The sequence below is a fragment of the Paramormyrops kingsleyae genome, chromosome 18, assembly GCF_048594095.1.
Source record: "Paramormyrops kingsleyae isolate MSU_618 chromosome 18, PKINGS_0.4, whole genome shotgun sequence".
NCBI classification, from domain to species: Eukaryota; Metazoa; Chordata; class Actinopteri; order Osteoglossiformes; family Mormyridae; genus Paramormyrops; species Paramormyrops kingsleyae.
Genome location: NC_132814.1, coordinates 5723357 through 5785462, shown reverse-complemented (window position 1 = coordinate 5785462; position 62106 = coordinate 5723357). Strand labels below are relative to the sequence as shown.

The 62106-nt window shown below is 47.7% G+C and overlaps 5 protein-coding genes across 13 annotated transcripts; 4 read left to right on the top strand and 1 right to left on the bottom strand.

Moving 5' to 3' along the window:
- Window positions 1-3697: 3697 nt before the first annotated feature.
- LOC111852936 (endonuclease domain-containing 1 protein-like) lies at window positions 3698-6038 on the top strand. Its single transcript, XM_023829332.2, has 3 exons — window positions 3698-3712; window positions 5085-5339; window positions 5808-6038. The coding sequence occupies exons 1-3, from the start codon at window positions 3698-3700 to the stop codon at window positions 6036-6038; spliced, it is 501 nt and encodes a 166-aa protein (XP_023685100.2).
- A 2977-nt stretch (window positions 6039-9015) lies between these two features.
- LOC111852932 (erythropoietin-like) lies at window positions 9016-17220 on the top strand. 4 transcript variants are annotated; one of them, XM_023829328.2, is made up of 6 exons: window positions 9729-10904; window positions 11357-11466; window positions 13608-13738; window positions 13827-13913; window positions 14618-14782; window positions 16070-17220. In XM_023829328.2, the coding sequence occupies exons 3-6, from the start codon at window positions 13628-13630 to the stop codon at window positions 16211-16213; spliced, it is 507 nt and encodes a 168-aa protein (XP_023685096.1). In that variant the 5' UTR covers window positions 9729-10904; window positions 11357-11466; window positions 13608-13627; the 3' UTR covers window positions 16214-17220. The 4 variants fall into 4 exon arrangements, with proteins under 4 accessions (XP_023685094.1, XP_023685093.1, XP_023685096.1 ...); XM_023829326.2 differs by lacking the exons at window positions 9729-10904; window positions 11357-11466 and adding an exon at window positions 9016-9152; XM_023829325.1 differs by lacking the exons at window positions 9729-10904; window positions 11357-11466 and adding an exon at window positions 9473-9669.
- Window positions 17221-18711: 1491 nt separating this feature from the next.
- On the bottom strand, window positions 18712-21921 carry pop7 (POP7 homolog, ribonuclease P/MRP subunit). 2 transcript variants are annotated; one of them, XM_023829260.2, is made up of 2 exons: window positions 21416-21921; window positions 18712-20025 (listed from the first exon to the last, which is right to left on the bottom strand). In XM_023829260.2, the coding sequence occupies exons 1-2, from the start codon at window positions 21490-21492 to the stop codon at window positions 19590-19592; spliced, it is 513 nt and encodes a 170-aa protein (XP_023685028.1). In that variant the 5' UTR covers window positions 21493-21921; the 3' UTR covers window positions 18712-19589. The 2 variants fall into 2 exon arrangements, with proteins under 2 accessions (XP_023685028.1, XP_023685029.1); XM_023829261.1 differs by lacking the exon at window positions 21416-21921 and adding an exon at window positions 20279-21407.
- A 62-nt stretch (window positions 21922-21983) lies between these two features.
- Window positions 21984-35588, top strand: LOC111852894 (GRB10-interacting GYF protein 1-like). Of its 3 annotated transcripts, XM_023829255.2 has the most exons (26): window positions 21984-22244; window positions 24491-24845; window positions 25062-25124; window positions 25345-25474; window positions 25585-25680; window positions 25766-25880; window positions 26353-26461; window positions 26602-26792; window positions 26880-27103; window positions 27187-27301; window positions 27383-27526; window positions 27617-27753; window positions 27852-28011; window positions 28103-28269; window positions 28352-28485; window positions 28616-28716; window positions 28848-28918; window positions 29008-29118; window positions 29209-29367; window positions 29462-29637; window positions 29958-30115; window positions 30298-30461; window positions 30853-30897; window positions 31210-31354; window positions 31645-33906; window positions 34071-35588. In XM_023829255.2, exons 3-25 carry the CDS (start codon window positions 25090-25092, stop codon window positions 31707-31709), a joined length of 2952 nt encoding a protein of 983 aa, XP_023685023.1. In that variant the 5' UTR covers window positions 21984-22244; window positions 24491-24845; window positions 25062-25089; the 3' UTR covers window positions 31710-33906; window positions 34071-35588. The 3 variants fall into 3 exon arrangements, with proteins under 3 accessions (XP_023685023.1, XP_023685025.1, XP_023685022.1); XM_023829257.2 differs by having other exon boundaries at window positions 26602-27103; window positions 29212-29367; XM_023829254.2 differs by having other exon boundaries at window positions 26602-27103.
- A 746-nt stretch (window positions 35589-36334) lies between these two features.
- LOC111852895 (ephrin-B3-like) lies at window positions 36335-57723 on the top strand. 3 transcript variants are annotated; one of them, XM_023829258.2, is made up of 5 exons: window positions 36340-37918; window positions 46402-46697; window positions 53481-53573; window positions 54938-55003; window positions 55672-57723. In XM_023829258.2, the coding sequence occupies exons 1-5, from the start codon at window positions 37797-37799 to the stop codon at window positions 56082-56084; spliced, it is 990 nt and encodes a 329-aa protein (XP_023685026.1). In that variant the 5' UTR covers window positions 36340-37796; the 3' UTR covers window positions 56085-57723. The 3 variants fall into 3 exon arrangements, with proteins under 3 accessions (XP_023685027.1, XP_023685026.1, XP_072558363.1); XM_072702262.1 differs by lacking the exon at window positions 36340-37918 and adding an exon at window positions 43103-43467; XM_023829259.2 differs by lacking the exon at window positions 54938-55003 and having other exon boundaries at window positions 36335-37918.
- Window positions 57724-62106: the final 4383 nt, after the last annotated feature.

The window sequence follows — 62106 nt, the reverse complement described above, 5'->3', positions numbered from 1 at the left end:
TATTGTCAACACATCCATGTATAAGTACAATGTCTTGAAATGCCCTTTGCCTTTGGTCCCCTGTAGTGCTACACATAAATACAAATGCAATAAATACAATTTCTTTGTTTCCCTTTTCCTTGATTGTTTCATTGTCTTAATGATGTTGTAATGTATCACAACACACACATGTAAAGCACCTTAGGACGACTCTGTTGTGTAAGTGCTAAAAAATATAAAATAAAAAATATATGTATTTTTATATAAAAACATACAAATATATTGAATAAACATAACACAATAAAAATGTAATCATAACCCTATTTCCAGAAAAGTTGGGATACTGTCTAAGATATAAATAAAAACAGAATGCAATGACTTGCAAATCATATAAACCCAGATTTAATTGAAAACAGAACAGAGACAACATATCAAATGTTGACGGTGAGAAATTTTATTGTTTTATGACAAATTATATGCTCAATTTGAATTTGATGGCAAGAACATGTTTCAAAAACTTTGGGACAGGGGCATGTTTACCACTGCGCTGCATCACCTCTTCTTTTAACAACACTGCAAATGTTTGGGAACTGAGGAGACTGAAAGTGAAATGTTGTTCCATTCTTGCCTGACATAGAATTTCTACTTCTCAACAGTTCAGGGTCTCCTTTGTTATTCATGATAATCTAAATATTTTGTATATAAAGAGATGTGTAGCAGCCAGTAATGTAATAACTGCCAACAACATTGTATTTTTTCCATTCTTAATGTAATACAAGTCGGTAATGTAATAACCGGCCAATAAAGAGATACATTTCCTGAACCAATAACATAATTGCCGATATTGTAATAAAGTGTTAGATTATTGGCCACTTATTACACTGTCACTTTCATCGACAGGCTGCTTTCACTAATCCTGTCCTTGCTCATCATCTGCATGCTCGGTATTCCTTTTGTATTTAGTGCTCCATGCAAATCCAGCCACTTTGCATTTATAAATCCTATTGGTTTCGTGTGACGTGCTGACATTTTTGTTCTGCGCTTGGTTAGTTTTTTTCCTAGTTTTGTAGGTGAGTTTTTGGCCATGTGAGGAAATACCGGTGACCCTGCTCTGGCTAAGCAGCTAGAAGAAGGATGGATGACTGCACAGTATAGACTAAGCTCATGGGGTTTGGTCCCTCATATTGCAGTGAATTTATTGGGATGGACTGCAAGTTGACCTACAACGTCATGCCACTTTCCTGAACTGAATAGTAGACAACTGCCTAATACTGATCTGGATACATCGCCAACACTCCAATTCACAATATTTGGATATTTCAGCAGATTTTGGCATGCAGGTACAGTCATGCTGACCACTCGGACTCCTCAATTCCACTGATAATCTGTGGGGAAAAAATGGAGGATAAACAAACACAGGACATAATTATATTTATACTATAAACACTATCGTAGGAGGTTAATCAGATGGCTATTATTTTGGGTTAGAAAGCATCCATTTTCTGTAAACACTTATCCTTTTCAGGGTCAGAGGGGTCCAGAGCCTATGGGCGCAAGGCAGGGAGGAACCCAGGGATGGGGGGCCAACCCATCACAGGACACACTCACACACCACTCACTCACACATGCTCACACTCACACACCACTCACTCACACACGCACACCTATGGGCAATTAACCTCAGCATGTTTTTGGACTGTTGGGGGGGGGGGAACTGGAGTACCTGGAGGAAACCCCATGACAACACGGGGAGAACATGCAAACTCCACACACATGGAACCCTGGCAGAGACTTAAACCCCGGTCCCAGAGGTGTAAAGCGACAGTGTTACCCATGTTGCTGTCTGGGTTAGGATTGCACCTTCCTATTCCATTTTTTTTTAACTTTCCATTATTTATTTTTTATTTTCTCTTTTCAAACTTACATGGTTCCATTTTGTTTCTTTTACATCCATCCTTCAGGATGCCGTGTATCTGTTGTTTTTTTGTGTAGCCATTCATGTTAGCCTTATAACTTCACTTACTTAAGTGACAGACGGAGTCTAATGGAGCCCATCTCCTAGGCAGTTGCTGGCTCGTTAAACTCTCTCGCTCCTTCCTCACGCACAGACGTTCTCATGTTCCAGAGTACAAATCACAAGTTGTTCCAACTCCCAGCTCTGCTGTTCTTCCTCACTTCATGTTACCCTCCCACAAATCCCAGCATGAGGCTCTCCATCAAAGCCTGTAAGCACATTCTGTACAGGCACAGACGGCCTGCATCTGATCCGTAGACAAGATGCATTGTGGCATCCTCTATATCTCATGCGTAGTCTTTTACGAAGGCCAGGAGTGACTAAACAGTCTAACATTTTCAAAAAAGGGGATAGAAGTAATTTGTCAAACTATAGGCCAATCATTGTATAACTGGTAAAGTTATGGAGGCTATAATCAAAGAGAAAATGGTAGATTACCTGGACTCAAATAACATTTTGAGGGATAGCCAGCATGGATTTAGGAGAGGTAGATCCTGTTTAACAAATCTGTTGGAGTTTTTTGAGGAAGCTACTCAGGAAGTTGATGATAAGAAGGCCTATGATGTCATCTACTTAGATTTCCAAAAGGCTTTTGTCCCCCACAAGAGGCTCTCACTTAAACTCAAAGTGACAGGTATTTTAGGAACTGTAGCGACCTGGATTGATAACTGGTTAACGGATAGGAAGCAGCGAGTAGTTATAAGAGGCTCAATGTCACAGTGGGCCTGCGTTCATAGTGGGGTACCGCAGGGTTCAATTTTAGGACCACTTTTGTTCCTAATTTACATAAATGATATAGACACCAATATATACAGTAAACTGGTGAAATTTGCAGATGACACCAAGGTGGGTGGTGTAGCAGATACTGAACTAGCGGCTCAGCAGCTACAGCGGGATCTTAATTTAATTAGTGACTGGGCTGACACCTACCAGATGAAATTTAACATAGACAAATGTAAGGTACTCCATGTAGGGAGCAGGAATATAAAGTACAGGTATTTTATGGGACCTACTGAAATAAAGGTAGCTGATTATGAGAAAGACCTTGGTGTGTATGTTGATGCTTCCATGTCTCATTCTCGCCAGTGCGGGGAAGCAATAAAAAAGGCCAATAGGATGTTGGGGTATATCTCCAGGTGTGTGGAGTTTAAGTCAAGGGAGGTAATGCTAAGATTATACAATTCCTTGGTGAGACCTCACCTAGAATATTGTGTACAGGTTTGGTCACCATATCTTAAAAAGGACATAGCGGCCTTAGAAAAGGTGCAGCGTAGGGCCACAAGAATGATTCCTGGTCTTAGAGGAATGTCATACGAGGAAAGGTTATTTGAGCTAAATCTGTACAGCCTCAAGACTGAGGGGGGACATGATCCAGGTCTATAAGATTCTAACAGGTTTGGATGCTGTTCAACCGAATAGTTACTTCAGCATTAGTTCAAATACAAGAACTCGTGGCCATAGGTGGAAATCAGCGGGAGAACATTTCAAACTGGATTTAAGGAAGCACTTCTTTACACAGCGTGTAGTCAGAGTATGGAATAGTCTTCCTGATAACGTAGTGCAAGCTGAATCCTTGGGTTCCTTTAAATCAGAGCTAGATAAGATTTTAACTCTGAGCTATTAGTTAAGTTCTCCCCAAGCGAGCTCGATGGGCCGAATGGCCTCCTCTCGTTTGTATAGTTCTTATGTTCTTAACTGCCCAACATGTATGAGCTATGGGTAAGACGAAGCACCTACACACTGAGGCCCTCAGGATGCGTTGAACAATGCCAAGATACATCTTTTATTTCAAGCAGTTACTGTATTTCTGTTACTATATCTGTTAATTCTGTAAACCTTTGTGAACGACTGAATGAACAAGTAATGAATAACACAAGTGAAACACTGGTGTCATGTTTGTTCATTGTTAATGAACCGTGACACATCTTTTATGTCAAGTAGCTACTACATTAGTTGATGATTTGTACAGTAGTAACTGGGTTATTTCTAAGTATTTGTGCCCAGTAGAGTGTTATTCAGAGTCCTAACCCGGTGTGTCACATAACAGCCCTGGTTAAAAACCCCGACTAATGCATTCCTAACCTATCAATAACCCAGGTTACTGAATGATAAACCAATCGATAACTGGGTTTACTGCATCCCACACGGGATCAATAATCATTGATCCACGTTACTGTATGCTTACTCAAATGATGATCCAGGCAACTGGGTCCTTTTCAAAGAAATTATCATATGCAAGAAGTACTACAGGGCAGGATGGAGATGAACATCATACCCAGGACAAAGCAATCATGGGGCAAGGGCCTTACTGCTGGCATTCACAGGATCAAAGAAGCTGGCACAGATCCCTAGCCTCAGAGCCACAACTCTGCATGCTAAACTTAGTCTAATTTAAACCAGAGGATTAAATATCTGCAAGATTACATACCCAGAACCAGTTCAGTGGAAAAAGGCAAATTCCATTGCATGATCTCACTGCTTAACCAAAGGGGTCTGAGATCAGGCTGTCCTCTGAGCCCATACAGGCGCATTCAACCAAAGCCCAGCCCATTCACATGTGCCTTGCCTTGCAAATAATCTGGTCATCATGATTAGTTTAACTTGCATATGCTATCAAGTCCATTAAAATTAGGGATGGGCCGATCATGCAGTTCTCTTTGAATATCTTCCAAGAGATTATACACAAGAGCCGAATGCTTAAAAGGGTGTGCGCATGATGTCACTGCAGGCGGAAGTCACTGCGCTCACACCCACTGAGTAGCAAAAAATTTGAGTGGCAGCGTTAGCGTTCAGCTTGAATGCTGCTAAAAACATCTAAATATGTAAAATGGTGCGATTGACTGTACAAATAGATTTATATGAGCTATCTTTTCAGAGACTGCCAAAACCTAAATAAGAAAGTATCGGACGTGAATGGGTCACGTATGGCCGATACTCGATCCATCAAATAGATCTGGATCTGCACCGATACCTCTACATCTCTAGGTTAAATTATTTCTGCATGTCCAGGTTGTCACTGAGAACCTCATTGTACTGTAGCTGCCCCAGTCGCTCAGCAATCTACAGGTGTGCCACGTCACGGCCATCACAGAGGGCACTGTCACCGCACACCTCTGTGGTAGAAGACTTTAACCGCAAGAAGCACAGTAAGGACTTGCTATTCATGGAAACCCCACCCCACAGCTTCCCCAACGCCAGATTCAAGATCTGTCAGAGGCTTGTTGACATGCCGAGGAACGCCACTCAATACGACCCCAAGAATCGCATCTCCATCTACTCTGCCTACACATTTAAGAAGACTGAGGAAAACTGGAAGGTCGATTACCCCTGGATGTATGAACCGCAGGTAATGCACTCATAACCAGGCCTACCGTCTTGTCTATGGCATGATGCCACAGTTCACACGTAACCTTCTGTTCATCCTGTTCGCACTGTATTGTTGCTCCCTTTCTATTAGTGCCTCCCATAGGTAGCAATGATGCATGGGAATCTCTGCTCTTACTGATAATGCGCTCGAGTTTATACTGACCTTTATACTTAATACACAGATTATTGCACTCAAGCTGCCATATGACATAATGGTAGCTGATTGTTAAATCTGAAGTAATTTGGGGCTGTTTAAACTTCAGAACCTTAGTTTCTGCATTTCAAGCTATTCAAAAGCTATAATGTCCACATTTTGTGTTATGTTAATAAATTGAAAAGACACACAGAGATAAATCAGCAAAAAGCATCTCTCTCCTCCAGAGAGAATGGCACTGAAGCAATAGGGGACTGTCATTTCTCTGTTTTTGCCCATTGAGTGTGACAAGAGTTGACTCTTTCTCTCTCTCTCTCTCTCTCTCCTCTCAACATGCAGCCATTCCCACAGTGCCACTTACACATGAAATTCGAAGATAGTCAGGCTGTCCTGGAGCACTATGCCAACACAGTCCTGTATGAGCGAGGCCACCTGAACCCAGACCAGCACCAGTCAGACCCTCACAAACAGGTCGCCACCTACACCCTGACCAACGTCAAGCCATGGCATGAGCATAAGGACTGAATCCGGCTCTGTCTCAACAACTACTGACTCGGCACAGCCTTCGTCGTCATGGGCGTCACCACGATGAGTCACATGACCCAGTGCCACAACCAAAAGTGTCTGGCCTACTGCCGCACTGGCTTTGACCGCGACCTGCCGCACTGGATTTGACTGCGACCTGCCGCACTGGCTTTGACCGCGACCTGCCGCAATGGCTTTGACCGCGACCTGCCGCATTTCCGTGCTGGCAAAGAATTTTTAAGGAAGGCAACATTGTCCCCGAGCTCTCCGCACAAGACCCGGAAACCTACCTCACCAATACAATAAACGTCCCTGTCTACATGCAGATCTTCTACAAGACCTGCATCACCCCGTCGCTTCTCTCAATGGATCTCGAATTTCCGCCGGTTTCTCTGATACGCTTTTATTGTGTTCTTACATTTTGTTTCGCTCAATGTACCACAGCTCGTAAAATTCTTACTTCTAAACGTACATGTGAAGCCACCACAGCAGAAAGAAGGGGAAATTAAAGACACATAACCAGAGGTGGAAAGTTCAGGTTCAGAAAGTACAAATCCAGGCCAAGATTTTGTTTCAACCAACCAGTTGAGTATAGGGTGGGGAAGCTGTTCCACAGAGGACCTCTCAATCAACCAATAACAGTGGGTCCCCAGGACTGGAGTTCAGAACCACTGCTTTATTATTGGCTGATTGAGAGGTCATCCCAAAAACCCGCACCGACCCACCATGGAATAGGTTCCCCACCCCTGGTATAAAGAGTCACAGTCCCACTATTCAACTGGCTGGTTGAAGCAAAATCTTGGCCTGTATTTGTACTTTCTGACCTGAACTTTCCACCTCTGAAAGTAACTTCAGTTTATTTTTTCTCAAAATAACTAATTTTCTGGTCAAATTTTTCTTTTGTGGAATCTTAGCCTCATGCTCTTTAACACCCCAGACATTTGCTAAATCTGCTTCTGACATCGCTAAAGTTTAATCAGTTTCAATTAAATCCATCTATCTGTACACAGACGTTTAGCACTGGACAACCTATATTTGGACTTCAGTTACGGATTTGAAATAGCTCATCCTTAAATTAATGAATAAACTATACATTACCTGTACTGTTTCTGCTTTTCCATTGCCTTCTTTTATTCTGCCTGTTATGCGTAGATTACTTTATAAATCCTATTTAGTAGTTTGCTAGTAACTGTGAGTAGACCTCACTCCAAAAACAGACGTAGCACAGATCTCAAATGAGTTAGCACTTCTTTTGAAAAACAGTTTTTCATATTGCAAAGGATTATACCCTTTTGACTTCCTCAAAATTAGGGAAGCCTCTCTATCGACGACCGTAAACTTGAGCTCAGTTTGCCTGGACTGGTGCACATATAATGAACAACATGAGCAGTTTACATACAAGGTTTCAGAATACTTATTGAACCCATTTCCTACTGTGGGTTTGACGGATAGAGGTGAACATGTCTAATCAATGAGACAAAAAGCTATGCTGCATTTTTGTGTCCTTAAATGGCTCTGTGACAGAGCCACCAGAAACTTACTAGTATTGGCCGCTAGATGGCGGCATTAATGTGTTTTCCTAATTTAATCTCGATAACGGTCAAATACTGGTAATAGTCAAAAATATTTTTTCCTATTTCTGTTTGTCCTTGCCTTTCTCTGATGTATTTTGACACCGTATTGTTAACTGCATATTATATTTAATACAGTTTCTCTAATAGATTCGTCTTTCCTCTCTCTTGGTCCCTGCCTCCCACCCTCGCTATCCTGTGTGATTCCACTGAACTCCTAACCCCCGTGATCTCTGCACCACCGACACCCACCTAGAAGCAAAGCATGCCATCCTGCACGTACCTTGTCACCCGGACCTGTACGGAGCACGCACGCGCGGGCGCACACACACACACAAAGCGCTCAGGACTGAGTAAACAGCATCTCTGTGATTGAGGGCAGGGAGGTGAATGGGGAATCTGGGATTTATAGACACACCTCTTACAAATTTCAGAGCAAACACTGGGTTTTCTAAAAACAAAGGACTTTTACATTGTGAAGAAAATATGAGTGTGTTTTTAGTCATCCTGATGCCCCAGACTGCGTGACTCGTGTGAAAACTACCTCTCATTACTTCACCTCATAATCTGAACACAAAATGCCTCTTTCATGTATTACCTTATATAAGCAAGTAATTAGGAACTTTCTGAAAAACAATCACAACATATTCTTCCACACAGAAAGGATCTGTTTACTTATTAACCGTGAAAAGGCATATATTTTAAAGAATCTTAAAAATATGGAATCTTTTAAGGACAAGGGTCCTGCAAATGTGATACTTTCTACTTTCGTTTTGTACCACATTCTGCACAGGCAATGACTTCCAACACTGGAAACGATTTACATTTAACATGTAAATAGATTATGTGGTATGATCAGTTCATTTACGATTTATCCTTCTGTGCTTCCTACGATGCCATACAAGAAAATGCAAAACCGTTAATACGGAACACTTTAAAAAGCTTCATGTGAAAATCAAGTTTTTTTCACGCTTACTGGTTATAAATCACTGTATTTCCAAATGCATGAAACTGTAGCTACAAAATTATAAAAAACACATTCCCCACCTCTTAAAACCCCATTATAATGAAACAGCTTAACGTGGCTTAATTCACCGAAATAGCGTTCAAGAAAAACTAAAATTCTGTTCAATGAATCCTCTCTCAAATTTCTTTCAAACGGGAAAAAAACTTTTCATGTGTCGTTTTTGGAACATTAAGCCACTTTAGCTTTATTCCCGTTACGTGTTTTACAAAGTCCCGAACTGGAATGAGTTTTAGACGCACGTCCACCTACTAGAAATACAGCAGTCAAGAACCGCCAATATATATGACGATACGTTTATCAATGTGCCTTCTGTATGAGTCACAAGTTTATAAAAGTCACAAGTTCAAAGGCGGACGTCACACACGTGCGGTTACGGGTACCGGGAATATCCGCTTAGTATCACATATTTCCAAAGCCCCTTTCTAGGGTACAAAAACCAGCTGTAATGACAGATTCATTCTTTCAACTCCCTGCCTTCTAATCTACGCTGGCTTTGGTGTCAATGAATGAAAGCCAGTAAGTAGCCTATTAACAGATGTACAGATATACTAATGAATCATTATCAGGAATACAAATCTTGCGATAATTTCATATATTTTATATCTGGAATTTGACTCAATAGACATGTGATTTGTGTGCTTTGCGGTATTTTTGAAAGAGCGCAAATACGATTTATAAAATACCACCCGCGCTTACCTGAAAGTGCACTCAGGCGTGCACCATTTTTGGCTCCGTGCACAAAAACCTAAAGATCTGGACTGCCGTGCATGTGGGTCCAGCCCTTTTCGCCGACTTAACTGGCGGGTAAGGACTAGAGGAATTAGACTTACCCGATCCGTCGCAGGACCATGCTGGTTCACAGTCATGACCAAGGATCAAGAGGATCAAACAGAACGCACGCCGGAGCACCTACCGGACAAGAGCCAAAAACGCAATGCATAAAAAAACTCTAGCTGCAAGTAATAAGGCTTTAGACGGGCCGATGGGCTAGGGACGCAGAGCCTGCAAGGGGCTATGCGGATTACGACATGGGGTGAGTGGACCGAGAGACTAGTGCTGTCATATATCGGTTTTACTGTCTGTCCCAAGGGCGATTAGGGCGCGCGCCTGGCTCCAGTCTTTATGCAGCAATCAAGTTGGTCCATTGGCTTACGTCTTTATCGCCTAACCGAAAAGAGATAGTTAAGTCGGTTCCTTATCTCTCTTCTCTTATCTACGGACGCTGGGAGAGATTCGATGCTGTAAACCACTTCGATAGCGGTCTCGGTAGTGCGCGCCTGTGCAGCGAAGGATACCTGAAGGATAGAGGCGCCGGCAAACTCGAATTGAAACGTATCCCGTCCCAAACTCGCGTTATTTTTACAGATTATCTGTCCGTTTCTTCTCCGATGGTTTCGGTTTCTTGTGGAACAACTTGCGCTTTTTTTACGATGGTGGTACACGTGTTACTTAAGGGATGCAAATACTGAAACGGTAAATGGACGAATGTCGCTGAATACCGTAGATAAAAGGTCTATAAAATCTAAAAATGCGCATCTAAAACCATGCACTGTTTGCATAAGTCAGTGGTCATTAAAAACGTTTAATTCGTCTGGGTTATCTGGTGTGCTGTTACACTGAGCGCAGCACGTGTCCGAAAAGCGACCTTGACCCCTGATACATGGTTTCCAGCTTCGGTCAGTTGGCTGGAATGAGATTTTCAATTCGAGTCTGTACGCACATGCACACGCATTTACGTGTATGCATCAATTGTATTACTTCGTAAAATGTTTGTAGACTATAGATTTGCCGTAAGATTTCTTTCGTGGCAGTCTGAAAGCATGAGAGATGCGTGAGAACTGGCAACCCTGCTGATCGCTAAAAGAGCGAAGCACGTGGAGCGTGCCAAAGGGAGGAAAAGTCTTTCAGGGTCTTGTGGTTAACACCTTATTTACAGCGCGTGTTGCGTCCATAACGTAATATTTATTAACGCATGGTTTTGTCCCTCAATAAATCTTTTTTATATATACTTTTTTGACCTGGGACTTAAGCTTGAATCGCTTCTTCCTAAAATTTAGATTGTTTGAAGCCAGTCCAGGTTTGTTTTACATTGTTGCAACTGGTTTATTGCGTTAAATTTTCATTGTTTATTTGTGTAGGAATCTCAGAAGATTTTCATTGTAACTCATTCTAAAAAGTGTTTTCGGTTTGGAACATTTGGCAAAAGTCAGCCACGTAAGATTTAGCCTCATATTTTCTCACTGTTGCTGTTCTTGCGTCCTAACCCAGGTAACTGAAGTCCAGTTTTCTCAGGATAATTTTTCTTGCCTCAAGAAGCTGTAGAGCAGGGCTGCCCATTCCTGCACCTGCCGATCTACCACTCTGCAGAGGTTAGCGTCAGCCTAGCTGGCTCTGCTAACGAGATGCTACTGAAGGGCCCGTTCATCTGTATCGAGTGTGTTAAATTTGGGCTGCACCCTACGCTCTGCAGGGGGGTCGACCTCCAGGCGCACGAATGAGCAGCTCTGCCGTAGATGGTCATTCTTTTTGTACTGCAGTCAATGTTGCTGGAGTCGACGGGTAGTGAGAAAGGTTTGCCGTTGTGAAACCCCTTGTAAACATTTGGAAAGCAAACGAAAGGTCTTCCAACAGGATGGAATGTCATCAAACACTTGTGCCATGTATTAATTTGTGATTGACCTGGTGGCAACATGAAGACGTGCATTGTACACTATACATAGTGACAGGCGAAACGCTGGGGAGGCTCTGGAAGCATCTCCAGATCGCGCTGCTTGTGGCTGACTCACCCTGGATGTTCTCCAGTGCTAAATACAACCACGGAGGTGAGAAGGTAAATAAAATGCTGGCAGAAAGCCGCGCTCCAAGCTGCCCTTTTACCTTTAAGCTCCAGCCAAAGTCCTGGCTCAGGTTCTGCGCAGCACATATTGGCCTGTCTGAAACCGCTGGATGGCCACATGCTGAGTGCCGTGTTCTCTCTCTCTCTCTCTCTCTCGCACTCGCTGCTGCACCGGTGCAAAAGTACACAGTCAGCCATGTAACCACGTGCCTCAGCCCGAGGCTATTTCTGTTACGCATATCGTGATGCATCCCAATAATACCCATGTCTGCAAACATGTGGGTGCTGGAATATGTGGGTGCAAATGAGTGTTTTTTTTTGTGTGTGGTGTACAGGTAGACTGGGTAAAACCACTGAAGTCGCACGCTCCACTGTTTGTAGCATGTGAACAGGCATGGTGTACGTCGGGGCAGGTAGTCTCATCCAGTGTGTATGCAGCATGGTGTACGTCGGGGTAGGTAGTCTCATCCAGTGTGTATGCAGCATGGTGTACGTCGGGGTAGGTAGTCTCATCCAGTGTGTATGCGGCATGGTGTACGTCGGGGTAGGTAGTCTCATCCAGTGTGTATGCGGCATGGTGTACGTCGGGGTAGGTAGTCTCATCCAGTGTGTATGCGGCATGGTGTACGTCGGGGTAGGTAGTCTCATCCAGTGTGTATGCGGCATGGTGTACGTCGGGGTAGGTAGTCTCATCCAGTGTGTATGCGGCATGGTGTACGTCGGGGTAGGTAGTCTCATCCAGTGTGTATGCGGCATGGTGTACGTCGGGGTAGGTAGTCTCATCCAGTGTGTATGCGGCATGGTGTACGTCGGGGTAGGTAGTCTCATCCAGTGTGTATGCGGCATGGTGTACGTCGGGGTAGGTAGTCTCATCCAGTGTGTATGCGGCATGGTGTACGTCGGGGTAGGTAGTCTCATCCAGTGTGTATGCAGCATGGTGTATGTCGGGGTAGGTAGTCTCATCCAGTGTGTATGCAGCATGGTGTACGTCGGGGCAGGTAGTCTCATCCACAAACGGCCAGTGTGTATGCAGGATTTCGGGATAACTTTTAGGTCAGCTAATCAAACCCAGGTGTGAGGACTCTTCAGTCAATCAGTCCTCTAATTAGTAATTTAATTAGGGAGTTGAGGCGAAAACCCGCATACCCAATGGATATGTCTTGTGTATACATATGGAAATACGTGACATATCTATGGTGTGTCAAATATTCATGCAGTTAATAACGTGGTCTAGTTCATAATCACTTACAGATGCTAAAAAAAATGGCATGACATGGTCATACATGTAACATGTAAACATGTGAATATGTATGAGGGACAGAGATATACAGAGATGCAGCAAGTTGGCACAGAGATGGGATATTAGACTGTAACATGGTGTACATGGTAGTGTGTGTGTCTGTGAAATATGACAGATATATGAAGATTTATGTGCTGTAAAGAATATTAGAAATAAAGGAGATAAGTAGAGATCAGGTCTCTGATATCGAGCGGATATGTTTATGTGTCTTATGGAAAATAACATGCATGTCCATAATCGTGTAAAGCAGAGGGATATCAATACAGAAATTAATATCACAATTCAGTTACGATTTTTTATAGGTATTTCGAACCTTTGCCTCGAGTTATTAATTTATTACAATACCATTTAACACCAGCACTGACATTTTACAACATCTGCTGATTAAAATATGCTGTTTATATATCCTGTACCAAGTGCAGTGAAGTGTCGGTCTTCAAAATGTTAACGTACAAGTCAGTTGTTTAATTCTTTTTGTTCATATTTTTAAAAACAGAATTGGGCATTTTATGTACACACAAAGAAATAGCTAATGCAATCGGGAGTGAAAGTGTGGAACTGCCTCATTCAAGATACCGGCTCATCCTTGGTAGTTAATGGCTGTTAATGCCTGTTAATTAAATTTGCCTGTTTCAAATTTTAGTAGTTGCATTATTTTAATATGAGAGCATTACCCAGCAGGATACGATGGCAATATCGTGAAACATCGTGATTCATTGAATGACACTGCTATCACGATGGGTATTGTTGGCACAGCTCATCCCTACTGCCAACACTAAAGCATGTTTATGAATATGAGTGTAAATGAACAGTGCCTTTTATTCTCCTTTGATAGGACTTGTCACCGTGCTGCTAATGGTGCTGGACTGGACCCGGCCAGGATCGCCCTCTGCATTGAGGCCCATCTGTGACCCACTTGTCCTGGACCGCTTCATCCAGGAGTCCCGTGACATTGAGCTTGCTATGGTAAGGCCATTGACTCCCCGAGTTCCCCGCTGGTCATCAGCGCTGCAGAGTTAAAGGCGTGATGTCATCGTCTTCTCTCCCTCTGAAGGGGACGTGCCGGGACAGGTGCCGCTTGTCCGAGTCGCTTACTGTTCCGCGGACCAGCGTCGACTTCGCCGCCTGGGAAAGGAAAGACGTGAGTCTCCCCCCCCCCCCCCCCCTTCCAAAAAGGCTTAACTGAAAGTGTAAAACTGTTACACTGCAGAGAACCAAGGACCACAGGATAACAACAAATGGGGCCCTAAATAATATTAATTGACACTTTACAAAACCACCCCCACCTCTCTATAGGTGAGAGCAAGCTGGCTGTGAAGGGCAGCCACCTGTTGTGGTGCCCAGGAAGCTGGGGGTTAAGGGACCACAGATGTGCCAAGGCTGGACTTGAACCTGTGACCTTTTGGTCACAAGCACCTAACCTGCTGAGCCCCTCTGACAGGCTATCGATACTTTATTAATCCTTCATGGGGATTAATACCTTATCTTGCTCTCCACACATCAGAGACATACACATCAGAGTAAGCTTGGGAATGGAACACAGCACAGGTTCAGCCAGGGTCTCAAACCCACAACCTTTCAATCATGAGCACAGAGGCTTAGCCTACTGAGCCGCCACACTGACCTTGACTGTCCTATGAGTTAAGTTGGGTAAATTAGCACAGCCTTTCACTGCTTTAGGTTCTTGGCGCTATGTGTTTAGCCCCATGGCATAATGTTATATTCACCCATTTTCTGTACCCACTTGTTCTATTCAGTGTCACAACAGTGCAGAGCATTTCCTGGAGACTAGGGGTGCAAGGCAGGGACTATCGAGCTAATCTGGGCTGTGTTCATCACAAACAGGTCCGGGAGCAAACCCAGGAGGTCCAGGAAGGACTGCGGCTATTGGGGCAAGCGATCGAGAGGGTGAAGGCATCCGTCTCTGACACCGCTCTCATTGGCCTCCTGGACAGCAGCTACGACAACATTCATAGCATCAAACAGGTGATCCGCAGTCTCGACATGCAGGTGAGTCGTAGGGGGTTCAGGCTAAATCCAGTACAGTAGGGGGTCCCAACCCCCAGTCAACTGACTGGTATGGGTCTTTGGCTGGTATTCCAGCAGCTGCGGAACTCTTGGGGCAATGCAAAGGGGTTGGTTAATTATCAAAAATAAACTACAGTAACCCCTTCCCATTTACGATTTTGACATTCACATGTTTGGTTATTGACCGTAAACAATTAAACGGGAATATTTCTTTATTAGTGATACGTAATATTTGCTGCATACTATATCTTTAATATTAAAAGTCACTGCAGCTAGCCGCAGGCACCTGTCAGCTGTCTCTGTAACCGTCCAATCTCACGTTTTCCACAGTAGTACCATTTCAAACTTTTCTGTGCTGTCAATTTTCATTCGAATTTAGATATTATTGCATATTATATAAAAACGTCTAGATAGGAAATGACAAAGTAATTTGACATGCAAAGTGTATATTACAGTAGTGTTTGTTTAGACATTGCTAATAAATAGACTTTTTATTTGTTATTGGTGAGACTAGCAGGCTGTTATGTTATGTTATAATATTACTTTAGGGGGTTTCCAAGTGTTATTCACAAATTTACACATTTGTGGGGTTCATCTGCCTCTAATCCCCCGCAAATGATAAGGGGGCAGTGGCAGCGCCACCCAAGCCCAACCCAGTGCATGATTTTTTTTTGTACGACATAAACTGATCGTACCAGATGTATATCGAAAGGACCCATAGAATACAGGGAATAATGGGAGTGGAAGCAGGATGGGTGAGAGGTCATAGGTCATGCGGTAGCCAGTGATCGTGATGGAGAATCGCACCGGGCCGCACTGTATAGTACATCTGTCTGGTTAATGTTTTTGGGAATGTGCAAATGAGTCTGAGTGTCATGGTAAATGTACCTAAATAACAGGCTCTTTGGACTAATGTAGAACATCAAGCAGGGAGTGAAGATCAGTCCACACTTCCCAGCAGCTGAGCTGGAATGGGCCCAGCCGACATTGGGGTGGGCGGGGGAGCGCGTGAGGCCGCACGCTGTGCTGTCACGGGTCACTTGGCTGTCGAGCGGAGATGCTAGGCGGCACGTTTGCGGAACTGGCCCGCAGAAAGCGGGCGGTGGTTCCAGGAAAAGCAGCGGCGAAGCAAACGGCCGGCGCCAGATTAGCCATTAACCTGCCCTCTGCTGGCCTCTTTCTCAGTACTGTGTGCTTTTGCCTGGCCCCATGTGATCAGCATCTGAGTGCAGGCTGTGTTCTGCTGCTGACCATGTGTCTCTTTGGTAGGACTGGTCCCCCTCTTCCAGAACGTGGGACACTTGGACCGTGTCCTCCATGCCAGAACTCTTCCGTGTCCACACCAACTTCCTGCGAGGCAAAGTGCACCTCCTTCTGAGCCGTGCGCCAGCTTGCCGTCAAGAAAATCACTGACATGCAGCTTCCCAAGACTTGGAGTGCGACTGGGTATGACTGGGGCAGCCAGTGACTGGCCAAATTCAGGAAGGCTCTCTTCCCCATCTTTGGTTGCATGGGACAAATGATTACATTTTGAGATGGCACATGGGAGAGTACAGACAGTATCTGACATGTCCTGTCTTGAAGCTGTTCTGAAGCTCAGTTGCCTTGACATCCAGTTGCTCCGAACCTCAGTTGCCATGAAACTAAACTGTTCCGAAGCTCAGCTGTTCTGAACCTCGGTTGCCCTGAAACTAATTTGTTCTGAAGCTCAGTTGCCTTGACGCTCAGCTGTCCTGAACCTCAGTTGCTAAGAAACTAAACTGCTCTGAAGCTCAACTGTCCCGAACCTCAGTTGCTAAGAAACTAAATTGTTCTGAAGCTCAACTGTCCCGAACCTCAGTTGCTAAGAAACTAAACTGTTCTGAAGCTCAACTGTCCCGAACCTCAGTTGCCATTAAGCTCAGCTGTTCTGAACATCAGCTGCCCTCAAACTCTATTCTAAAGCTCATTTGTCCTGAAGCTCAGCTATCTTGTGATGTGTTTATCTAGCATCACTATTATTACCATGGTTTCTTACGTCTGTACTCTGTACTTGTGTGTTTTGTTTTTAGAGTTATTTTTATATAAATTTTATAATAATAATCTTTATTTTTCTATATTTCTGTAAAGCCTGGGGTTACATGATTTGACTGTATGTGAGAGAGAAGCAGGCATTATTGCAGATCTTTGATATTTGTATGTACTGTTACAATGGTGTTTTGCTATAGTGTTAGTATGTGTACTGTGCGCGCCTTCTCTCACCTGAATTCCCTGATTGTCATACCCTGCCTCTCCCTGGAAGGACGAGAAGGCCGGGCCTAAAGTGTCCTCGTAACCCTAACCGAGCTCACACTTAGAGAAGGACAGGCCAGGTGATCAGGCCTAACTTTGTTGCCAATTTCCTTTATAAATGACTATTTGTTTTTACTAGGATACATTTATTTAAGAGTTGTACAGTTTTGTTTTCCGTTTGACTTATTTTTTCCTTATCAGAATTTAGCACTTTGGACAAACCAGCTACTCTTCTGTTTAAAAAGTGTAGTAAAACTGTTTCAAACTTTTTATAAGAAAAACCACAATCCATTCTACCACAGGCAACTCAAGGTTTTTCTCCCAGGGGGTCCGAGGTGACGGAGCCCAACCTGGCATTCATTACAGGCCATGCCAAACTGAGCTACACATAAAAAGAGCAAATACATTTAAAATCAATTATTACTACAAGTTGATATGACTAACACAAGCCACATTATTCAAACGTGTTCAAATAGTTTTTTCATTTGACCAGTAGAGGGTGCAGTTGCACTCCATATAAAATCACCTATGCATTCTACTAAGGTTCCATCCCAGTAAGAATCACAGCGGGAGCAGAATACCAGTGTGCTACAGCTCATTTGACTCATTTGCATTTAGGTAGACAGAAAGATGAGAGATGAGAACAAGAAGTACCCCCTGCCCCCCCCCCCCCCCCCAACATACACTCAGCTTACTGGTGTGGTAAAGATTATGAGAATATGTGTCTCATACACCAGTGTTTCCCAACCCTGCCAGACAGTCCACATTTTTACCAGAGCTATGAGGAAGCAAATACATGGACTGTCTGGAGGCCCCCAAGGACCAGCGATACTGCGATACACTACAGACACTCCTCACTTAACGACTTACCTGTTTAACAACTGACTTATAACCAGCTCTCTGACCAGTCGGTATTGTACTCTATACGAGAACTTTGTTTGTGGAAACAGCAGCAAGGCATCTCAGCATCAAGTAATTATGCAAATAAAACAGAGTGATCAAGTTGGACTTTCCTTTAGACCTTCTCATTATTCATAATAAATAAAAACAATTACCTGTATTTACAGTAAGCAAACCTAAGTAATGTGTATTAGAGCTGATTTAATCAGTTTATTACAGTACACAAAAGTATAAACAAATTTACTAAAAACGTTATAAATGGTGCAAAAATGACATAAAAATAATATCTAAAGAAGGTTTACAGAAACCCACTACCATGACAGTATGCCTGAAGTATCTGTAAGAGGCAGCTCTTCACTTATCGACCAATTCACTTAACAAACGACGAGATTCTACGTAAACTACGTAACCCTAGGAACAGAACTCGGTCATTAGCTGAGGAGTGTCTGCACCAGATTGTCTGTTCCCCAGTTCCGGTCCTGATGGGCCAGAATCCAACACAGTTTGCAGATTCCTCCACTCACCCGCACCTACTAAACCTGGTGATTAGCTGAATAAGACGTTTGAACAGGGAAATATGCTAACTGTGATGGATTCTGGCCTTCCAGGACTGGAATTGGGGAACTCTGCTTTAAGACAGAGTCACTCACCACCTTCTGCCACCGTATGGACATGTGAGTAAAGCACATGTGCCAAAGTGCACATGTCCCACACCATTTTAATGTTCCAGGACATTAAAACACCTTTATTGTCAGGTTTATTTCTTCCAGTGACAGACTGGTAAAGTCCAAAATAAAATAATAATAATAAAATAAAAAAACTCTAGTATTTTGCAGAGCACTGAGTTAATTGAATATAACAGTACTTTTTGCCCTCTACAGGTAAATCTGTGACACTGCAACCTAATGCCTCAAACATTTCAGTCAAGGAACACAGAACATAAACTTGTCATATTTCCTTGTAAAATTAACAGGAACATAAGTTTTTAATCTTAACTTTAATCCACATAGATTTAACATGAAAATACCTCACAATCATGCATACATTCTAATTTTATACATAAACAATAGCCACAAATGTTCAAGAAGCTTCTATTAACACATCCTGCTACCACAACTGACCAGTATGTTTGAGAACTGTCAGCAAAAGAAAAATGCAAATTTAAGGTAGTTGCCCCAAGGTACCAAATTACACCTGTAAACCTTTATAGCTTATTTCATCCCCCTTCACACAAAGTACATTTTACACAGGCCAGGAGGCAAACGGCACAAAATTCACCAAAAAGATGAAAAGCTATAGGACTGAAATCATTAAAACAAAAGACAGAAACTAGAAATGGCACAGACTGATCTTGTGACAATCGTATGACTCCGGTATCTACCAAGAATTCGTAGGATCTCCTCAACTCATTGGTGCACATTAGTGATAGCAAAAATGACACTTCATGAACCATTTGCGGTACTTTTTGACCCCACTAGATGGTGTCAAAAGCATGCCTCAAAGCAAGCCAAGAGCACCATCTAGTGGGGTCGAGAAATACCATAAATACAAATACCATCATTAGTGGGCATTAAACACAGGCAAGGGAAGCCTGGTCTCCATAGCGACAGCTCAGCTCTCACTTTGGGTCCGGATAAAACACTTTAATGTGGATGGCAGAATTGTTGCGGGTGCGGGTCAGGACTTCTCCCTCATCTGGGTCATCTGGCTCAAGGTCATCCACCAGTTCCACAGTGGAGGTGTTTGCAGCCAGCTGCAGTGCCCCCTGGCTGCAGGCTTGGAGCTGCAAGGCAATGTTGATGGCACGGCTGATAGCCAAGCCCAGGCCGTGGATATATATCTCCCTGTGGCCTGATCCGGCTGCATCAAGCAGCTTCTGGCAGCGGGCTAGCTGTGCACGGAAATCAGTCTTCATGTTGACATAGACATCATTGCGGCGGCGTGGGAGCTTCCGGGGCAGCCGCTTGCGCAAGGTGAACTCCACAGGGTCCATATCAGCTGCAGCTGTGCCTGCCTGAGGCTGGGACACTTTGTCACTGGTCTCTGACATCTGCCTGGAAGAGGAAAGCAGGGTCACCAGTCACCAGATTTAGCACAACAGTTTCTCATATAGTTACTAAAGAATAATCTTACTCTTTACTCAAGAACAGAGCTGGATATTTTAAACAAAAGTGGTTAAGCTTCTTGTTCTTCATTAAAATTAGCGGAATACCTTCCTTAACAACTAATGTCATGTACCCCCTCCCCCCACCCTGCTCTATAGTAGACACAGTGGGAATAGTAGTGACAATACTTAGAAACACTCACTAGATGTCAGTGTGGCCCAGAGCTGTAACACCAACAGGAAGTTGTATGACTGTCAGGAACACCGGCTAGTGCTCAATAAAAATGATCGGACATCCTTTAAGAAGCATCTCTGGATGTGGGAACTAAAGTAAGATACATGTTCCATACCTACTAGAGATTACTTTTAATCAGAAATTTAGATTAATGGGATTTTTCAAAATGATCTTTCTGCAATATAGCCGATTAGGACTACCATGAATTGTAAAATAGCCATCCATCTTCAAAACAGCTTCTCCTTCAAAATCCCTTTAGGGTATGCCCAGGCGACCCCAAATCAGCTGGAAGATTTAACCCCACTAGAATGTCATGGGGTCTATCCCAGGGCCTCTGCCCAGTGGTTCATCCACAGAACAACAGATCAAGCAGGCTGACACCCTTATTTGATGTCAGGTGAGGTGGTCCAGGCTCATCTTAATCCAAAGAAACAGTGAATCTTTTAAAGTCCATGCAGATCACCAAATTCCTCATCCTGTCACTAAAAGTGTGTCCAGCAAGCTGTAGAGAAAACTCATTTTGACCACTTTCTGTCTTTTCATCGTCTTTCAAGCATTACCTACATCTCATGATAGACGAGAATAAGGACGTTGACAGATCGATAGACCATGAGTTTCGTCTGCTAACTTCTATTCATGAACTTGCCTAGTTCTCGAAAACACACAGAACTGTAATACCCACAATGTTACATTTTGGTCTATTTTCAGAAAACAGCGGGTATGATTTTTCCATACTTCTTCTACATATACATTTAAAAATATATGCAAAACCCATTTAGTTTATGCTCATCATCTTGGTTTTGGAGGCTTAATTGGAACATTTGTGGTTCCAGACAATAGCCAATATGCCACCATGCCGTACATCGGCGATGGACGGCTACTTCAAATGTCTAACTCAAGGGGTCCGGAGTTTGTTCCTATTCCACATCACTTAACTAAAAATCCACGCTCAAGAGGAGCCACCATTGCGTTAGCTATCTCCAGCGTGATACGCAACCAATGAAACAAACAATTCAAGTTAACGTACGTACAAACCAGCTACATCACCACATCTCCGCAGATTTAATGTTATATGAAGTTTCACACACAAACACAGACCACCCACCCGGTTGCGTTCAACTCCAGCACCAGTGTACCTCCTGCGGTTCGCATAAAACGGAAGATTTCGGTGTGACAGCGCATGTGGAACCGGAAGCAAACGCATGGGTCAAGAAAGCGGGGCTGTCGAGTCTCAAAGGACTTGGCTGGGCGAGGACGCTAATGGTTCTGGATTAAGCGTAGTTATAAAATGTAATAAATGCTGTCGTTATTATACTGATCAAGCCTCACTAAAGCATGTTGGTGCACAAAGTTAATCGAATGCTGTCCAGGCATTTATGTCCCAAGTACTGAAGCGAAGTATTGAAACTAAAACTATTTGTATTAAAATATAGTACGTAAATTAAATTCGTTCCGGAATGCATTCAAGCAATCAGCAGCCCCAACATCAAGACATTAACAATAATTTGAAAGAGAAGCATCTTAAATGAAACGGTGTAAGGGCCAGAAGAATGTCACGTGAATAGGGTCGTCACCCAAAACAATGAGCCGCCTTCCCGTTGGACTCCTCCGTCATGTGAATGGGGTCACCCCCAAAACAGTGAACGGCGCTCCCGTTGGTTTCCCCCGTCACGTGATGCGAGTTAGGTAGCCATTTTTGAAACACAAACAAGTGAAGCGAGACTTCATATAAACACGCACCACCGAGTAAATGAATAAATAAATACAACGCGCCGCATGGTTAGTTAACGTTACAAAACATTCAGGATGATAGTGTGACACGACTAAAAAGAGCGTACCCAAGAAAGAAGATTCAGTGTAAAAGGACGACTGTTTTTTTTATAGCTCGCTAACGCTAGCTGGCTCGTTAGCTAACTACCGTTAGCAGTATTAAGGTAAGCGCCGCATTTGCTGGTTATGTTCTGCAGAATTTATTAATAATGTAACACATCAATTGAAATGCACGGTATCGAGGTGGACGCCGTGTGTCTGATGGATTACAGTGATTACATTCCGTTACATTGTAGTCGTCATATGTACCCTGTTAAGGCCCAAACGCAGCGGTCTAGAGTTGTGGGTTTGTCCGCTGAGCTTCAAGGGGGGCGGGGCTGCAGCGACCACACCGACACCCCGCCCCTTTCGCCGTACTATCCGTATCTGTACAGCTTGCAGCTTTGATCTGTCGGTGTTAGACTCTGCGATGGGCTTTTATAAGCATTATCACTGAGTAGTTCGCTTTGGGCTGAGCTATCTGTCTCGACTGTGCAGCAAGTTAGGCTTAATGATCAATATGTCCGACCTGGCCTGACGCGTATCATGTCCGCCTGATTTCTAGCCGTCTTGCCGTTGCCGTCTTAGTGTTTTATTTTGTAACCAATGTCGCTTAGAACTAACTTTGCGCTTCTTAGGTCTAGTAGCTGTAATCAGCAGACTTGGACGCACTCGATGACCAAGCGGCTTAAATGACTAAACTGCTCTACGCCGTGAAGACCACCTGCAGAGGTGTAGATGGTGCCGCCTGAAGTTGGTTCCCCCTGCTACTTACCCTTATATAACTGCACAATATAGTGAAGAAGACAGGCGTATGTGCTTAATTTGTACTGAGATTCAGGCAGTTTTATGACCTTTGAGCACTCCTCTGCATGAGAATTATACTGAGTCGATTTGTTTGTCTGACATAGCCACGTAACACGTTACGATGATGACCGCCAAGCCGTGCCACGCGCCGACTTTGCGGTTACCTCGGCATTTTTGTACATGCTGTCAGAAATGTGTTGACCTGTCGTTCACCACTTCATGTACACAGTTTACAAACGTTTTCTCAAGGAGTTTAATACCTCGTACATGTGGTGTTGTCAGTTTGGATCTGGTGTTTGCTGTGAAATGTTTCTTGTCGTCGTTCTTGCCTTGGAGACCCAGGTTCTGCACATTAGATGTGTGTTCAGCCTCAGATAGCAGATGTGGGAATCTCAATGCAGGCAGCCTGTTTGCTGACCCCTCTCTCTCTTGGCTGGGCACAGCTTTCACAAGAGCCATCCTCACTCCACATACTGTTGTTTTCATAAGGTTGCAGTGTTTTGCCAGTAAGAATATCAGCATGTATTACTAAGTCATTTTGTTTCCACTGAGTTTACTTTGTAATGTTTAAGTGGATGAAAACTTAAAGGCCCAGTAACACAGCATGGATTGGCTGGAGCTGTGTTTGTGCTTTCAAGCCTCCCAGCCCGTAAGAGCCAGGATTTCAAAGGCTTCAACAGAATTTTAGTAGTGACTGAATATTTCCACCTGCTCTGGTTCTGGATATGTCTCTCAGGGCTAATTTGAGTACATTTAAATCCTATGTTTTGGATTTGTAAAACCCTTTCACATGTATGAGTGATTCATGTATGAGTTTGATTGTAAAATGTGTAATAACCTTAGATACAGACACAAACCTTTCAGTCCTGTTGTAATTTTAGGAATATTTAGAAAAACACTAGTCATCTCCTTTACTTTCAGTGCTGCATTTTTTATTCTGAAAGGTTGCAAGGCTGACTGTACATTTTTTTAAAAATAAAAACAAATACAAGATGCAAAGCACATTGCTTGTCACTCGAAAGTCTCACGCCCTTATATTTGACTAATGCAGAAGTACACAAAGTACTGAATAATGGAACCCAGTGCACAGGTCTTTTGTGCAATTTATAGAACAATGCAACACATATGACTAATGTTACTCTAAGCCTTTTGAGCAAAACCTCAGATTGAAGCACATTTACTTCAGTTTTTCGAAGTCTTGGGATGTCAGTGATTGTCTTTCTTGTTTTCCCGCCTCTCCCATGTGCTATGTGTCTTTCCCAGGACTAATAGCTTGCTATGGAAATCTGTCCACGCTTATGGTTGGATAAGTGTACGCTCCACATGGCCTGCCTTTATGCGTCTTTGTGTGTAACATGACATTTGTCCTCCAGGTCCATTCAGTTGAGATGTGTCCGTGTTCTTGCATGCCAGTGCAACAACGAGTGTCTGCACGCATGGTTCCCTGTCTTTGCACCTTATGCCAGAAAATCAGAGGGTATAATAGAACAAAATTTCAGTGCAGAGAGGGACAGGTTCATACACTTTTTAGAAATTAACGGTGCCTCTTTGTCACCCCCTGCAGGAGTTGGAGGGAAATCTCCACAGAAGAGTACAGTTCAGCACAACGGAGTGGTTGGGCCCCTGCTCATCAGCGTTCCCACTCTTTTGATCTTTCATTAAGCGGATTATATTACTGTGACTCTTTTCAGTATCACTAGTATTATAGTATTTTGGGGGGTGTTTTTTCTCTCCTATTTTTTGGGCTGGTGGTTTCGGTGATAAATACCTCTCCCCAGTGCGTCCATTCCTAGCTCCCTGACAGAGGCAGCTCTACTTTTTTTTGTCAGAGAACTAGCAGTGCCTATAGGCTCCGCCGCTGCACACCCTGGCCTGACCTGAGTCAGCCCAATTCAACCCGGTCCTTTCCTCTGGACAAGGTGAGTGTGGTGTCATCAATGGATCTATGTTACTGGGACGGTGGGGGGCAGGTTACCTGGCCTTTGACGCTTAGCAGGCTGGTTGTTCTGTTGATGCAGCTAATCCTATGTTGGGGACACTTTTGTTGTACCTTAAGGTGACTGTTTGATTTATGTGACTTCATATGCCACTGTGGGGTCCAGTGAATCACAGTCATGCTTCACTTTTGCCCGTAGACACTTAGTGCCCTGTGCACAAGGGAATATGACTGCTGAGACACTGAACTTTGGCCCAGAATGGTGAGTCACCTTGTGTAAAACATCTACTTCATCCTCCCTCGCTGATAATGGTTTTGAATTCCTGCAAAACTGGGGTCTGTAATTATTTCTGCTGTTTACTTAGTGACTGGATATTTTGTAAGTTGTCTGTTCAGTGGATATGTAGATGTGACTGGTAGTAGTGAAAGTTAATTACTCTGAGGGTGAGACTGAGTTCCGCTTCGCCCTGCCTGCACGTTAGGCTCCGTGCGCTGTCCAGTGGGGGGAGTGTTACGTCCCCGCCCCCTTCGCCCGCCATGCCAAAGTACAAGTTGGCCGAGTACCGATACGGCCGGGAGGAGATGTTAGCACTTTATGTCAAGGACAACAAGGTGAGTAGGCCGGTCCCTGAGTGACAAGCAGTTGCCATGATACTGTTGGGCAGCACAGTGCGTTAGCAGGCTCTGTTTGTGTTTACATGTGTTCGGCCCATGTGACGCAGGTTCCTGAAGACATGCAGGACAAAGAGTTTGCTGCTATTCTAAAGGATGAGCCTCTTCAGCCGTTGGCCTTGGTGCCCCTGACTGAGGAGGAGCAGGTCAGTTCACGTGGTCCTACAAGCACGTATGTAAAGGTCACACTGCAGGATTGTTCCTCACCCTGCATCCCGTCGCTCCTCACAGAGGAACTTCTCCATGTCGGTGAACAGCGTGGCCGTGCTGAGGCTGATGGGAAAGGGGAGCGGGGCCGCACCAGCAGGTGTGGCCAGGGGGCGAGGGAGCACGCGAGGCAGCCGAGGTGAGCGGCAGCTGCTGGGGCTGAGGGTGGGGGGTGCTCGTGTAGCTCAACAATACAAAGGTTGTGGGTTCAAATCCCAGAGAGTGTACATAAATTGTAATCCCTCACTGTAAGTTGCTCAGGGATCCACAGACCTGTCACTTGAGGCTCAAACTGGTAACCTTCCAATCACAGGCACAGAGGCTTAGCCTGCTGAGCCATGTTCTACCTAATATGGGTTAGCAGGATAAGTACTCGTTACATTGAAATGGATAAAAAGGTATAAAAAATATTTAAAGTGCAGGTTGCAGTTATAGCTTAAGTGTTTAATTGGTGGTGTTAGTGATTCTATTGGCCTGCTTCTGCTCAGCCTCTCTGTCCCGGCCATAAGGTTCCAGAGGCACCTACCTGAATGCAGGGAGGAGCTAATGAAGGAGGGAACATCCTCACGTAACATGAGTAGCTGAGAACTGTGTGCATGTTTCTCTCTTAGGCCGAGGGAGAGGGGAAACTGGGTTTTACCAAAGAGGTTCCGAGGATGGCGAACTGGGGTTCGGTCGTAGCGTGAGAGAAATCAACCGCAGCCAAAGCTGGGATGACAGGTGAGCTCTTCTCTCTCCGCTCCGCCTCGTTCTTCCTTCCTTTCCCTCCTGTTTCCGCCCGCCGGTCTGTGTTCGGACAGTCTTTAGGCACAGTATAGCGCTGATGTGCGGGAGGCCGCCCGTCTCGTGTCTCTGAACAGGGGCGAGCGGCGCTTCGAGAAACCCTTGAGGAGGGATGGGGTCCGTGCCGTCTTCGAGGAAGCAGGTTCGGCGCCTAGGAAAGATTACACACGCTCCGACAGCGAGAACTGGCGCACACTGCGGGAGGACCAAGAAGATGAAGAGGGCGAGTGCGGGGGCAGCTGGAGGCAGGCTGGGGCTCGCAGAGATGGTGCGCAGCTTTGGGAGATGGGGGTTTCTGCTCGGCGGCCTGTAGCCAGTCGCATGCTAATATGCATCATTGTGTTTGGTTTCGCAGATGGGGGTCCTCGCTCGGCGGGCTGGCGTGAGCTCGGCGGCTCTGGGGACGGCCGGCGGAAGAAGTTTGACTTTGATTTCCGGGAGCCTTTGGAGGGGGGGCGCCGGCGAGGTAGTGGCGACGGGCCGGACGAGGAGAGAGACGGGCTTCCTGAATGGTGCACGGATGAGGAAGAAGGAGAAATGGGCACCTTTGATTCGTCAGGGGCCTTCCTGCCAATCAAGGTGGGCGGCTCTGCCCTCGGGCTCCTTCACTGGGATCTGCCTTTAGGTTCCACTTCACCTCTATCCCTCTCTCCCGTCTAAAGAGCCCTAAGGAGCCCATCCCAGAGGAGCAGGACCTGGAAAAAGAGGATGGGGGAGGAGAGAGTGAAAGAGAAAAAGATGTGCAGAGGGAGCGGAAGGACAGCAGCGAAGAGACGAGTGAGAGAGCCATTGCTGGTAAACCTTTGGGGTGTGGAAGTGAGGTATGCCAGAGTCGTGACGGTCTGTCTCCAATGCCAACAGAAACGAAGAAGGCAGGTGCAGGGAATGAGGAGGAGGGACAGCCCATGACACCTGCTTCCGCCTTCCAGCCCTCTGCAGACCCCGTGGAACCACAGACACCCCACAGCCCCCCCACCTCAGCCAGCTTGAAGCTGAACGAAGGTGTGTGAAGCTTGTTCGAGGGAGGTGTGGCTTCATTGGGCATTTTTTCGTTTTCCCCGATGTTTTGACGTGTTGCCCGCTATTCCACAGCGAGCGTGCCTGGTACCCATGCTGCCCAGCTGAGCCCTATTGCCGCCTCTGGCTCCTCCTCCTCTTCTGCTGCTACACACCTCCTGCCACTAGGGGGTGATACTGAAGACGAGGAGGGCTTGAAGCACCTGCAGCAGGTACACCTGGCCAGCCTTTAGTCTGACATTCTCTTGGGTGGGCCTACCCTCTGCCAACAGCTCTGATTGAATCCCCCATTGTGTCTGTGTGTTTACAGGAAGCGGAGAAGATGGTGGCATCTTTGCAGGACAGCTCCCTGGATGAGGAGAGCTTCACGCAGACCTTGCAGGACAGAGGCAACACCGCAGCCGCCCTGCCGCTATCTCACGAGGCAGCCATGAAATGGTTCTACAAGGACCCACAGGGAGAGATCCAGGGTAGACAAACCCGCACATGTATAAGCAGGAACGCATTCTGTGGATCGGCTTCTGTGCTCTGAAGGTTTGACGTCCTGCTACGTTCCCACAGGACCATTCACCACACAGGAGATGTCGGAGTGGTTTCAGGCAGGCTACTTCAGCATGGGCCTGCTGGTGAAGCGTGGCTGCGACGAGGGCTTCCAGCTGCTCGGCGACGTCATCAAGATGTGGGGGCGTGTTCCTTTCGCCCCCGGGCCTTCCCCGCCCCCCCTGCTGGTGAGGCAGCCCCCTCCCCGCCTCACTGTCCCAGATGGGTGTCCTGGTCTCTGCTACTCAGTAACCAAAGTCTGTCCAACAGGGCAACTTGGACCAGGAGCGGCTGAAGAAGCAGCAGGAGCTGGCTGCGGCAGCCCTGTACCAGCAGCTCCAGCAGCAACAGCAACAGCAACAACACCAACAGCAGCAGCAACAGCTCTTCCACCTCATTAACAGGTAGCGCGCCTCCTCCGGGTGGCCCTTCGCTGTCTACAAGGCAATAGAAGCCTAACAACAAGCAAGCCGCGTTAGCCTAGCCGCGTTAGCCTAGCCTGTACTCCCTGACCCCGCCCCCTTCCTCCCACAGGTGCAGTGAGCCGGCTGTGATGCCTCTAGTCAGCAGGTCCATGTCTATGCCGGAGGCAGGATCTCTGTGGGAAATGCATACCTCAGCTTCACAGCAGTCCGGTAGAGTGTCATGATACCAGAGGGGTCACTTACCCCGTCCTTTAGCTTTTCTCTGCTTTCCTTAGTAACGTTTGTCTTGAATGGACTGTCCCACATTAGTCATGCCCTAATATCCTCACCAACTTCCGTAGGCGGTGAAGCCAGTTTATGGGACTTAACCATGAATTCAACTCAGGGTCCAACTCTCGACCAGCTGCAGAAGGTGAGTTATGGCGCCCCCCAGCTGGGAGATTTTATGCTGCGGGTGTTTGTTATGGGGTGTTGATAATGTGACCCACCTTCTGCTGTCAGCTCCAGGAGCGACGCGATGCAGAGCTCAGGGCAAAGCGGGATGAGGAGGAACGGAAGCACAGAGAGGAGAAGAAGAGGCGCGAGGAAGAGGAGATGTTCCGGAGGAAGCAGGTGAGGCGGACGCAACTGGGAGAGGCGGAAGCCCCTTCCCCACCAGAGGGCGCTATGCAGATAAACCTGAGTGTGGCTGTCGCTCTTCAGCAGTGCCGTCAGCAGCAGGAGCTGATCCTGAAACTGCTCCAGCAAAGCCAGCAGCAGGGCGCCCCGGGGTGGGCCGGCCCAGGGGGCATGGCGGCGGTCCTGTCCAAACAGCTGCAGCAGGAGGCCGAACGGCAGCTACACAAGCAGCAGAGGGAGCGGGTGAGCAGGGGGACTCGTCAGAGGGGGAACACCGACACCCCTCACTGTATCTCCCCTCCCATGCCTGACGCCTACCCTCCCTCTCTCCCGCCAGCACGGGCCACTGGGGGGGCAGTGGGGTGACACTGCCGGGGGCCTGTGGGCCGGGACGGGCCTGGAGGGCAAATCAGGGGGCAGCGGCGGGATGGGTCTCTGGGAAGAGGCCATCAAAAATCAGACAGGCCTGCGCAGCCTGGGCCTGAAGAACAGCCGCAGCAGCCCACCAATCAGGTACGCCGCGTCTGCCTGTCCTGTGTGTGTGTGTGTTTGTGCGGGCTTGTATTCCCCACGCCGCGGGGAGGAAATGTCCCCATAAGGTGATAAAACCTGTTACTCTTTAGCTAGTTTTTCCTAGTCCCCACAATATAAACCTCAGTTTTATAAAAATCTGTAAATGCAGTCAAAAATCTAAAATAGCCTTGAGTCTTCTATTATGTTTGGGTAGTTATGCTTAAGGTTACAGCTGGGTTAAGGTTGCCATAGTTGGGAGCCCATAGAAATGAATGGAGAGTCCATATAGGAATATGTGAAGTGTATGCATGTGTGTGCAGCGAGCCTTATCTGATGGCCCGGCGAAAGCGCACAGAGGAGGAAGAGAAGCTGCTGAAGCTGCTTCAGGGCATGAAGCCGCAGGACGGCTTCACCACGTGGTGCGAGCAGATGCTGCACGCGCTCAGTGCCAGCACCAGCACCTCGTCCTCGCTCGACGGTAATGCCCACTGTCGGTGCCCCAAACTCCCATCTCTCTCTGTGAAACACAAACGCTCGCATGCACACTGGCTCATGAAGGTCCTGGTCCTTGCTCAGGACTAGAGGACTTGTCCTCTGGCTATCTCTGCATGCTTTTTGGAGGTTCTCCTGACCCTCTGTTCTGTATGTTCTTCTGTGAAGTGGCCACCATTGTGGCGTACCTGAAGGAGGTGGAGTCTCCTTATGAAGTTCACGACTGCATCCGCTCCTTCCTGGGAGACACCGTGGAAGCCAAAGAGTTTGCCAAACAGTTCCTGGAGCGCCGTGCCAAACAGAAAGCCAACCACCAGAGGCAGCAACAGCAGGTGAGGGTGACTGGGGTGTGGCTGGCAGGGGGCGGAGTCTGGGGGGCTGATTAGGTCACATGTCGCACGTGCTTCTTTTTTGGGAGGTTACCGATCTTGGCATGTTTATCAATACCAAGAGCACGAAGAACGTACTTGTGTTCTTGGCCTGACCGTTCTTACTAACTTAGAGCACAATGAATCATGGGATTGATCTCATTGGCGAGGATGCAACCGAAGCATGCTTGATATTTGAGGCTGGGCAAGAACATCCAGGGATTTTAACTGTATTTCGTACCTCTGTTTTTGAGCATTGGAGCTGTGCTTCATCACTGGTCTTGAGAACAAAAGGACGTTCAAGAATGCATATTGATTAACCCCCCTGGTATTAAGTCTTTCTCTATCCCTTCAGCTTTCCAAGGAGTTGGCAGGACTGGCTATCAACTTCCCACTGCAGGCAAGTCACCCTCTCCAGCCATCTCACTTACCTGGGTATTTAATAGCCAGGTAGCTCAGATTTTAAGCAGGGACACTATTTAGGAAGCTTTTCCATCCGTCGTCTTTGCCTTCACCGATTTTATAGTTACTCATCGGCCTCGATCGGTGTTTCCCAGCCCAGTCCTCAGGGACCCAGAAATGGGAGGTAGCAGAAATGTGTCTGGGGGTCCCTGAGTTTTAAGAAACACTGGCCTAGACCTTTAAGAGCATCATGGGACATTAAGGGCAAATGTCACAGTTTGGGTAATAAACACATCCCACCTCCCCCCAGGACTCCATGCGGGGTGTCAGCTCTAGCGCCCTGCAGTCCATGTTCCAGTCAGCCCACGTGGGGAAGGGGGGGCTGTACGACAGCCAGGGAGCCAAGATGAGGAAGAAACAGCCCGTGATGTTGCACTCGGACCCCAGTATTTTAGGTAGGTTTGCAGTTACCGCTGCCCCTTGTGATTTGCACGTGTTCCCTGCCAGGACCTAGTGAAGAGTCCTACCATGGTCTCGGCACTGTCAAAACGGCATGTTCCTCTACAAAACCCGTTTGGCTTTTTGTCGTGCGTCGCATCTTCTGGTTAAACAGGGCACCATGGCCTCTGGGCCAGACAGAAACACTGAGGTTAACGATGGAACGTTTGTACGTAATGCTGTGTTTGATAGAAGGGGTCAGTCTTTGGCTGATCCTCATGCTGCCTAACCTCCTCCCCACCCCCAGGATATTCGTTCCATGGCGGAGACCATCTAAGTTTGGGCGAGATGGAGCCAGTAGAAGAGTACTGACCCAGAGCAATATCTTCCCGAGGCCTTCAGACAAGCACACCGGCCAGGCGTGTGCACAGCTAGGGCAGAGAGGACAGCAGGCCTCTGCTGCTCCTGGACCAGCAGGCCTCTGCTGCTCCTGGACCCAGGCTGGCACTTAATACAGTAAAGCACCTTAAAATGACGCACTTTATCCTGGGGGGGTTGAGTATGGGACTCTGCGTGTGCAGGTCGCCTGCCTGCCTGCATGCGAGCGAGTGAGTGTGTGTGTGTGTGTGGTGTGTGTGTGTGTATGTCGGTGTGTGTATATGCTCACACTATATGAATATACACACATGGGCGCGCAGCAACTGGAATGCAGACGAGTGACTGCAGTAGGGGGCATTTTCTACTTGTCAGAAAGCAGATTCTTTCTTGAAAGATACACTGTTTTGTTTTTTTTAAGTTTATATAAAAGTTGAAGCTATAAAATGCTGAATTTAAAAACTTGAAGATTTGCACTTGTGTTAAAAAAATCTGACTAAATTTATTAGATGTAGAGATGGATATTTTTGTTATTTGTGTGCACGCATGTTTACGAGAGAGTGTGCTAACTACTCTGCACAAGTTTTTTTTTTTTTGCTCACTGAGATCATGTACAGTACAAGGCCATTTTCATTGTGTTCAGATGAAAATCTGAGTTCTTGAAGTGTATGTATGTATGTGATAAATGCTGGGTGGTGGGGGGAGGGGTAGTAGCTGAAGCACCACCAGTTCCCGCATTCACCTGTTCCTTGGTGCTGTAGTGCTGGTGTATGCCAGTAGGTGGCGACTGCGCTCTCCCTTTAACTTTCCTGTGACTGCCACTCCAGGTTGTGCAAGTGTATGTCCCCGTTTCTCTCAAATCGTTGTGTAACAAATTTGTATTACTGTCAGTCTGTGCTTCATGTTAACCATGCAAAGGTGAGTGTGTGTGTGTGACAGTGTGTGTGTGTGGGCGTGCCCAAAAATGCGCGGTGGTTTGCCACCAGGCAGGGCAGTGCTTTGGCAAGGTATTGAAAGTATTGGCCTGAGACTTGGGGCACTTTCAGGGCTGCTACCTTGTTTTTGTTTTCATTTCATGGCCTCTGATAAATGCATATGTTTTTGTGATGCTGAATGTATTCCAAAAAAGACAAGAGTGTGTGGAGGCAAGAGGGAGCAACGACATGCAGAAGCGAACTGTACAGACCGCAGGCTGTAGAACGAGGCTCCGTGATCCCGGAACCCGTGGGCTGGGGGAGCGGGACCGCGAGCCCCCGCCACAGGGCCCCTGCCACCCGCTTAGGGGAGTCCTGCTTGTTTACACACATTGATTTCAGTTGGTGCATTTTTGTTTCTTCTGAGACGTCATGAATTGGAGATGAGACAGGCGGAGTTGGATGTACAGACAATACTCCACCCAGCGATCACGAGGGGATCTGGCCCTCGTGTGGAACATAAAGGATCTGTTTCTCATTAAGCTCATATGGAAAATTTAGGGTGGGGTGGCAGTTCATTGTGTCATTTATTTATTTGCTGTTTTTTTTTTTCTTTCTTTCTGTGGTTTGAAAAGTTAGTGCAGGAGGATTTTTCTCCCTAAATGAGAGTAAAGGAGCGTTTGGTACTTCACCCACATTACTTTTTTTTTCCATTTTTGTTTTTTACCATATCCGTTTTTTTTTTATTATTATTTAACTTCTTACCCACCTTTTTTGTTTGAAAGAAACTAAAGAACATTAGAAGCACGGAAGTTTTCTCCACCTCTGCCAGCTGACGGACAGCTTGGAGCGCGAATGGCTGGTCCCTCAGCTTCGGAGCGGCTTTCTGCCCTTTTTTAATGAGTCTGCCCAGCTCAGATAGATGCCCCCGGTCAGGCTGCCAGCTTCTCTGTGCCCTCGGCCAGCTTGCGGAAAGGGAAGAAATCCTCTGAGGCGCAGTGCTGGGGGATGGTACCCAGCAGTAGTACCCCGGCCCGTCAAAGGACAGCGACCAGACCTGACGCAGCTTACTTACAGACCAGTACACACGTACGCTGAATGCGGGCGGTTGAGGGGGGGCATGTAACATATATGTGTTTTATGGGGGCAGCAAAGGACTGGAACAGCCCCCACCCCATCTGTCGCATCATTTCAGAACCTCAGCTTCCTCCTGAGAACCAGTGAACAGCAGGCTGCAGAAGACTGTCTGAAGTGAGGACCTTACTGGGACATCATGTCAGGTGAGAATCGCCGCCTTGGCTGATCTGCTTCCTCAGTGCCTCCCTCTGCTATGCAGCTGGAGACGTTTAGGCCTAATTCATCATCTGCAGAATTGCTGAATGTTTTCGATTGTATGGAAATAATTGTTTTCATTTGTACTGAGCTTCTGTCGTCTTGACTACAGGTCTGCAGCAGTGCGGCCTTCTGGAGAGAGAGGTGCTTCTACCCAAAAAGGCGTTCTTGGAATGGGGCAGAGACTATGTAGAAGAGCTCAGGCAGAATATCCCTGGGGGGGGGGGCACCTCACGTCAAACCCTGCAGTCTGTTACTCCAGTTGTACTGTGGAGGGGGGGCAGGGCAGACAGACTGTGCCCCCTACCGTAGAGGACTCGCACAAGGCTTGGTCTCAAAAAAAAAAAACGAGTCTCTGGTTCCTGACACCAGCTTGTATTTGTAAATAATGTAATTTTTTTTTTAGTTGGAGGGGGGAGGGGTGATAGTGATTTAATTTGGTTGACATGCCTTAACTGTATAGAAACAGCCTTGGTCCTGATTCTCACTGATTCTTGGTCCTGTTTTTGAGGTGAAACGCGGCACGTTGCTCTGTCCCTCTTACAAATGCATCTGCGTACTGTGTTGCACACTGGCTTACAGTCCCGATGCGGGTGCATTCACGAAGGGCCACCTAATTCTGTGAACTCCTATGTGTGCTCTCATTTTCAAACGCAGTTACGTGTGGCTGTGCTACCCACAATCCTCTGGGCTGTCCGGTCCCAACTGGAGCTGAGCTGACTGAGACCTTGGGGGGTGACGGCCACGTCAGGCTCGGTCTTCATGCTGATGCCATTGCAGGGAGCTCAGATAGGAGGGAGTGTAAGAGAGCATCGTCTCCATAGGATGGGGAGCCTGAATCTTTTAGCAGAAGCCTCAGGCGCTGCCCAGTGCGATTTGCATCCCATCAGTCTTCTGTGTTCAGTATAGAAAAACTGTCTTCTGTGACGCCGAACTGAATGATCTGTCGCTGTCTGTCTGTCTTGTTCTGAATGTGAATAATTTCCTTTCTGTTTAGCATTTGTTCCTGTGGATGCTTGTTTATTTTAAGCATTTTTTTTTTTATTATTATAAAGTTGGGGGGGAGGTTTTAGTGATGCTTGGGCAGCAGTGTGTTGGGGGGGGGGGATCTGTTAGTATTCTGCATTCTTTCAGGGATGTGTGTTGCTTCCTTGCTTGTTTAAAGATGCCCACTGTGCCCTCAGCACTGTATCCTGTGTGTTTTTTTTTCTTTTGCCATGTCAGAAAATATTGTCTTGTTCCTTCTGAGCTCCTGCTGTGAGACCATTTTAAGGTCTGGACAATTCCATTTCAATTCCATTGGAATTATTGTGAGACTGGACATTTCCTAGAATTGCAGTTTGCTGTGGTGCTAAAATGGTGTTATTGTGGAATTGGAGTGGAATTGTGCGCTTCTGAGGTGTCTTGCGGCAAAAGACGTGAATTTTACAGAAAGGAAATTAAGTCAGAAAGCATTCTGATATTAACAACCACCCCCCTCCCGAAATCAGTCGGCTCATCTCCACTGACTTATAAACCCTATGAAGGTTTTAAAGATGGAACACAAATAACACGGAAAACAAAATGAACAACCTACAGTTAAATAGTTTGAGAACAAAAATGTAAAACAATAAACTGATTTAAGCATAAACCTGGCTTGTGTTTGTAGCTGCTGTGCTGAAGCCCAAGTCTCGTTTTTATGGTCGTCTTCCCAGTGCAGCACGTGACCGTGTCCTCAGCTGATCTCTTCCTTTACAATTCTAATGTGGCTTGCCGGATCCCGCTTGCTAGTTTGAGGCTAGGTTTTATTTCAACAGTCGGACACAAGTTTTATAGGTTGGCAGAGTTCAGGATTTGATCTGCGCTTCTGGATGGGACTACAAATGATTTTAGGAATTCAACAAGGTGTGGTTTCCAGCAGAGATGTTAATATTCTGTTTGGGTTGGTCTGCGAACAGAAGGTAACGTCAGAACTATTGTAGATTATTTGGCCCTGTATTCACATCTGTTGCAATGCAATGGCTCCTGCTTACATTACCACTCCAGTGAAGAATACTACCGATAATATTGTGTGCTCTATGTGAAATTAAATAAAATGCACACAGATTTTGAAACGTAAATTAGCATTTCAAATATATCAAATTGTTGATATAAATTGAATAAATACCCGCCCCTAAGTGATGGTGCATTGATCGACCCCACGTCGCTGACACCTAATTTCAAGCAGTGGTACAACGATACTCTGAATAATGTAGTTAGTACGTTCGTGCCAAAGCGCCGCCTCCGGCCGCACGGCGGTCGCACTGGCGGCTCTTCGTCTAGCATTCCGGCTGCCTGTGGCATTTCTATGTGAAGGAACAACAGTCCCGACACCTACATATAAACGGACTTGTGTGGTCCGCCGCTGCGTCAGACTCCCCGGTCCCTGTCTAAACACCAGTTATACACGGTGATACCAATGTGGCGCAGCCCCAGATGTAAACCTGGAAAGGATACGACCTCTCTCCTTTCCATCAGCACGGCGTGAGGACACCGCGTGCACGTCTGTCCTTTTTGTAATGGGTGAAGTTGGCGCTGTCCTTGCGGCGCGGCTCCGCTGGGGGCGCCGTAGCCTTTCTTTTGTAATGAAGTCGGGTTTTCCAAACGTGATTCCGTCGTTCGTGATGTGTGTGTGTCTGTCAACCAGAGAGGAAGAACGGCGGTGGACTGAGTGCCGAAGTGCAGCGCCCGGCGTCCCGGGGGTCAAAGCTCACATCCAGAGGAGAAGGGGTGAAGGGAGGTTGGAGGGGCGAAACGGGGATAACAAGGAATTTAAACATACACGTGACACTGGTATTTAAAAGCACGCGGAGGGAAAGTGTTTCCGCCGAAGACAGGAGCCGGTTTCGGACCCCCCTCCCCTTGTAAAGGCTCTCTCTCACTCACACCTCTCACTCCCTCCTCCCAGCTCCTTTACGAATCTCCCTCCCCCTTTCCTCATTCAAGCCGCTGGACCGTCATGTACCCGGAGCGCTCCTCAAGTGCGGGGATCTGAAGGCGAAGACGCCGAGGGAGAGCGTGTGTTGGGGGGGCCGAAGATCACCCCATGAGCGCATCTTTTTAAAGCCCCGTTATGGGAAATTATTTTGCGATTACGGTATTTTGCTTTTTAAAAATAATGGTCTTTTAACTTGGCGGTGTTTTAACCCTGCTTTTCGCCGATGATCACTACATCTGTATTCAGATTTGTAAATATTTACGATCGCCCTTTCATAGGGGCGTAAAAAGTAAAACGATCGACTTTCCAGCAGAAGGGACCGGTCGGAAATTTGCGAAGAGGCGAAATGTAAAGACTAAACAAAAATAAGAGTTGGAAGTACCCAGAAAGGGTGTGAAAACAGCCCGCATCACAACCAGTGCTTTTTGTTTGCACACTTCGTGTATATCTGCACATCCATAAGAAAGACGAAATAGAGGAGCCGGGCTGAACCCGAGGAGGGACAAAGGTACAACACTTAAGAAGAGTGTTTTGTAAACGAGAAAGACCTGTTCGCCCCCATTTCCCCCACAAACGAGACTGAATTAAATCCCGAACTCACAAATGAGTTTGTGCACGGCGGCGCAGCAAAGAGCCCGTTTCGCGAAATCCAGGCGCTGAAGACACTGCGCGTTCATCCAGGATTCACGCTTCTCCTACCGCCAGGGAGGTCAAACTTAAAATCATGCCTTTTTCCAGGGTTTGGACAGCTCCATAAAATATTTTCTTTCGCAGTCGCCGCGTTTCCTTCATATCATTGCAAACTGCGGTCCGCTGGTGGGGCACTTTGTCTGAATCTGCCCCAGTCCGAACTGCCCCGATTAGGGGAGCCGCGATCCGGGGATGGCGACGCCGGCTCGACATGGTGCAAGTAACCTGAGTCTCCTAGCCGTGTTCCTTATGGATATACTGGGCATTTCGGCCACCAACATGGAGCCCATATACTGGAATTCACTGAACAAAAGGTGAGCGCTGCACTTGCACACACGGTACCCGTAAGGTACTTACGGAGGTGTTTCTCTTTACTGAACATGTACACCTTCAAAATCTCTTCCTACCCGTGTACAAACGTCGGACAAAGTGTTGATCCTGTTCAGGTTCCATAAAATGTTTCCGAAAAACAACCCATTAAATGTGTTTCTCATCTGTTCTGTCGTGTCCGAATTTGGACTCCGATGTGGGTACTTTGTCCGGTGATGTGCTGTTGGACGCATTATTCACAAAGTACAGCAGTTTAGTCCCGGAGGCGTGAATTTGACACCAAATATTTAAATAGTCGAAATGCATTGTCTGCTTGTAAATCTACTTTTGGGTGCGTTTGGTGAGCTGCCTTTAAGCCAGGTTTTACAAGGTCTTCTGGACAGATGCGCCCTGCTTGCCGAGAGAGGTTGTAGGTGAAGGACCAGGTTAAGGGACATTTGAGGGAATCTTAGTTCCCACAGGGACAGGAATAGCCTTTGATCTTATCTCTTCATAACATCTATCGTCTCTACTTTGAAAAAAGTGTGTGATGCACAATCACACTCCACATCGTCGCGCCTCTTCGGACTTGTTGGCATCGTGGGTATGCCTTTGATTTCTTCGGCCGCTGAACCATGCAGACGGCGCCCTCGGGAGTTGTCCACTGTAGCACCAGGCTGCCAGTAATGCAGTGTGTCTCGTGGTGAGCTGTAAGCGATTGGAAAAACCAGGGTGACTGTGCGTGGTTCTGTCACACAGGGACCCACTCACCACGAACCGTCCGATAGCAATGGCCATACTTCCAAACCCCAACAGCACCGAATGAATCCGCAGGAAGCGGGAAACGAGGATGCAAGGTTCTAGGTGAGGGATGTAGGTCAGCCCTAGAGAGTGGAGACCATTGCGTGGGTGTGCTTCATGTTCCTGAGGTCTGCGTGCGTTTCACGGCATCTCCATGGCTTTGGGCTCCTGACCCGGTCATGTCTGAGAGATTCCTGCCTCTCTTATGGCATGTTACTTGGCAAGATATCACTGCGACGTTCCCTTGAAGTCATGCGCCGCTTTGCACGTCGTCAACAACCCAACGCGCGTGACATGTTCTCCACATCCCTCTTAACGGGCAACGGGACGACCCGAGTTCCTCCACCCTGCACTTTGGGGCACATTGTAGTACAACCCCCCCCCAATATGCATTAAAAATTAATCCCCGGCATTTCAATAATTAATGTACCGGCAGCTAATTGGTTGCAGATAAAAGGCCGATTAAGTAGGGTAAGTGTTTCAAATTAAAACATTTTAGAAGTCAAAGGAAGAAAGAAAGAAAATCCCATAAGGGCTCAGGGACCGGGGCTGCGAGAGAGATGTGGACGCGGTGTAAAGACCTCACACTCCCATTTAGAGGCGCGTGTTGGGCACAGTGGGGGGTGGAATGCGGAGTAGGTCATTTGCACATGAGTTGGAAGCCTGTTTTGGGATTTAGGAGGGACATCTCAGGGGGTGCTAATCGAGCGTTCTCCAACACCTGACTTGTCATAAGTTTGCTTATTTGCTCAGCTGGGTTTGCTGCAGGGGGGCAGGCCTCCTCTTGTAGGTGAACCTCCACAGTTTCGGTTGGAGGTTCTGGGTCTACTGGTTTTTTTAGCCCCTAGCAGGTGGCCCTTTTGTTAGCAGGTGGTCGGTGGTTGTTCTGCAAGACATGCCCCCTTCTTATCCTGCCCCCCCCCCCCCTTTTTTTTTTTTTTTTTTACATCCCTCTTTGTCTTAGCATTCTCAGGCCTCTCCACCTCCTTTGTCTGGGGGAGGGGGGGTAAGAACCATTTTCCCACCACAGATGGAGTCACTTAGTCTGCACGCCGCGTCGTAAACCGGCCGGATCTCGCCCCGCTCGTTTTCGCCGACGGGTCTGTTTTCGCTTTGCGAGTTTCCACAATAAAGACGGAAACGCGTCGAGACGTCCAGCGCCGGGCTGGAACGCCGAGGCGCTTCTGACGGATGCCGACGGGAACGTGCAGCACCTGTGAGATATCATCAGGCTACGCGCCTTCAAGGTCGTATGTTCCTCTGTCTCGGCTGTTCTGACAGTTCCAGGTGTAGGAGGTCAGGAATCTAAATGTCGGCCTTTTTCTTCCTTAGCCCCCGTGTGGTAGAGCAGGCTTTCTCCGTGACACCAAATACCTCCCGCGCTCCATCTCTTAATGCCAAATGTCCGTTTGCATGCAACATAAACAACTTTGGCATGCTTTTCTTTTTCCTTGTTCTCCAAAATGATAGATTCTTTTTTTGTCATATTCCTTCACTTCTTTTGATTTTTAAATCAGATTGTTAATGACTAGCTCTGTCAGCTCTGCGTCTGTAATGCTTTTGATTATAGATTTCCTGCCTTTTTAAAACTTCTTGAGGAATTTGTAAGAAATAACTGGATTTTCTTTTAACAGTTAATCTGGTTTTTGTAGTTGGATTCTGGGAAATGCGTTCTGTTTTGTTTAGACCACACTGGGCATGCTATCTTGTTCTGAAACCTGCTCGTGTTGGATGTTCCCTCGCTAGTTCCTGAACTGGATGATCAGTTAGACCAGTGTTTCTCAACTCGGTCCTCAGGGACCCGCAGACTGTCCACATTTTTGCTCCCTGCCAGACTGTCCACATTTTTGCTCCCGGAGGACCAGATTGAGAAAGACTGGGTTAACCCCTTAATTGCTCTGAGGCAGCTTACTTGATTATGCCTGGTCTCCACAAGTGTTTGCAGAGGGTCACTGTTTTTTTGTGTAAGACCAGTGGTGTCTCCTGGTAAGTGGTTAAAGATATTTTACGCAAGTTTCTCTCTACCAAACTGTACCCACCACACACACACACACATATACAGACACATGGGCGTGCTGAGAAAATATGAGTTTTGATTTGCGGATGATGTGTCTTCTCAGTTCAGGGATCAGACTAATCATTCTCCTAAACCCTGTTAGATTTCTCCAACAAAGCCTGAATCCCCCATCCTCTCCTGAGAGACCGATCATGCCTGCCAGCCCCTCCCTGCATTTCTAGCTTATTGCAAGATGCGCTGAGCTCTTTGAGGAAGAGTGATGGATGAGGGGGAGAGAGGGATGACTGTGGAAATAGGAAGGATGGATTTAAGCCCTTTTCGCTGGTGAGGAAAGTTGCAAAAGTTTCTGTGACGGCGGGTGGTGTGTACATGCTGTGCCGTGCAGGACGGTATTATCCGTACTTGGCGATATCACACAAGTAACTCGGTTTTGGTATTTGACCGTAACCGACCGAGCGATGATTATCGCCTTTGTCGAGGAAGTAAGCTTAGGCTACACACAGAGCAAGATAAAGATTTATGGTTCAGCTTTCAGTTGAGTCTTCTAGCCCGTGTTTCCGACACAGTTTAATGCATGTAGCTCCATGTACGGTACGTGAAGGCATCAGTGTATGCAGCTTCAGGGGTACGATATGTTCCCTAAAATTGGAACATAATTAGGGTTGAGGGCCCAATGTCATTATGACATGTTGCCACGGGGCCAAAAATCTCTAGCAACATCTCTGTGTAGGATATGGATTCCCAAACTTTTCAACCACACAACCTGCAAAATAACAGTGCCTGACTCGTGGTGCCCTTTTCTCTGACCTGGGCGGTGAGGGGGGGGGGTCACTAGCCCTGCTTTGTCAGCCCCTGGCCTTAAACATCAGCCATTATGGTGGTACACGTCAATTCCTCTCTCCCGCATCTATAGGTCCTTCACTGGTATGCAGAGAGCGTAATATTTTCTAAGATGTTACACGGCGAAAAAAAAGTTTTTGAACCACGGTTTTAGACAACATGATTTTAAATCGTGATTAAATCCAGCTCGCTGAACGATCGACTTCCACGGAGACTAAAAATCGATGATCAGCCCCGCTGATCAGCGCCCCCTCCCCGAGTAGGCAAGGTTCAACGTGGGCTGTTTAGCAGATTACCCATTTATCGTGTTTTTTTTTTTCCCCTTGTTTTCACATTTTTCTTTTGACAAAAAAAATACGCTGTATGTGTAGGGGGGTGTTGGACGGCTCGATATTATCGATGATATTAAAACTGAAATATCACATAATGTTCTCGTAGACGTCGCCCAGCCGTAGTGCTGTGGTTTGCCTGAGCCCCGCTTTGCGGTGTTTCTGTTCGCCGCGACACAGCCGCCGCGTCCCGCTCCGCCGGCTGCCCTGTGCCGGGAAGCCGCACGTATGAGTCACATGTGTCCACGTCCATCCACTCGCTGGCGTGTGTCCCGGGGATCCACCAGGGTTCTGACCCGCTCTGTAGAGCACCCTGCCCGTCGTTCCCCTGGCTGACATCGGCGGCACAAGCTTTTTCTGTCTCCGCAGATTGTGTCTGCATTATCTCCTCTGTCTGCCGGGGGGGGGGGGGGGGGGGGGGGGGGGGGTGGCGGTGGCTTGGCCCAGACCAGCGGCCTCTGGACCACGCATGATCCTGTCAAGCATGGCGACGGGGGGACATTGTAGCTGTGTGGGCTTTCAGGGGCGCTGAGAGGTCTCCATGTGTCTGTCTCCGTTTGAGGGGGTCTGTTCCCATCTCTCTCTCACTGTCCCCCACATGATAGGTCCGTCCCGGCCTGCCCGTACTCAAGGTCTCCATCCCTAGACTGCCGCCATCCTCCCGGTATCATTTAGTCCTGAGACCATTTCATGTTTGATTCTAATCATCTCGCATTGTTGTAGCTGCCAGTCACTCTGAAAGAAAATCCATCAGCGGAGCCTCTGCTCATGAATATTCATAGGAGAGCATTTGCCCGTGAATATTCATGAGCCGGGCCGGCGACCGGAGCCGTTCTGGCACAGCGTTTCAGCGAAGGCAGCCGTACAGGCAGAGTCTGTGCTCCGTGCTCCGTGCCAACACTCTGTCGCCAGCAATACCCTAAATATCACTCTGTTTGCGTGCGAGCGCAGGGGTCAGCGCCGAGCAGGGAGTCTTCAGCGTCCTCCGCAGTCACATGGAGGCTGGAGAGCGCCAGGGCGTTTTCCCGAAAGGGCCGGTAGCGATTAGATTCAAATTCAAATCGACAGCGAGTAGCTTAGCAACGGCAGACAGGCCAGCGGCAGGGATGGAGCCCCCACACTGGACAGGAAGTCCTGGCACGAGGGCAAGTTAGGTGTGCAGCTGGGGTGGCACTCAGCCTGTTTAATTTTTCATTGGTTCCCCTATCTGTGTCTCGGAATCGGGCCCAACATGAGCGTGACGTGATTTTCACATCGTCGGCTCTCCGCTGTAAGGAGCGGTAGGAAGGTTAGCGTGACTGTACTGGGGTGAGCTAAAGGAGACGCTAATCGCTGGTCTGTTTAGGGAGGTGCAGAGTGATGCGTGACGGGTGCGTGTAGGCGCGCTCCGTGGTGAACGTGGCACTGCAGAAGAACACGAGTCTGCATTAGCGTGACTCAAAAGGTGTCCGCCCCGGCTGTACATGTCCATGTGTGCATGTTCTCCCCGTGTCCTTCTGGGGTTTCTTCCAGGTGCTTCAGTCCAAAAACACCCTAAGGTGAACTGGAGTTACCAAACTATCTGTAGGTAAGAATGACAAACCATCCTGGGTTTTCCCAGCCTTGATTCTAGCTTCTGTAATAAGCCACGGATCCCCCTCGACCCGGCATAGCGGGTATAGACAGTAGATGGATGGATGATGTAAAACTCATGAAAAGGGACTGAGGAGTTATTCAGTATCTGACAGCAGATTAATCTTTCCCTTCATTTCATTGCAGGTACTAATCTGACTATAATCTTGCATGTGACACAAAAATCTGTCTGGTTGTGCTGGGGTCTGTCCTGTAGGGGGCAGTAATTGGGAGCCGTTGCTCCTAGCACTCCTGTGTGTTGTTGCCATTACAAAGCCTACATTTGTACCTCTGTCTGCCACGTAAGGAGCAGAATGTGTGGGTGGGCCTGGAATCGGCGGGTGACGGGGAGCCCAGCCCCACCCTGGCGCTGACTCCGCCCAGCGCTCCGCAGCGTCCGCCTTGGCTGTGGAAGCCCGACGGCTGCTGGCACATGTGGTGTGGTGAAGAATACAAATGCATTCATTTTAGGGAGAGAGAGCAGTGGGGGAAACGGGAGCCGGGAATAGCGCTCTTCCGAAGTGCTGTTTCCACAAACAAAGGGGAAATTGTATTTTTAGACCTTTTTCATTTTTAATTACTGCGATGATGCCTGTTTGTCTGACTCCTCTGCTCCCCCACGGCTGTTTTCCTGGGGGCCCAGAAGTTTCATTCCTGCACTCGTTTTGCGGCACTTACGCGCAGTTCTGATCCCTCCTTTGTCTGGTGGCGGTTCCCCGTCTGTGTGCTGGTAGATGTGAAGGATCTGAAGAGTTGAAAGTCTGCGTCTCCGCCAGCCCGGACGGTGCCCGAGCCACGGCGGGCGTTTGCATGAGACGGGAACAGACACTGTGCCCTGACGAGCCGGGGTTGTGCGCCAGTTTCATCAGTCATGAGCTAATAAAAGAATCTTAGAAACCTTTGAAAAAAATTTATGGTGTGTGATTTAACAGAAAAGTGTCTGGGTGCTTGGGGGGGGGGTCGGGGGGGCTAATATTTATACTTCTCAAGGTTGATCGGGGACGGTCCATGGGCTCACAGGCGTGGTAAGAATGTGTCTACAAAAATTTATACGACCCCCCCGTGCAAAGGGCCGAGGCATTCAATGCCATACCACTGGGCTTGAGTAGAATATCCAGCTGTATGAAAGGGAGACCGAGGAGCTTCTGCTCTTCTGCTTGGTCCTCTGGTCTTCTCCTGCCACCCAAATAAAGCACTTGGGATGACTGGGTCTCTCAGTTGCCCATAACCAGTGTTTGTATGTGTCAATGGAACCACTAGCCTGCATATTGCATATACAGCGATCGACTGACCGACCCCCCCCTATATTTAATTTGGCTTCATTTACCCTCCCCAACAAATAGACCTTTGTATTTCAATTATTAACTTGTGTGCACTACAATATCAAACTTTTTCCTGTTGCTGATGGATGGATGGATGGATGGATGGAGTGGTGATAATAATATTCACAATGATGTGAGATGATCACCAAGACGTTGTGGAGCATGAATGACCAAACTCTCCTACACACTCTCCTTCCCGCTCACACAGATTAGCAGACGGGATTAGGCTGTGACAGGGGGGCGGCTGGACCCCCCATGCTGGCACACGCTGGGATACCGGGTGGCCCTGTTGGCATCGGCCCCGCTCCCCCCCGGCCATGAGCGTGCACACGTGAGCGATAGTGCCCATGAGGCTGTCTCTTGCCTGGGCTCACCGGGGTATTGGCTGCTGAATCAAACAGCCGTGTTTACATGCTAAATTTGCAGCGTTTGCTCAGTTCTTGGCGGGCAGGGCTTTTGGATTCACAGGGGAGATGCACCCCAAGTTGCTGGTTAAACAAAGCATGTGTGAGCTTTAGACTTGGGGGCAACATTTGCGATAAACACACGTGTACGCGCGTGTGCACATGTATGTGCGCACATTTGGGGAGTCTCTCCTGCAGTAGCTGACTGTCTCATGTCTTCTATTTATGTCCTGGCTCTCCCATTTCCTGCAGTAGGAGATCCCGCCCATTCATGCCCCCCCCCCCACCCCGGTTGATAGGAATGTTGGCAGTTTCTCTCAGTCACAGCAGAGTGCCAGTCAACAAAAGGCGCTATTTGATACTCCAGACTCCAGTGTGTGTGTATGTGTGTGTGTGTGTGTGTGTGTGACTGACACGCGCACGCAGATCCCACTGCCATCAGGTGGTTGATTGTTCCAGAAAGGTCCTCGCCGCGTGTTGAGTGCCCATAGTGAAAGCGTGAGGCGTGCATTGTTGGCGCCGTGCTCCCTTGAGAGCCTCGATGAGGTGACTGGGCACAGCCTCATCGGTCTGCGAGGCGTTTGTCTATCTGCAGCCCTCGGTATTGCCTTGCGGTAAATATCACACTCCCGGCTCCTATGAAATCAAGGTGAAGAGAACTCCTTCAAAATGTCAAGCTCTCAGTTTCACCCAGCGTGAGGAGAACAGAACTCTGGGTAAATATTAAGCGTCACGCATCTCTGAAGGTCAGGGGAACAGAATTCCTTATGCTGAAGTAGATTCCCAAGGTCCTGACCTCTCCGCCCTTTGCACAGTCATTGCCACTGTCACCAACACCCATCATTTATCTCTGGTATTCTTCATGTACATTTCTTTTACCTTTTTATTCATTTATCTGACGCTTGTACCCAAAGCGACTTACAGCAGAGGGAAGTGTTACAATGTATGAGTGCATTCTGGGATTTGAGTAGCACCAGCTACTCCTGCATCGCACTCATGTGTTCTGGCTGCTTCTATCACTGTTTGCTTTTGCGTTGTGTGTCAGTGTCGTTTTTTCTGCACTTGTCCTGCCTATCCGCGTATGTTACGTATGACCAGTATGTGGCACCGCGATCTGGGGAGTCGTATTTCACACCCAACTCACTTGGCATCATCTTCCCGCAGGTTTACAGACAGCCGGGGATACATTCTGTATCCGCAGATTGGCGACCGACTGGACCTCATATGCCCGGGCTCGGACCGTCCCGGACCGCTGGCGCCGGCAGAGTACGAGTACTATAAGCTGTACCTGCTGTCGTCGCGAGAGCAGGCAGAGCACTGCGAGGTGACGGGCACCCCCAACCTGCTGCTCACCTGCGACAAGCCCAGCAGTGATACGCGCTTCACCATCAAGTTCCAGGAGTTTTCGCCAAACCTGTGGGGGCATGAGTTCAAGACCATGCAGGATTACTACATCATAGGTGAGGGCTCAACCGGAATAAACCCAAAGCACGAGTCGGGTCCGATGGTGTCACTCTCAGAGCAAACAGTCTCCGTAAATTATTTCGATAGCTGAATGGCAGATGCCTAGTCTTGTGATCACAGGCGTGTGTGTGGGGGGGGTTGTATATATCACATTATTGGGACCAAATGTTCCTACAATGTGGTAAAGTCTGTTTTTACTTTTTAGCTTGCGGGAACATTTTTCTGGTCCCCACAATATAAATCTCAATTTTATAAAAGTCTGTGACTGCAATCAAAAACTAAAAATGCTAAAAGTCTTGTAGTTCAGTTTCCTCTGGTTACGGTTCAGGCTGGGTAGAGGTTAAGCTTATCATTGCTGGAATTAGGGTATTTTCCATAGAAATAAATGGACAGTCCCCACAAAGATGTGTGTACAGATCTGTGTGTGTGTGTGTGTCTGTGTGTGTGTGAGAGAGATATAGAGAGAGAGAGACAGAGAGAGACTAGACTCTCAGGAGCAGCATTGCTGTGAGAACATAAGAGATAATGCAAACCAGAAGCTCTTCAAGCCAAGTTTGGATTTTTGAATCTGGATGGTGTTCCAGTGTAAACTAACCCATCTGGTTGGTGCTCCTATGTGAACTAACCCATGTGGATGAGTGAACTGGGTGTTTTCCTTTGTGGTGCGTGTCAGTGGGTAGATGTTAAATATCAAAATGGCACCAGAGATTCCTTCTCGTTGAGGAGATTCAAAAATCAGTGTCGAAGGGAAATAGCATCATTTGTGTGTGTGTGCGTGTGTGTGCGCGCGTCTCACTGAGGGAGAAGCTTGTGTGTGTGTGCATGCGCACATGTACGTTAATGAAACTCCCCCTCTGGGAAATTACTGGTAATTAACCTAACTTGCCATTTGTTCATTTATTCTGTATAGCATTAATGAGCTGAAACACAAGCGGAGGAGAGGGAGTCTCCAGATTCCCTCATTTCGGCACAAAGCGATTCTAGCGTAGCGTAGAGCACCTTCACGTGCCGGGGGGTCAGAACAGGTGCGGGCGGCATCGGCGGAACCGGCTGCTCCTGTTTCCACAGGAGGGCTCAAGCGGAATTTACCCAAAACGCCAGTTGGGTCCGACGGCGTCATTATCAAAGCAAACAGGATCCGTGAATTATTTAGATAGCTGAATGGCGGATAGCATATCGTGTGATCACAGGACTGTGTGTGTGTTTCTATGTGTGTGTTATGTATACATTACACTGTGGGGACCAAATGTGATAAAATTTCCTCCCCACAATGTGATCAAATTGTTCAGTTTAATAAAAATCTGTGAATGCAATCAAAACCCAAGTGTGGAAAGTGTGTTTCGTTACTTGTGGTTAAGGTTAGGGTTGGGTAGGGGTGTTATGGGTGTTGTGATGGGAATTAGGGTTAGTGTGTGTGTGTGTGTGTGTGTGTGTGTGAGAGAGAGAGAGAGAGAGTCATGCTGCGTTTCATATTGGCTGTTTAGAGAAATCTGGAAGGTTTCAATAATTCAGTAGTGTCTGATATTTTATTTATCAAGGTTAAGTTGAAATGACAGTCGATAAGCAGCCTTTTCGGGTATGAACATTGTCTTTGTCTTTCCCATGTGACGAGTACGAGTGCGCACCGTCGCACGTCAGCATCCCATCACACGGTGACCTGCTGAATGAGAGCAGCCAGAAGCGTGTGTGTTTTAGGTGAACACGTACCTGTATTCACGATGGTGGTGTGAGTTCATGTGAACTGTGGTGCGCAGCCGTGAGCTAATGTGCGTTTGAATGCATCTGCTGTGCTTTGCAGTGAGTATAAAGCTCCAGGGGGCAGATGGCGGGGGTCCCTACATGCCGTGTTAAGGTCTCCACCGAGGGGGGGGGGGGGGGGGGTTATCGGTCAGTTTGTGGCCGGTGAGAGTGGGTTTGCGCGCCGCCATGGATGACTGAGTGTCTATGGGTCTGTTTTTGCATCTGTGTGTGTTTTGTAACGGCACGCCAGGTGAGGTGTGTATCAGGGAGGCCTGGCTTGTGTATTTAAATATCACCTGCCCGTGTCTGTGTCTTTAACTGCGTGTCGACAACACACGCGTGTGGAGAGGCACTGTTACGCTCTTGGTGACCGTCACACCGGCGGAAACAGGAAGGAAAAAATACTCATGGGGTGAGACTGATGTAGTGTGAGGGGGGAGGAGTGAGAGGAAGGAGTGAGTGTGGTTGTGCCGTGAGCAGTGCTATGGTTACAGTATCCACTGGGGGGGGGGGGGGTGAATGATGGCAAGGGAGAGACCCTTATGTAGCGTGGGGGCGTGTGTGTGTGTGGAGCGTGGGGGCGTGTGGAGCGTGGGGGCGTGTGTGTGGAGCGTGGGGGCGTGTGTGTGTGTGGAGCGTGGGGGCGTGTGGAGCGTGGGGGCGCGTGTGTGTGGAGCGTGGGGGCGTGTGTGTGTGTGTGGAGCGTGGGAGCGTGGGGGCGTGTGGAGCGTGGGGGCGTGTGTGTGGAGCGTGGGGGCGCGTGTGTGTGGAGCGTGGGGGCGTGTGTGTGTGTGTGGAGCGTGGGGGCTTGTGTGTGTGTGTGTGGAACGTTGGGGGCGTGTGTGTGTGGAGCGTGGGGCCGTGTGTGTGGAGCGTGTTCTTAATCTTCCCACTAAATGTCATGCGGCATGAGGCCCAGACTAATTGGGCAGAGGAGCATCTACCTGTGATGCCGGCGAAGTTCCATTTCACGTGGCTGGGGTTAAGTCCCCACAAAAAACCTGTTAATTTTACGTTGTGGGCACCATATTTTCGGTCCCCACAAGAGTAAGCTCAGTTTTATAAAAATCTGTTAATGCAATAAAAACACTAAAAATACCAAATGACTTGTATTTAGTTTGGTTACTTATGGTTAAGGTTAGGGCTGGGTGGGGGTTAAGGTTGTCATTGTTGGGATTAGGGTTTTGCCCATAGAAATGAATGGATGCTCCCTGCAAAGATATGAAAGCAAATGTCTGTGTGTGTGTGGTGGGGGGCATGGAAATGATTGTGTTCAGGATCATGGGGGGGGGGGGGGTTAGCAGCTGTTTTATTAATAGAGAGGAAGAGGGAGTGATTGGGAAAAGGAGAGAGAAGGAAAGAGGGATAGAAAAGGGGGGAGGAGTAATGTAAAAAGGAGGACAGAGAGAGATGGATGTAGAGATGGAGCAGGGAGGGGAGGAAGTGATGATGAATAAAAGGCACTGATGATAGCAGCCAGATGGTCATTTACTGAAATCATGTTTCACACTCCGCTGACGCTCTTGGCGTCATTAAATGAGGATAATTCCCGGTATCGATTCATGAGCGAACATCTCACGCATATAAAGGAACAACAGCACACTCCTGCACAGGCTGGCTCTCCCCAAACTCTCCTCAGACACTTCAGATTTTACTGCCCCCTGTCAGTTTCCTTCCCCAAATTTGGTGACTTTTATTGCCGACAGTATCGACGTCACTGGGAGTCACTAAGGCTGGCATCATCCAGCACTGTGATCATAAAAGACACATCTTTAGGTTTTTTTTTTTTTAAACACTTTTATTGTAGTAACTGACATCTTGTTGCACGTACATGTTTGGGCAATAGATGGCATAGTGTTTAAGAAAGGGGGGGGGGGGGGGTGATTGATCGTAAGCCACCCAGTAGTCGGAAACTGCAGGTGTTTTCATTAAAACGCTGCTGCATGATTATGTAAAACTGTAATCTGCTGACAGAAGACTTAAGGATGGCGTGATAATATCACATCAGTCAAAGACACAGAGTGGCATTTAGGAGGGAAACGAACCTTTAAAGGGCTGCACAGGTTTTGTCGCATCTGGCTCCCTGTCACGTTCTGTCCCCTCGTCCCGTTCTGTCCCCTCGTCCCATTCTGTCCCCTCTTCCCGTTCTGTCCCCTCGTCACGTTCTGTCCCCTCGTCACGTTCTGTCCCTGTCCTCCTCTAATCTGTCCTAGTTGTGGGTAGAGTATGGGTGGGGTTGGGCGGGATTGTGGGTTTTATATGGCTGTTGCATATCACGTGATTGAATGTATACTGCCCAGGCGGGAATGCCATCTTGATGTCCTGAGGTACCAGATAACATGGGGTTATGTGCATCCTGCTTCCTGCGTGTGTGTTTGAGTGTGAGAGAGAGAGAGAGAGAGATACCTGCAGTAACTCATTCTGCTGCACTTGTCCCGTCTCCATCTTCCCATTCGCCGGCTGGCAGGTCAGGACCCGGAGCCCCTTTCTGCTTACCGAGTGTGAGTTTGTTCTGCTCTCTGCTGAACACTCCACTTTTTTCCACACTGACGCCACGTACCGTACCTGCCCTTGTCCTGTCCTCCCTCTCAGCTCTCCATTTTTTTTTTAAGGCTGTGGTCTGGTGGACAGTGGTGACGATCCTTATGTAGGTCAATGGGACTCCTCTATCTCCACTCCAAGCTCAGAGCGGTGGCATCAGCCGGCGCCGTGATGGAGCGGCACCCCGTGGAATGGAACGGGACGCTTCATGCGAGAGGGGGCAGGGAGAGCTTTGGCAGCACACGGGAGGCCATAGATTCGGGACAACGCAGTCCCCTGTCCCCCCCCCCCCCCTTTCAACGGTGACTCACCCCCCCCCCCCCCCGACTTCTGGCTTTTGTTTGTCCTCCTGTGTCTCCTCTCTGAAAAGTTTGTGGTGTTCCAGCTTGTCTGTTTGTGATACTTAATGGCAAAACACCAAGTTTTGGCCACGGTGCTCAGAAAAGGGGCGGGGGGGGGGGCGCAGAGGGCTGGTTTCACATCCGCCAGAGAGGAAACAAGAGCTGATTGCAATGGGGGGGGGGCAGCCTTTTAACATAACATACAGCTTGGAGAGGTTGAGCTAGGGGGCTGCTTAGGTCTGTTTCGTGTTTCCCTTTTCTTTGCCTCGAGGAATGAGGAAGCTCACCAAGGGCCACCTGTGCAGGCAAACGCTGGCAGGAGAAGGACGCTGACCCTGATACCTCTATCTGTGACGAAAGTGTGGATACCTTCCAGCACCTAAACGACCGACCTACATGTTCTCCCCTGCCAACCTGTATTTTTCTTTAACAAATCTGTGTGGGTTAGACTCTGTAACAAGGCAAACAGGTCCCTCTTATGGTGGCTTGACCTTCAGTTGAATACCCAGCATGCTTTTCAGCGGTATGTAAATGCGCGGCTGTCACTCAGATGCCTGAGCGGTTGACCTTGGCTGGATGGAGTGGCGCCCCGGGAGCGTGGCGGATTGCAGGAGCAGAGAGCCAGCAACAGACTGGTTCCACTGGGGCCCAGGCAGTGACCACTCTTACTATGAGCCTAATTACTCTACATAGACCCTCTTACTTCCGGGCCTGTTCTTTGAGCAAGTTCAGGGCCCCAAATACACACCGATTGAGTGTTCAGAAGCCTGCACAAAAAGAGCAATGTCTGTGAATGCCCTATCGCCACTGCTGTATCTAGGGCATTGCGGGCAGGGAACAGAGGTACCACCAAGTCCCCTGTTGGGGCAGTGAGATGCTTCAGCAAATGCCGACTGTGTGAGTGGAGGTATATCTGCTTTACACAAAGTGTCTGTCAAGCGCGAATGCTGCACCTGCTGTATAAGCAGGTCTTCTGAATAACACAGGACTGTGTCAGAATTTCCCAGCATGCCGCTCTCCGACACTCCTTCGCTGGCCTCCTTGACGGTGCAGCACGCAAGCCACATCCGTAAGCAAAAACCGCGCTCTGTCGCTTCCACGGCGTTCCACATCTCACATTTGCTGACCCCCCTCCGCTCAGATCTGCTGCACCGCTAGTCTTTGCCACGTCCCTCTGTCCTTCTAGCATCTTCTCTGGTCTCCTGAATCCACAGAGTCCGCGTCAGGCTGCCTCGGCCATGTTGCCGGCATCAGCCTGCGCTTGTAAGCGGCCATTAATGTCTCGTGTGAAATGTCTTCTCTGCAAATTATCGTTTTCTGCTCTGTATGCAATTATCTTGACAAATAACAATTAATAAACAGCCTGGTTCTGTCTGAGTCAGTGTGGGGGTGGGGGGGGGGGCATCACACATAGGGGGGCCTGGAGCCGAGGGCCTATTCTGCACCACAGAGAGCTGGAGGTGCAAGAAAAGAGGGGGGGGGAGATGCTTTTACTTTACAGTGCAAAAGTAAATTCCCCGTATTTTTTTCTTGATATTTTTCTTAAGTTATTAAATTATCAAAATTTAAATTGCTCAATTTCCATCGCCTCGCCATAGCCCGAGGGATACAGGGTGACCAAAGAAAATTAATCTTGTTTGTTGTTTTGGTCTTATTTTCATTAATATTTCATTAATATTTGATCATGCGCTGGTTTTTTTTTAAATTTGTTGTATTATATTCCATATGCTATGTAAAATGGGGCTTATTTCATTTAAAAATACACGCGGGGCATTTTACATGGGCGGGGGGCAGCCGCAGTACTGAAGCTGTACTAGTTACCTGGTGTTAATGGGATGGATCTGCACTGGTTATCCAGCAGCGGTTCAGTGCTGCAGAGGAGAATGTCATTGGGTGGAGACTTCAGTGACTTTTTGCTGCAGTAATTAAGTGCACAGCTTGAATAGGGCTCCGACGTACCATCTGGAGCTGTGTTTTGATAAATTAAACCTGTGAGGGTAACTGTTTATGCACAGGAGGAAGTTATGTGATTGGCTGGCTAGTCCACCCCCCCACCCCCCCACTGCTGTCTTCTGTGCTGTGATGACGCTGTTGTATTTGTTCTGAAGCTGATGGCTGACTGGCTGTTTTCTCTCTGTCTTTCTCTCTTCTCCTCAGCCACTTCTGATGGAACGAGGCAGGGGCTGGACAGCATGAGGGGTGGAGTGTGTCTCACGCAAGGGATGAAGGTGGTGCTCAAAGTGGGACAGAGTAAGTATCTCCACCTTCCTGTCCTGTCACAGACGGGTCAAATGTCCTCAAATGTCGAAGCGTCTTCAGATGTATGATGCGTAGAGTCACACACTGAGCTGAAATCTCACTTACCTTGGTCATAGTGTAAAGGCGAAGTAATCGCCGGTTCGAACCCGGCCACGGCAGAGTAGTCACTTCCGTGGGCCTTTGAGCAAGGCCTTCGAACCCCAGAGGTGGTGCTATGGGTGTCTGCCCTTCGCTGCCAAGCTTGGCCTCACCTACATATGTGTCTGTGTGTCACGGAGAGCACAAAAACAGAGAGTTTCCCCACAGGGATCAGTAAAGTATCACTATTATTAACATTAGTAAATAAAATATAAAGACTGAGACATATAAACATGAAATTTTTAGGACACGGACATTAAGTCATAGACAAAAGAGTTAGTGGTGATTAGTGGTGAAACATTGTGGAGACTTCGCCTGGAAGTTTATCAGAATGTGTAATAGATAACTGGTCTGTCTAATAGATCACAGTTTGCTGAGCAGAACAAAATAATTAGTGAGTAAAATGAAAGCAACACACAGTCCTCCATCCACAGTGTCCTCATGAATGTCTGTCATTACTGTCGGTGTTTATCAGTCCAGCGTATAATCAGCATCTCAGCAGAAATGTCGAGATACAAAATGAGGAACGTATACCTTTGATCCGCTAAGTGTGTGTGGAGTGTGGCAGTGAGGTCGTGTTTTTTGCCTGTTGCATCTGTGACGTTACCTTCCTGATGTCACATGGCTTAGTAAGGATGCGTGTTTGTCGGTTATGTGTGTGATGGAACTTGATATGTCACATCGATGTAGAATGTCTGTGATGCCACATGTATAACACCGCATGGCTCATCAAGCATACACATGGTATATCCTTCTGTCTGATGTCACGTGTCTGTTACACCAGTGTTTGTTACACCTGTGATGTCACACGGTGCAACGGAGTTGTCTGTTTCTGTCTCGTTGCATCATAGCGGAACAGAGTCAGTAGGTGTTTCAGAAGCGGCTGGATGATGCGCGTCTGTTCTACGCCAGTGTTTTGAATTTCTCAGAAATGTCATTGCCTCTCATTTCCGCCTCTCATCTCATCTGACATCCTCGCACTCAGACTTCCAGGTGCACATAAGACAATGTACCCATGGCCTAGTTATTTAGTAATGCAGAGAATTAAGGTAACGCATTAATGCTAATGTTAGAGTTGTTAGCGCGAGGGGGTACAGGAGAGTGATATAAACACTGATTACTCCCAGGGAGCAGGTTCACGGTTGGGGCCTTCCGGAGTAATTTACTGTGTATGGGGTCACTTTTGATGCCCCTCCCCCCATTTTGTACCCCCATAGACCCATACGGACTGCCCCCCAAGCCTGCCAAACCAGACTCAGGTCAGCCTTACAGCAGGAAACCAGGTAGGACAGCCATCTTCCTGTGCCACCCCCCCTTTCTGTCCCGGATAGAGACAGGAATAGAAATGCTCTCACGAAGCAGCACTGCTCTCACGCTCAGGCTGGGTCTGAACCAGCTCTCCTGAGATTAGCGCAGGAGGGATGGAGAGAAGGAAAGAGAGAGGGGAAGATGGAGGTAGAACGGCAGCATCTCGAGTGATGTCGTGTACCCGGGCGCGTGTGGTGCCCTGCCAGCGTGTCACCCGAAGTACTCCTAGAGTCACCGTGTGCGTACGTGGCGGTGGCTTCTCCGAAGCGGGTCAGGTTACGCCCGCTGCTTAACAGGGAGAGGAGAGCGCTCCTTCTGGGCCGGCACTTGCTGAGGATTATGGGTAAAAGGAAATGGAGCAAGACGCAAGGGATGCAGGGAGGAGAAAGGGGAGGAAGCGACATGGAGGATGGAAAAACAGGGGCGGGGGAGGGCACAGGAGAGAGGAAGAGGAGGCTGCGAGAGAGGGAGAGGAAGAGAAGTGGAAACAGGTGGTGGACTCATCTCTGATATGGTCTGAGGAGTGCAGAGTGATGAAGAGGCTACAGGTTTAAGTCCCCAGACTGTGAATATGCCGAGTAGGCATGGATGTGATCCTTGTGTCCGGGGAAACCCTGTCTGAGTCGTGTTCAAATGCCTCCAGGTGCACCGGGGAACTCCAGCCTCGCGGAGGGAGCCGCCGAGGGCGAGAACGGCCCGCTGTCTCACTCCAACGTGGCTCTGATCGCGGGGGCGGCCGGCGGCTCTGCCTGCGTGCTCCTGGCCTCGGCGGTGCTCTGCGTAGTGTGCTACCGGAGGCGCCGCAGTAAGCCCTCGGAGTCGCGGCACCCCCCGCTCTCCCTGTCCTCTCTGGCCAGCCCCAAGCGCGGAGGCGGCGCCATCGCCGCCGGCAACAACAACGGCTCGGAGCCCAGCGACATCATCATCCCTCTGCGAGCCCCAGACTCTGCCTACTGCCCACACTATGAGAAAGTGAGCGGCGACTACGGCCACCCCGTCTACATCGTGCAGGAGATGCCGCCCCAGAACCCTGCTAACATCTACTACAAAGTATGAGGGCGGGGCCTCTTGTGGGTCGTGCGCCTCTTGCCCAGCCCACCGTACCCTAACCCCGCCCCATTGGTCGGCCATTCAGGGCCATTGGGTCAGGAAGGCGGGGCCTCTCGCTCCTGATGTTTCTTTTTGGGCCTCCAGACGAAGCTGGCGTTTACGATCTTACATCTGCACCAGATGTTGACCACTGGGTCCTAACCAGTAGCGGGACTTAGTAACAAGACCCGGCCAGCGCTGGGTTTTCAGTCCTCACCACTTCTGCAGCAGACTTTCGGGACAGGGATCTCCAGGGTCACGTTGGGTTGAAGCCGCATGAGGCGTGATCCGCCGGATCTGCCGTGCGTTTGTTCCCGTCTCCAGTAAAAGCCCCCGAACTGATCCCGTGCCATAGCACCAATGGCGCAAGGCGCATGCCTGCCGCAGAAGCGCAGGTTAGACTGTTCTGAATCAAGAAGAAGATCAATCATCGCAGAGGTCACACTTAAAATTACAGTTTAAGTAACTCCTTGTATTTTCTGTTGTTGTTTGAACTGTTTGAGTAAGTAGCTGTCATTTGCATCCATTTTTCTCAGCTGGTGAAAACTACTGGCTGGTTCTCCATTCAGTTTTGTTTAGTTGTTTTTATAATTTTTTTTGTTAATCGATGTTAATTGCCAGACTCGCCTCCTGTATGTTCTCTGGTCCTCCGTGCAGCGATACAGCTTTTGTAGTGTTCACAGCCAGGGAGGTTCACGACAGGGTCGTCCCACCATTAAACTGTGAAGGATGAGAGGCATTCGACCAGACCATGTTGGAGAAAAGAGTTGGGGAAAGAGGTCTATGGTGGACAGAAGGTGGGACTCGGCTCTGCAGATGCTTTGTGGGAGATTTGTGAGATGCTAGGATATGTTTGTAATAGATTCTCACCTGCACACTTCACGTTCATACCCGTCTGCACCCACGCAGGGCCAGACGAGCACAGACATGCCTGAACACTCCCTCTGATGCTGTCTTCACTGCCTTGGGGGCCCACAGATAAAACGACTAGCATGGGAGGGGCAAGGGCCAGCATTGTGGGAAAACATCTAGTTACCCAGAATCCTCCACTACAGATGGAAGTTTGAGGTTACAGATGTGATTGGGCAGGGGGGGGGCACACCAATGCCATTCAGGTGTGAATACACCTCTCCAGCCCCTACATGTCCCACATGTGGATCTCTGCATGTCCTCTCTTACCTGCTTAATTGGGTCAGCCAAACACTCTGCGCTGTCGTTCTCACACTTCGCGTCAGGGTGAGGAGCCTGACTGAAGTCGTTTGGATTATTGCACGTAACCTTTCGTGTCACCGCTAGTGCTGGAGTGTCAGAGTTACATTTCGAAGTGTTTAATTTCAGTCTGGCAGGGCTAGGAAAAAAGGCGGAAAGTGTAGCTTCTTCCCCGCCGCTGTGGTCTGTGTGATCGTGTCGCCGCGTAGCGCGTGAGGAATGTGACAGGAGACGCCAAGTACGTGTTGCTGTGCTCTTATACACTTTAAGATGGTTTCCATGTTTCATGTAACCCCGTTTTCTCTCTCAGCCTCACCAACCCTTTGGAAAAGAGATAAAAAAAAAAAAAAGTTAGTATATTCCTGGAAAATCACATAAACAGACTTGTTTAAAAACCTATTGGCCTGAAACTTGTGTGTGTGATTTCTGGATTTGCTATCCACTGATGTGTTTGTGGGTGATCTCCACCTGTGTCTGTGAGTGATTTGTAGCTGTGCTTGTGTGCGTGTGTGATTTTTGGCTGCATGTGTGCACATGTGTGTGCCTTCTGGCCCCGTGTGTGTGTGTGTGTGTGTGTGTGTGTGTGTGTGTGTGTGTGTGTGTGTAAGCTCAGACACCCATCTGAATCTTAATATCCCCCAGCTGCTGCTCCTGTTCCCACTGTCCTCCTTGTTCTTTTCCCCTCATTATTTCACCCACTAAAGGAAAGACACGCCTGTTTCGGCGTCCACTTTAATTTGTTTTATCAGATGACCATCTCTTCTGTGACTGTTTGCGGTTGCCAGGCAACAAGTGGAGGCAGCATCGCCAGAGTCTCGGCCGAATGACGTCTCTTTTCTACTACATCTCATCTCTCCATCTCTTGTTATTTATCCCTTTATCTTTGTGCTTCACTTTCTCTTGTATCTCCTCTCCATTCATGTCTCTCTCCAGTCTCTCTCAGTCTCCCTCTGCGCCGCCTTCTATAAGAGGACAGCACGCAATATGCCTTCTAATCACTCCCCACATTAATATTTACTTTTTCACTTGTCTGGTGCTTAATCTGCACATGCAGGATAAGTGTACCGGCACCGTCGATGTCTGTACGGCACGTTTGCCGCACACTGGAACGGGAAGTTTCTCGTGTGGAGGCTGGCTGTCTGCTGAATGGGGAACAGCGATTTTCACTTCAGCTCTCGTGCAGCTTCTGTAGCTAACAATGCAAAGGTTGTGGGTTCGATCCCCACAGAGCGCACATAAATTTTTAACCCTTCCCTCTACTATAAGTCGCTTTGGATAAAAGCGTCAGATGAATGCATGTGAAAACTTCTGGGGTTGGCCAGTTCAAGTGCTCAGCTGCTGATTCGTGCTGAAAATTTCCATGTAGTCACCGTCGTTTCAAAAGGTGCAGCACTTAACACTGGGAGCATGTGTGACTGTGTGTGGGCGAATGAGCGACTGAGCATTGCTGGCAATGGGGCTGAAGGAGGGGCTACCTAAGAGGGGCGTGTTCCAACCACACAGGAATGGCCTATGAACAGAGCAGTGCTAGAGAGAGGTGTGTCCTGATCACTGTGGGTGGTGCTCATTGAAAGAGGGGTGTGTCCTCTTCACAGTGGGGGACTGCTGCAGGGTATTACTTCTGCTAATTGAGGCAATTCTACTAATTGAGTTGTTGCTGTCACCCATTCTGTTATGACTGAACGGCACATGCATGCACATTATGGCAATCACTAGCCTTGGGCTGTAGGACAATCTTAACTTTCCTGTTGAGATTAATCTGCGAGTCCTACTCTCCACTGCTCTTTGTAGGTCAGTCACCTGCCCAGAGACATTACTCTTGAGGAGCATAATGCTAATGCTGATAAGCTAACCCCACAGCACTGCATGGCATGCTGCTAATGCTGCTAAGCTAACCCCGCAGTACTGTCAGGCTGCTAATGCTACTAAGCTAACCCTGCAGCGCTGCGTGGTATGCTGCTAATGCTGCTAAGCTAACCCTACAGCACAGCATGGCATGCTGCTAATGCTGCTAAGCTAACCCACAGCACTGCATGGCATGCTGCTAATGCTGCTAAGCTAACCCTACAGCACTGAACAAGCGAGGAGCTTTTACTGGGGTGTTTTCATAAACTTGAGGGGGGATTTTGTCCACGTGAGGACTTGAGACACTGAGAACAGTAGGTTTTGTTAGAGCTTGGACCAATAGGGGCTGGTTTCTCAGGACAACAGTCTCTACCTCCTTACCACAAAAAATCCCCCCCCCCCCCCAACAACACACACATTTTATATTGTGTCAGCATGGCCTTTAACCCCTTTGCTTTGAGAAAGTATTCGTGAGGCCCCCACTGAATAAGCAGTGGGGGAAGGTTACCTCCGAAAGATGACCCGATAAACTAAAACAGACAAAAGAGGCAGTCATCCATGTCTGTGTGCATGGGAGGGGAGACAGACAGGTGTTAGCTGGAGTGTTGGTTTAGTCTTCATTTATTCAAGCGTACCGTGACCATTTAGCGCCAAACACATGCATTCGCAGCACTGCGAGGGATTACATCACCCTCACCGCCTTTCCGTAAGCAGTAACCAGAAAGTCAAAGCGGAGACCAACAGTACAACATCAGTCACACATATTCTGACCGGGAAACTTTGCTGTGGATTTATTAAAGGGAACATATAGATATGTGTATGATGTATGACTATGATCAAAGCATCCATGTGACAGAGGATGAGACCGATTCAGCTTTATTGCACACAAACGTAGCGGAGACTTTGATGCTAAGATGAGAGGCAAACTAGACAACACCAGAGTATGTGAATTTTCAGGAAGGCGGTTTTTCTGTCTGATGAAGCGTGAGATGTGGACAGCAAGGTCAGCACAGCAGGAAGTGGGTCACCAAAGGCCGTCTGCTTTCTACATCTTCTTTCTGGTCGCTCTCCACATCCACACTGCATTTATTCCCCGTCGCTGGGAATAGCATAAGTGTCTGCCTCGCTCGTGCTGCACGCCGCGAACCACTCAGTAAGCACCGCGGTCTTGGAACAAGACAATAACGTCATACATTGCTAAGTAAGTCATTGTTTGAAAGCTATTAATTATATGTTTAATTATGCAATCTTTTGTACAAAATGGTACACTGAGATTTTATTTACACTTAAAATATATTTTAACCAAAACACATTTGTGGGGGAAATTACTTATTTATATGGGCCTCGTGTTTCACCTCCATACAGCAATACGGCAAAAAAAGAAAAAACACATCCAGGCAGATCATACAGCTGTGCGGGACCGCCAGATGCTGCAGCTCTGTGCTTATTCTGCGGAGTGGAAGCGATGACATTGTGTTTATTCCAGTCACAGAGAAAGAGGGAAGAATATTGTGAGCTTGCTTTGTTTCTAATTCATTGTTATCTCTGAAATCTAATGAGAGTGGGTAAAGATGTGCTCCAAACCGGGGTTTGTCTAAAGAACAGAAGCGTTTCGACTGAGTGTAAAACCCTGGGAGGCTGCATACCAGTCATCCACTCCGTCGTTCACCCATAACTCACTAAATCTCATCTCGCTTTTACACGCGCACACACAATTCCGTCATAAAAACCTGATTTCCTCTGACACCCCAGGGAATGTGCAGGGGGAAGAGTTAATTGCCTGTGTATGGGTGTGTGTGTGTGTGTGTGTGCGTGTGTGTGCGTGTGTGTGTGTGTGTGTGCGAGAGAGAGAGAGGCAGGGAGTTAGACGGAGAAAGGGAGGGGGAGAGAGCAAGATGGAGCAAGTGAGCGAGAGAAAGTGCCACTTTGGGAAGAGGCCCCTCTGGAGCATCGGGGCATCTGGGAATCTGTCAGTGCCAGTCAGTGACCCCTGACTCGCTATCCAGGAGAAGAGCTGGCATGGCGGTGTACGTTCCTGGAAGGAAAACGCACTCTATCCATTCTACTATCTGGAATGCAGTTTAGCTATAAATGGGACACCATGCCAGACCTGTAGTATCAGTATAGTAAAGTCTACTAAGTGATCAGATAAGGAGTAGAGATATGGAGACATGGAGTAGAGTGAAATCTACTGACAGCTGCAGTGTCAGTGCATTAAAGAAGAGTACAATAATTTTGGCTGTAGTAAGGTATGGCAGATTGTAGTGTCTGAGCTGTAGCATCTGTGTAGTAAAGTGTACTGGCTGGAGTATCAATAGAGTATAGTGACAGAACTTTAATTATAGTATAGCTAAATATAATAATTATCTCTTCCTTCTATATAAAATGACTGAACTGCAGGACCGTTATAGAAATCTGCACGATAAGATGTAGTGACCTTTTGCCTTAGTGTAGTAGAATGCAGTGCCTTAACTATAGTATTCGTGTAGTAAAGTGTCGGGACTACAGTGTAGTGAAATGTAGTAACTGAAGTTTAGTAAGAGTATAGTGGGATGTAATGTCTGTGGTGTAGTATCAGTGTATCCATGCTGCTCCTTTGTGTCCCGTATCTGTTCACCTCTTTATCACCCCAGAGTAAGGGAGACAACAGAAGCCCTTGCCACAGTGTCTCTTTAATTAACTACAGGAGGAGCGATCGTTCGTGGCCTCAGGCCTGTGAGTAATTATTAGCACCAGGAGTGATTAGCGTAACACAGCTCTACTGTATTAAGATGTCAGACCTCGCTCCTAATGGAAGACCTGCAGTGCAGTGTCTCAGGGAACAAAGGAAAAAGAAATGGGAGAAAGATAACAGGAAGATCAGCCAGAGCTATATACCTGTATGCCATTTCTCCATTTATCCAACACTCAGGAGATCTGTAGGTACGTATACCAT

Bases quoted from the DNA above. Each gene is read 5' to 3' on its own strand.
- LOC111852895 (XM_023829258.2), top strand. From the start codon at position 37,797: ATGGCGACGCCGGCTCGACATGGTGCAAGTAACCTGAGTCTCCTAGCC. The intron at 37,919-46,401 runs GTGAGCGCTGCA...ATCTTCCCGCAG, and splicing joins TGGAATTCACTGAACAAAAG to GTTTACAGACAGCCGGGGAT. The intron at 46,698-53,480 runs GTGAGGGCTCAA...TCTTCTCCTCAG, and splicing joins GCAGGATTACTACATCATAG to CCACTTCTGATGGAACGAGG.
- LOC111852936 (XM_023829332.2), top strand. The intron at 5,340-5,807 runs GTAATGCACTCA...GTGTGACAAGAG, and splicing joins CCTGGATGTATGAACCGCAG to TTGACTCTTTCTCTCTCTCT.
- LOC111852894 (XM_023829254.2), top strand. From the start codon at position 25,090: ATGACTGCTGAGACACTGAACTTTGGCCCAGAATG. The intron at 28,012-28,102 runs GTAGACAAACCC...ACGTTCCCACAG, and splicing joins CCCACAGGGAGAGATCCAGG to GACCATTCACCACACAGGAG. The intron at 30,898-31,209 runs GCAAGTCACCCT...ACCTCCCCCCAG, and splicing joins CTATCAACTTCCCACTGCAG to GACTCCATGCGGGGTGTCAG.
- LOC111852932 (XM_023829325.1), top strand. The intron at 13,739-13,826 runs GTAAGGCCATTG...CTCCCTCTGAAG, and splicing joins GTGACATTGAGCTTGCTATG to GGGACGTGCCGGGACAGGTG. The intron at 13,914-14,617 runs GTGAGTCTCCCC...CATCACAAACAG, and splicing joins CCGCCTGGGAAAGGAAAGAC to GTCCGGGAGCAAACCCAGGA.
- pop7 (XM_023829260.2), bottom strand. From the start codon at position 21,492: ATGCGCTGTCACACCGAAATCTTCCGTTTTATGCGAACCGCAGGAGGT. The intron at 20,026-21,415 runs GTGGGTGGTCTG...TTCCTCTTCCAG, and splicing joins CTGGAGTTGAACGCAACCGG to GCAGATGTCAGAGACCAGTG.